Source organism: Lingula anatina, chromosome 8 (genome assembly GCF_051362555.1).
Source record: "Lingula anatina isolate TDL-2025a chromosome 8, LinAna3.0, whole genome shotgun sequence".
In the NCBI taxonomy this organism is placed as follows: Eukaryota; Metazoa; Brachiopoda; class Lingulata; order Lingulida; family Lingulidae; genus Lingula; species Lingula anatina.
This window is the reverse complement of record NC_141774.1, coordinates 7,227,541-7,297,876: the sequence shown is the minus strand read 5'-3', so window position 1 is coordinate 7,297,876 and position 70,336 is coordinate 7,227,541. Positions and strand designations below refer to the sequence as shown.

Here is a 70,336-nt window from a genome sequence, read left to right as displayed (position 1 = left end):
GCAACCACAGATTCCAGAATAATTGCGATAACCGCCGTTTTGATGGTAAACTAAAATGTATTATATTTCTATGAATTGATTATAATATATTTAGTGCAAAATTTGGATCTCATACGAAGCGTTGTTATCCCTTTAAAGGTACATACGAACCGAGCATCGGTGGAGTGTGGATTCCCAGTAACACATGTAAACCACTTCTACTAGATTCTTATATGGCTCTAATAAATTCGACATGCCAAGGTATAAACTGAATAGATCACTCGATCAGCCATAAAAGACCTTTAGACTGCTCCTTTCTTTAAATTTATGGTTGTAAATTTAACCTACTTCCGTGACCTACTTTCCTACCCCATTGACATACAGCTTAGAATGCCAGCAGAAAAATCTGTTCAAACATCATTTTCGGGTAAAATTAAACAATGCCTTTTGGTAATTCTCTTAGTTATACTACTTGAAACTATATGCTGGCATTTGGTTGGTTTTTGTGACAAAAAATTGACTTTGTATGCACCTTTAAGTTACCAATCCCACAATGTATTTAGGTACAGACAACCGTTCGATGTGAAAAGATCTTTTTAGGCTACGGTTTTCAAGTAAACAGAGGTTTCACGAGCAGGTTAATGACTCGTTACACGCACTTGGTCACTTATCTCTCTCAACTTAATTACATGCCCCCGAAGACATTATCTCTCACAAATCAATGAAGTCGAGCAAAAGTGATACATCGTGGCTCTGGAATGAGTAAATATCCAAGCAGAGGCGGACCCAGAGATAGTTTCTGACAGTCTTCCAAATTATCTTTGTTGATCCATCCTCCATTTTTGACCGTCTTCCGATAGAAAAAAATTAGATACCCGTCAATGTAAATCTGAACATCTGACCGTCTTCCGAAAGACCCAGAAGACGGCCTCAATCCGCCCCTGCCAAGCCCATGTCTCTTTCACAATGCGTTCATATGTTGTTTTGAAGTGCCCATAGAACAATCGCAGGCTGTCAGCCTTAATGAGTTTTATGTTTACAGATGCGTGTTTGTTGCCCAGTTTAGCAAATAAGAAGCGTGTGAGCGATGGGCTTTTTGTCGACCGATTCGTGTTCACCGCATTGCTGCTTAAGATAATGGAGGTGTTTAGTTTACATGTGTGGTGCGGTAAATTATATTTCAGGGCATGGCATAAATGAATACATATATCAGCTTAAGCACATATTCATCCATTCAAACAGAATGAACGGAAGGAAAGCATTTTAAGAATGATTGACACTCTGCATTTACATTGATACTATTATTTTAATTTCTTTTTCTGATAAATACATGTCTGTCTGTTTAACGTCCCGTGCCTTGGTACACTGATTCTGCTAATGGCGGTTAAATTAATTACTGGTAACTTACACTGTAGACTTCTTTCCGTTTTAAGATTACGATATTATTTTCACATATGTTATGTTATTATCATTAATGTATTATATATGTCACTATTATATTTGTTTTCATTTGTAGTGTATGTCTTTAATTATTTCTAAAATACTACAAATCATTTGTCCCATCTGTGAGACTTATGGGTACTTCATGTAAGTTTTACTATAAGATATGAGTAGCATAATGTCACAACTTTTTTTCCGTCTCATTGCAGGTATTCGTCCATTACCGTTACATTAACAGCCTCAGTCCTGTTTCTCCTCGCCATTGCTGTCGACCGCCACGTGTCAATCGTACACCCACTACGCTACCACGTGCTCATGACGCAATCGAGAGCCCGGATAATCGTCACCGCAGTGTGGCTCTCGTCTATCGGGTTTGCCTTCGTTATCCCAATGGTTTGGCATAATTCCTGGGAAGACATTCCAGGCAGAGATTGTGACTTTGCAAAAGTCATGCCATGGATTTATTTAGCGTGGCTGGTACCTCTTTTTGTCATAAACACCCTCGCCATTCTAGGGCTCTACGGTCGGATATTTTACATAGCTCACGAGCGAGCGCATCGGATTCAAAGGTACAATACACAGCCGAGGCTGGCCTTTACTACGAACTTAAAGATAGCGAAAACGGCTGCCATCGTATTAGGACTCTTTATGTTGTGTTGGTATCCGTTCTATTTGATAACTGCCATTCAGGTGTACGGCGGGTTGATATACTCCGAGACTTGGGAAGAATGGCGCAGTTACGCCACTATTTTGGCTATAGCAAACTCGGCACAGAACCCGGTGGTATACGCATTCAGAATGAAAGCGTTTAGAAACGAATTCAAGAAACTGCTTCGTATAAAACCTTCAAAGAAACCCAACGTCGACTTGGAACGTTCTGTCACTACTCAGGTTGGGGATGGGAATGGCAGGGATGCCAGAAGCGCGTTAGACAATGGTGCCAGTCACAGTGAAGCAGTGTAACACAATACAGCCACGTTGAGAAAGGATTTTCGCCTCATATGTGCATGGTATGAGTAGGTGAATCCGCCACACATATAACGTGTAACCCTGTCACAGCTGCGCCTCCAGAATCGCCGCATCTTGTCATTCTGACAAATTAGGACAGGGACGATAATAGACGAGAACATACGAGAATAGAACACTCGCAATGCAGCCACATTGTGAAGGATTTTCGCCCCATATGTGCATGGGATGAGTAGGTGAATCCGCCACACATATAAGGGGTTAATGCGATCACAGCTTCACCTCCAGAATCGCCGTATCCTGCCATTCTGAGAAATTAAGGACAGGCACGACATAAAACGAGAACAGGCGAGAATAAAACACTCAAGGCTATCTCGGTCACGGTGCTAATATTACCTGTTCAAATTTCCATTGGATACATGCATTCTTGAGCAGTGCACCTATACTAAACGTATCTACAGAATGCTAATTATGACCCAAACCGTCCGCGACATGCAATCGACTCACTGTATCATTATCATCTAATTAGTGTGCTTCATGGTGTTATTACTATGACACCAATCATATTAATTATCGTTTATATATTACATATGACATGTTGTTTCACACAACTTGTTATGACGGCCACATACGTGTATAACCAAAGCGAAGAAAAAATTAATAACGAAGCAAAATTTAGGCATAAATAACTAAAGGTAGTCATTAATAACCCCAGAAGCCTTATTTTTAGGTTTATTCAAATCTTCTTTTGTATATTTACATAATTTCATTCATACTTCACAGCTATTGTTTGATAAAAGGTAACTATTTACTGTGCATTATGTCCTTTGATTACCTTTTCTTGATAAGTTTACGTTTGTGAAGACCATTTAGACTGGAAAACGAATAGAAAGTGGCATTCACCCTGAAAGGTTTGAAAAATCGTTTTTTCTTCATCTCATCAAGAAAACGCTTAATTACAATTACCTCATGAGTGATTTCTTTATAATATCTGAGTAAGCCGTTGAATTCAGCTATTTTAAAGAATCATTAACATTTTTAAACCAACTGATCTAATAAATTATGTATGATTGATAAAGTTGATCTGTTGTAAAAAAATGGGGTGGGGGTATAATGTGAAATTACGTACTATATTTTGAAATAAGTGCAATGACTGCTTCTTTGCACAAAATTTAAAAAATTTAAAGGCCCACCGAATCTGATGAGAAAACAACAATCTATACAAACCTCTTTCAAAAGATCTTTAGTTCTATCTAACACAATAAAGATATGGTACTATAAAATATAAAACATTTGAATAGTTGTCAACACACCTAATGCAATGTATGCAGACTGCGTGGAATTTAACACAACGATGTTTGTCGTCCTACCTAAGCGCAGATTGAAATAGCTATGTGATGTGCGTATGGTGCTCGTATACTGCCCGTAAATCCGGTTGCCTTCGGCGTCTCAGCGGATTTAGACGGTGGCCGTGCAAAATCGTACTGAATCGTACAGATTTACGACCTCCGTAGCTTCTGCAATTATGTCAAGATGAGACATGATTTTTTTATCGTATGCCCGTACAACGTAGCAATATCGTTATGGCATTGTACAATCCTCTCACTGGCATTGCACGGTGAACTTGCGGTTATCGTGCAACAACGAAAGTCGATGCGATCCTGCGACACGAAGTTGTCAAAATTGATAAGCCTAGATAACATTTGCCACGGGCGACACACAACAAAAGCGAAAATATTTTTCCGTATTTTTTTTATTTTGACAACGTAAGTAGCCACGGGCTCTGGCGAATGTCTGCATAACGTGCAGGTGCCGTGCCATGTCTCCAACAAAGCCTTGAGGTCACATCGGGGGAATAGGAGTATGTACGTCGAAAATACCAAATGTTTCTGAAGAAACAAGGGCGACGACAAAGAAACAGTGTATATTCAAGAGAGAGAGCGTATTGTTGAAGCCAGACTATTCACGCCTTTAAATTAGATTTTTAATGTCATTTATGATAAAGCAGTAAAGAGAACATGATGTTCAAGTCTGGTTATTCATGACTGAGACTGCATTCCCACAGATTTTTAGATCGATCTATCCCCCTGGGAGTCTCACTAGATTGGTGTCAGCTTAACCGGCTTAAATGTCTGTCCCGCCTACTAAAAGCTGTAAGGGGGTAATTAACTATATAGTGCGCGCTCGGCTGACAGCAATTTAGCGTGAAACCACAGGGAGTTAGGTCGATCCAGATGGATCGATCTAAATCTGTGGGAATGCAGTCTTAAATGACGTTTTTATGATACGTACTAAAGTGTATAAAGAGACATATTGTTTTATCAAGTCATTATGATGCGTAGACCAAGATGTCGGTTTGTGCAATATTATCATGAAACACGTTATGATGTATTATTATAGGGTGTGTTTATCTTCTACCAAGGCTACAGAATACAGTAAGTTTGCATGTCCCCTTCGCCTTAGCAGAGATTGGTGTCATGTCAATTTTTTCTGAAGCAAGTGCTTGTGAGGCGTAAGAGTTCGAAGAAAGATATAACCAGTCATAGCAGTGGTGAGGACAGTGACCCTTGTGTCATGACTCAAACCATTAGTGACTACCGGTAGACCGTTATTACGTGACAGTCCCCCATGATAGAGAGTTCGCTTTTCCATTCATTTGTAGAGGTAAGCCTCGCCCTAGACATTTGACCCACTTAGGTCAGGCTAACCCTAACCATTATAACTATATGGGCGGCGGACTTTCTGTTACATGGACCTTCAGTGTCTTTACGTCGTCTCTCCCAGGCTCTCCTCCAAGACATTGAAAAGTACGTAATGATTTGAGGAAAGATAATATCATTTAAAAATTGTTCAACGTAGCTGTTCGTGGTTTACGATGTTTGTAAGTTCACAATTTCTTACTGGTACGCCACATTCTGTTAATATGGCACTGAAACGCATGTTATGAAATATAAAGTAGCCATGAACCGTACATTTGAGACAACTGCATACGAACCTAAACGTAGATTACACCAGCTGACTAGGAACAATAGAACATCTAAATTAATATATCACGTAGTTAGGATATTTGATTCTATTATGTATAATTTTAGGAAATGTACCCATCCATGTACACGGATACACAAATAACTAATGCAGTGATTGAGAGGTAGAATTACATGCCCTTTAACGAAGTGAAAAGTTAAGGTAAGGTATACGAGTTGTGTCTTTATGCAGCAAATTCTAGTGGACATTTTACAGGGCCGAGTCCCCATTGTTTTGTATAGGTGAGCCTCGTCTTAGAGCCCATTCCCATAGCTAGATCGATCTAGCAGGATTGACCCATCTCCGAGGGGATTCTTGCTTAATTGCATTCAGATTAAAAGACATTGTTGTCTGACACGTCTACTGAAGCCACTAAAAGACAGTTAATTACCCCTTAACAGCTGCAGTAGGCGTGCCAGACCTGTAATTAGAGAGCTTTCGCACCTGCACGTTTAGGCGACCGACTACATTTAGCTATCCGTAACCGTAAAATGACCGACGTTTATTTTTTCGTGATTTCGCATAAAGACCCGGTTAGCCTTTACGGATAGTCGAATTGTACAGTAGGCTGATGCATGTTTCACATGCTGTAAAGCCTCGGTCACAACAGGACGCACAAATTTCAAAATCGTACGTCATCTGCGATTTTGGGGGTGTTGCGGAGGCCGTGGAGGTCGTAGAGGTACCCGGTAGAGAGAAGTCTGCCTTGCGGGTCGCAAGGGCCACATGAGATGTCCTTTCAAGCAGGGACGCTAATTGCAAGGTGCAATGGCCGTGGAAATTGTACTCATTTCTTGAGTTTGTCTTGCTACCTGCGTACGTGGCAGGCGCTCACCACTATTGAAGAGAAAGCAACGCACGGCGAAAGTAGTTCCATTTTGCTTCACACTTGCCTCACACGCTTGTGATGAAGTACTACACGCGTGCAACAGTTCTGCCTTCTGTTCTTCCCTTCTTTCTTCTTCTTTCTCCCCTCTTTTCTGCTCTCTAAGGTTTTTTTTTTTTTTTGCCTGAATTAGGCAAAATTCGAAATTTTTAAAAAATTGTTGTACAGGTTGCACAATCGTCGTTAATTGTCGAGACACGAGCGTGTGGCGTGAGTACACCTTTTCTACTCCTGGCGTAGGGGTGACGCACATGCGACGCACTTCCGCGGAGCTTTCGACTCTGATCGTTAGTTGTGAGGGCGTGCGCCGTAATCAACACGCATTGCTTGCGACGTGCGTCTTGGACCACACACGTCCCACAGGCGAACTCCTTGCGAGCGAAGCAAGTTACGCTGGCGGCCTCGCTGTTCGCAGATTATTCGTAGAATCTTTTGAACATGTCCAACATCCGCCGTACGTGCATAGGGGCTGTCTGCGAGCCCCAAATTTCGCAAGAGGGACTTGCGTTGCACGTGAGATTCTGCGCAAAATTTGGACTTAAACAGGCCGTAAAAGCCCGTGCAGCCTGTTGTGACCGAGGCTTAATGGAGATCTGGCTTACTCCGTTAAAAGGTATTTGTTGAGTCCCTTCAGAGGAGCAACTTTGAGTGCCGAAGAAGGAGAATTCAACAGGAGAATGTCCTCTGTGCAAGAATGCGTCGAGTGGGAGTTCGGAAACTTATTGTGAAACTTTGCCTTTCTGGACTTTCTAAAGAATTAAAAAGTTCTGTTGTCTCCTGTAGCCAAGCACTACTTGGTAGGTGGTCTTCTGGTCAACTGCCATACCTGTGTGTATGGTAATCAAATGAGTCGGTACTTTTAACTAGATCCTCCCACCTTAGAGCACTATTTAGCATGAACTCTACACGTGTACATTGTGCGTATGGAAAATTTAAGAGTAAAATAATTCATTCCGCAAGCAATCATTTATTTAAATGAAATCTTAAATAAAAAACTAATGTTTAACAAAGATTCAGCCCATGTGTATCTTGTAGGCAGCTTAGTATGTCAATTCAGTTTTTCTTTTTAACCAAAGACATAACCATCTCCATCATTTGTTTGTCTTTCTCAATTTGATCTTCTCGCTCTTTCTTTTCTAATTCAAAGCGTTCTTTCTCGAAGGCCAACTTGTCTTTCAGGGAACTAACGTAATCTGCTGGTGAATCAGTACTGTGCTTCTTAGTTGGCGGCATGTTGTCGCAATTTTCAGCTGAAAAAATAAGCGTGTCACCAATTAATGCAGCGTCAGTTTTTGTTACTGATATAATAAATATTAATCAATATTTGCTATTAGAGACAATTTCATGTAAAGAAAGATGTGCTGTCCTTACTTTTATTTATAATTCATTTATTCAAATACACAAAACAAGACGCCATGTGACTTTCGAAACAAGGCTTCATAACATTTGCATTAAAAGTCAAGGAGACATGTCCTGTCAACTAAAGGAGAAAATCGAGCTACTGGTAGTATCTTACTAAACGGCACTTACCTTACGGATATCCTGCTTGTTATGCGTCAAGTGCAGACGGCTAGTCTACAGACCACTTATAAAGGCATGTGTACTCGTAACAACTGCTCACAAAATGATGACCTAACAGTCTTATAATACAATCCGTCACGCGTGCGGAAGGCCAGTTCTGACTGCCTTGTGGTCAGTAGAAAATGCCTTTTTTACGGGTATAACCTATATTTCAATAGTAACAAAAAACACAGACACAAATAATAATAATAATAATAATAAGATTCTTATATGGCGCCTTACATTCTATCTCAAGGCGCCTTACAATAATGGCTAATATACTAAAATCATTAAAATGACTACAATATTTTAATCATAAACTCTCATTGGAAACCATTTAAAATTTACACTACTAAAAATCAATCTTATTAAAAAAAAAAAAAAAAACAAAACATATATATATTAAAATAAAATCTAAGAGATATAGACAGAATTAAAAAAGTGGGTCTTTAAAAGAGATTTAAAATTGTCAAAGTCTTCTGTTTTCCTAATAAAATTTGGTAGACCATTCCACACTCTTGGGGCGTAGATTATAAAAGCACGATCTCCATAACTTTTTAGGCACCCCTTCTCTAAAACAGAATGTTCTAAAATAAAATCATTCTCAGTATTAAAACGTGTGGACCGCCGTGGTAAGTTAAAACAGATAAGATCAGATAAATATAATGGTCCTTGTGAATGGATCGCCTTAAAAATAATACAGAGTACTTTAAAATCAATCCTCTGCTTCACAGGCAGCCAGTGTAATTCTTTCAGAATGGGAGTGATATGGTGTGTACTATTGTACTTAATTTGACAAACCAGTCTTGCAGCTGAGTTTTGAATAACTTGTAACTTTTTAATCTGATAGTCACAAATACCAAAGAGGAGACTATTGCAGTAATCTAATCTTGATGATATAAATGCATGTACTAATTTTTCAGTGGTTTTGTTATCTAACACTTTCCTTATTTTTCCAATGTGCCATAGTGCATAAGATGCTGATTTACACACTTCAGATACACGCTTGCCCATAGTGCCATTTTCATCGAGGGTAACTCCCAGATCTTTTACAGAACTAGATGGTTTTATAAGAACATCTCCTATGCAAATGTTGGCATTTGCTACATTTTTTCTATTTGCCTTGAACCTTGATGTAAACCATATCAACTCAGTCTTACTATCATTTAAAGCCAACATGTTCACTTTCATCCATTCTCGAATCTCTGCAAGACAAGTCTCCATAGAAGTGATTGTTGCAGACTGGCTGCTCTTGCATGTAATATATACTTGTGTGTCATCTGCAAAAATAACAGTGTTCAGACCATGCTTTAGTATGATATCTTCTACAGGTAACATGTATAATGAGAATAGGATCGGACCTAACACAGACCCTTGTGGAACACCGTACTCCAAGTTAACTGGCTGAGATAAAACCGACTCTATTGAAACCCTTTGTGTTCTGTTTTTCAGGTAAGAGGTAAACCAACTAAGTGCAAGTCCATTCACTCTAAAACGATGCTGCAACCTGTGAAGAAGAATATTATGATCTATGGTATCGAAAGCCGCTGAAAGGTCTAGAAGAACTAAAATGACATCTCTTTGTTTATCCAGGGCAAGCATTATGTCGTTGTGGACTCGAAGTAGAGCTGTCTCAGTGCTGTGGCCTTCTCTATAGGCAGACTGGAATTTCCCAAAGAGTTTATTTTCAGATAGATAGCTGCTTAGTTGGGAACATGCCATTTTTTCAAGAAATTTACCTAAAAAGGGTAGATTTGATATTGGTCTATAGTTTTTCAGGACATTTTTACACAGCCCTTGCTTTTTAAGTAATGGTCTAACAATTGCAGTTTTGCAGTTTGATGGAAAGATACCTGTTGAGAAAGACAGATTTACTAATCTCAAGAGAACTGGAGATAACACACTAATACACTCTTTCACTATATATGTTGGCATGGGATCCAGAGCACAAAACTTAGAATTCATCCCCTTTATAACAGAGATAATATCCTTCTCTGAGACCGGTAGGAAATTGCTCAGTTGGGCCCCACCACCCTGACTGGCACACCTGTCTTGAAATTCACTTGGTAATGGATCTGATTCTGAGGATCCTGTGGTAGCATTTTGAGTTAAGTCCTTACGAATATCCTTGATTCGGTTTGTGAAGAAATCTGCAAAAACTTGAGGAAGTGTTGACATTTCCATGTCAGGAAGCACACTTAGCTGGCTTGACTTAGATTCTGAAATCTTGTCCACAATCCTAAAGAGTTCCCTTTGATCAGCACCTTCAATACAGGTCCGATGGTATACAGTTTTTTGCTTTTCAAGGAGGGTGTGATAGTTAGCTCTGGCAGTTTTGAATAATTCCCGGTGTATTTCCAATTTTGAGTTGCACCACTGACGTTCAAGCTTCCTGATCTTTTTCCTTTCTTCGCTGAGTTCAGATGTAAACCATTCAGCCCTCTGTTTCACCAACTTGACTCTGGTCTGCATTGGTGCAATATCTTCCATGATCTTGGATATAGACGTATTATACAGATCTACTAAGGTACTTGGATCTGTGGTCTGTTCTGCATCCTCAAAAACATGTTTAAACGCATCATTTAGGATTACTGGATCAAGTTTCGAGATATCTCTACGTTGGATGACTCTTTTTGAAGGTTCCGGGCGTACAAGGTCTGCCACGAAGTGGATTGCAGCATGGTCTGAAGGAAGGCTGTAGTCTAAAGTAAAACTTTGAAGGCAGAAGTCGGTGCGAGTCAGCACTAAGTCTAGGATATGTCCCTTTGAGTGGGTGGCTGTTCTGATGTGTTGAGTCAAACCCATTGATTCAATCAGGTCCTTAAACCTCCTAACATCGCTGCATATCTCGTTATCCATGTGGATATTAAAATCTCCAGCTATTACCAGGCGACCTGGAGAGAACAGAGCGCCTTCTAAAAGCTTGGAAAATTCGTCTACGAAGCTAGATACGGTGTACTTGTGCTTCTTTGAGTAGGGTGGACGGTATATCAGAATCAAATGCAGCATATCTTTCCGGGTGGAGACATTCACATCAAGGAATTCAAAAGATTTAAACTCTGACGCTTTGTTTTTTACAACTTTCATGTTGGACCGTGTCATAATGGCAATGCCACCACCTTTCCGGTGAATCCTAGGTGAGTGATGAATTGTATAGCCACTGAAGGAGGAGTTAAAGTCAGCATCAAAGAAATTGCAGTTTTTACTATTTATCCATGTTTCTGTTAGCATGAAAATGTCTGTATTATGCTGGTCTATAGAGTCACACAAATGGGGCACCTTGTCAACCACGGATCTGGCATTCCAAAGAGACATTTTGATGTTATTTCCCAGATGATATGAAGATACACATTTTATGGTACACAAAGTTTTTGGTCTCTTCTCTGTGAAAGTTTTCACTGCCCTGTTAAATTTGTTGATAATGACAGGTAATTGTCTCTGCTTATCACTGCCTGCCCTGCAGCCCCTGTGTGTTGGTAATACAGGGCTTATACCACTTGTTCTTATTGTCCTGAAAAGCCCCCTGGGCAATACCACATTACTGGCAGTAACTTTCCTACCAATTTCATGCAGTCTGTTCATTGAGTATCTCATCTTGAGTTGTTGTCACGGTAGTGCTGAAATATCCAGGTGGTCTTTGCTATATATTTGTATGCAACAATCTACAGACACAGCATGTTTCACATACTTTGCAAAAATAAAATGTCCAATATGATTTTAGCAGAGAAACTATCAATTTTGAAAGGCTTGATTTCATAAAATTATGCTGATTTGTCAAACCGTTTTTCATTGACGGGTAGCAATATAGCTGCGGATAATGTTCTCTCTAACCGTATGTGTACACGTCACTAGACAGCAAAATATGATGACCTAAACGTAGTCGTTCGCCTAAACGTACAGGTGCGAAAGCTCTCTATTAAGCGATAAACCCCTCGAAGATGAGTCGATCCTGCTAGAACAGTTTGGGTGGGTGAAGGGGTAGTTAACTATCGTCTGCCGATTAAGTAGATTCCACTGATTGCACTCTAGTGGAGATCTCTCGGAGAGTTGGAGCGACCAAGTTCAGGACCGTAGCCAGGGTAGGTTCGAAAAAAAAAAAACAAACTTTTTTTGCCGGGAAAAGGTCTCCACGGAATATATTGAACATTTAATGCATTGATATTGATAGGGTCTCAAAGCTGTTACTTAACTTCAGTCTGGAACACAGTGTAAGCTTATAAAGCTTATAAGCTTGTAAAGCTTTTATTAAAATATAAAAGAGACAGTATAAATTCACGTTATGCAACTCTCTGGAGCTTTGCCTCTGCAGGACAATGGGTGCATAACACGAATGATTTCAAGGACAACCGCAAGTATTGTCAACTGCCAAATTACGTAAAACTCATGTGTTGCGTTTGTGTAACAAGTTCTGCGTGACGCAGAGACACACATATACTAGATATGCGCACACGAAGAAGGGCGGCTTAATTTACACTAAAGACTCATGATTACCGTTGTCCACTTTTGGGGTCTTACTTTGTCAGTTGATGCTGAGAATTTTTCTAAGGCAAGTGGTTTGGATGTGGAGTAGTTTCCTTAAGTGGCGTTGGTAGAGTGTCCACGATTCAGGGTCATAGCACTGGTAAGAACGTCACCATTTACATTATTGATTTGAGTACCTGTCTTTATTCTATTATTATTATTGTTATTCTTTTTTGTTATCTAAGGCGCTATTGAGAATAGATGATCCGAGTACTTACTGATCTGCCAACTAAATATGACCGACCACAGTTCAGAAGCAACGCGGCTGATTCCTGATGGTCTCCCTGCCTTCAAACGCGCCTTTAAACGGATTAAATCTCTGCTCCGAGGTTTAATTGCTAGGCCCCTCCAGCGACGGCAAATGAGGAGGCGGAGAGACCATCAGGGATAAGCGGCATCCCTTCTGAACCGTGGTCGGCCATATTTAGTCGGGGGATCAGTAAGCACTCTGATCATCCATTCTGAATGGGGCCTAAGGTGTTAAGGAGGCTCACTCATATTTCAGAAATACCATTTCCGCCCTAACGAGTTGACAAAAATTGAAAGACAAAATCTACTCTAAATATATGAATAAAAATTTGAAAGTGATCCAGTTCTTTTTCGAGAGGTAGCGTCCCGAAAATTAAGGTTTTTGTAAACAAGTTGTAAGTGGGTACGTTTCGTCGTAAAAGTCTAAGCTTCACCGAGCGTTCTTCGCAACCCTTCGATCAAAACATGGAACTTAAACAACGAAGCTTTCATCAGAATTCAAAGGTGAATATTTTTTGGATGTTGTATTTAGATATCTGGCCATTAAATGCTGTCATAAAAAAATACTCGAGGTAATTTGAGAGACCCTCTTTAAAATATGATAGATGATTAGTTGGCGTGACTAGGCCGTCCAGTGAATAGACCCTCTTTATAAGTCAATTCGATGTATGGATGCACTGCTCTGAGGACTAAACGCTTATTTCAGACTAATGAGGTTAAGCTTTTTTTTGCTTTACGACGTTTGTTAAAGGGATAATAACTCTTCGTATGATATTTATATTTCACAATAAAAACACTGTGAACAACTCACAGAAATATAATATATTCTGTTTTACCTCAAAAACGGCAGTTATAGCTATTATTCTGATATCTGAGCTTGTCTTCAGATTGATGGCTGTACTCAGTTATAATCTCTTAAGAGATTTTAACAAAAAAAAAAAAAAAAAAAAAAAAAAAACAAAAAAAAAAAAAAAAAAAAAAAAACAGGGACTAGCTTTGAATGTAAAAATGGATTTATTAACCATTGGTAAGTATGGGAAAATTGTTGTTTACTCCAGGAAAATTCATTTTTTGGCCAAAACGAAGAGTTATTATCCCTTTAATTCAGTGAATTCAGGATTTATACACACTTTGTGCATGGTTAAAAAGCACTGAGATGCAGTTTTGAAATATAAGGCATAATTGAATCGTACACTTTGGCACTTTCCATGAGACCACGAAACAAAACACGTAGATTACGCACATGTGGATAACGTACACGAGGGTACAAATGATTAAATTAATGGCTCACGCACTAGTTTGAATAGCTGGCCCTATTGTGTATAAGTAGCATAATCATCCACATCCATGTTCCTGAATACATACATAAATATACATACTTACAAGGAGGAATGATAACTACTGTGGTTTTAGATCTGATATGTGCTGTGTATAAATAACCTGCAGCACACTGTATAGTGTATAAGTGCTGTCGTTTACAAGGAGGGAGAGGCAACTTCGGACATCAAAATGAATGGTTTAGAACAGGACGGAGAACGATGGTTGACGTCGGAGGAAATAGCGGACATATGGCCGAAAATCCGATTGAATGCCGTGAAGGAACTCATCCGGGTTTACCACGAGGATAAGGGTGCGGAGAAGAGAGAGCTCCTTTGGGGGGACGAGGTGAGTAGTCCTGAATGAGAGCAAAGGGTTTTGTCGAAGACGGGGTGGGGTGGGGGGTGGGGGTTTACCGAAGTATTTCGAGGGATATGTAAAGGACATGGAACTTCAAAATGGGAAGTAGCCATTGCTGAGAAAACGCATATTCATTCGTTTTTAATGCAAACCTCAGCTAGGAAAACTGACCTGTGTCCAAATGGTTTCGGGTTGAAGCTATACATAAGGTGGTTCACCCCCGTAGACAGGGCTGGGAGTTTTGGAGCTCAACAGAAGAAACACTTTCGGTCCAAAAAAGCCCACTCAATGTTTTTTAGTCTAGTGTTTTAAAGTTTGGTCAATTAAAAGGGTATAACGGTCTGCTTTTTTTTTTCAGAAGCAAAAACACATTTCAGTTTGTAATTTCCCGTTTGACGAGAGCGGCCTGTCATTACAATTACTACAATTTCCTTTTCCTGACATGGGGAAACATTATTCTGATATATATATATATACCATTTACGAAATCAATCATCTATGAAAATTGCTTCACCTTTAACACGGAAAAGTTATCAAATGAGGCCACCATATGATGACGACAAATTAAAAGACTCCGTAAAAAGCGTATAACACCTTATAATTTTTAATATTTTTTCAGACTGGGGAACTACGTAAACCGTCAGTTTTTGATAGATGTTGCACAGATTTGCAATTATAACTCATTAAAGTATTCACAATGCTGTAACGATCGATGCAAGACAAATAATGTTCATTCGCATTAAAGCGTTCCCTGCTAGTACTGGTAACCTGGTAACAATTGGTATGTGAAATAATAATAATAATAATAATAATAATAATAATATGATTATTTGAAACCAATGGCCGCAGCTGTTTTCATTTTATTCATTTTATTTAAGACTGAATATATCCTGGTGCATTTTGACCATGAAAAGAAAACTGCAAAGGTTTCGCTAGAATCCGAAGAGCTGTTGGAAAAATTAAAGACTTTAGATGCCAACAAGTAAGTGAGCAAAGTTTCATCGTAATGATTTATATACTATTAGTAACGGTTGCAGTTTTTGGAGGGGCAACCGATTTGGTTCTTCTAATTGGTCATTATGTCATAACTATGACCTAGAAAAAATCTTGGCCACTGTTATTAGGAGGAGCCAAGATATAAGTGAATAACAGCGATAATTAAGAGTCAGTATAAATAAATACCATTAAAATATTTAATCTTTATCTTTATGGCATATGTGCAGGCGTTCCTAAAAATATTGTATGAATCGTTGATTCTATCCATCTATTCATAAGTTTATCAATTGATGCATTAGTTTTTCATTTTACATATTAATTGATTAATTGATTAATTAATTATCCAGCCTCTGTCCTAGCATGTGGCAAAAGGAGTGTGCCCGTTTCATGGTTGAGTCGAAACCTGCTGTGCCCTTTTCAGGAGACGTAGAGTCCATACTTTCTGTTGAAGCTAGTATGACACAGAGGTATGAAAATACAGACAAATGAAATATTAATAAAACTTTAAAAGCAAACATCTGACATTGCATTGTATTTTGCATGTATAATGCACTTCTCTATGTTGGGAATATACTAATGTTGCATATACCCCGTCAATGTGATTTATTTTTCATTTTGATAACCCATTCCTGTATTCAGATTTTTCATATATAAGATGTAGAAATGTGCAATATATACGTACTCTGAAGCTACCGGTAATTACCATATTTACCTAGAAATTTTGAACAAAATATTTCGTATCAAATGACAAAACTTTGATGTATTATATATGCATTTATTAATGTGATATATATTTTTCATTTAGGAGGCAGTTGATTTCAACATCAATGGGCAGTCTGGACAAAGCTGTTTTAACAATGGGAGCCTATCCATGGTATAAAGTGACCTGTTTTTACGGCTTTTTATTAACTACTTGTTTATATTGAACTAAAAATGTAATTGATCTAGTTATTAAACGATATTAAAATTCCCACAATACGAGCATTCAGTAAATTGCTAGACTCTTGCACCTTGATCACTTTTCTAACTGTATTTATTTTTGTACAGTTGCATCCGGGTACTTCAAAAAAAAAATACAATCCTACTTTTTTTATAAGAAAAGTATAATCGTCCTGTAGAAGATTCATAGTATGCCTTCAATTTTGCAAGTTACACCTGTTTATCAAATTCAACATCACGTTTTGTCGTAGGAGTCAGATTTCACGATATTTAACAGAATAATTCACATGTAATAAATGTCTTTCGTTTAGCACCGGTACTCCGTTTTTTACTCGACCGGAGCACGCGCCCAACCCCACTTCCGGCGTAGCTCGCTCTCTGTTTATTCCAGATGAGGTCATTGCTGGGGCACGGTATAAGTAAGAGAAATCATTTTTTTCATATTTATTTATTTATTTACTTGTCTTCATGTTGTTTAACAGAAAGTGCACATAAGGTTGACGCAGATAATACTTTGCTTTTTCCTTTAAAATTCATAGAACTAAACGCTTGAGTCAGATTCAATCAATAACATCATCTTGAAAATTGTTTGTTTAATATTGTAAACGAAGTATAAAGTCTACTTCAAAAGTAAAGTTCAAAGTAGCCTATTTTAATAGGCTACTTTGAAATTAAAATGTATTAAACTATTGTTCTGAAGCATATGACTTTTACATGTACAACTGTACCTCCTAAAATGGACACAATATTATATCTAATTGAGTTACAATGCAGATTTAGTTTCGGAATGGCAGAATGAAAGTTGAGGTAAGGAATTATACAATGTTTATTATGCTAATTTTTTTAAAAAATATGTATTTATCGATTTATATTTTTTCAGAGCGATAACACTAAACGCACAGTCAAACATGAAAGGGAGACACACGGAACACGTACCGAGTATGTAATTTGACTAGTATAACTCTTTTATAAGTGTCGTATTAGAAAACTGAATTGTGGTAACGTTATGGTAGCGTTATAAAATGTATGCATGAGCCGGGTAATAGTGTTTGTTTTACAACCAATAGAGTTATCAGTTATTACCACCGTTCTCACTCATACATACATCTGCACACTATTGAAAATATGTATAGTATTTTAAAAAACAGATATCTGGGCGCGTTAGACATTTATTAATTTGAATTTTTAATGCTATTGAGAGCATTTTCCTCGAAATGTCAAGACTTTATCCCTCACCATCAAGGACTCAGTTAATAGTTTCTGAGTCACTCTAGCAATGGAAATAGAGACTGGTGGTTTTTATTTTTGAATGATAAAAATTGGATTGCTAAAGTAAAAAATGGGATTGTCCATTTTGGAAAGGGAAACATGTACTTATGAGGGAAAGGGGCATGCTGAAATTTCAGAATGATTTTTATTCTACAATAGGTCCCTTTCTACATGTTCTCTACATTTAGCCTATAAATTATAAGGTAATTAGAATAATGATATATGGAGTCAAGTACTTACCTCAGTTTGGGCCTCTGCGCGTGAATTATGACGAAAATAATTTATATACTTAACACATTTTCTTTCTTCTCAGTATTCAAAGACGTCCACACTTTGGATCCCTTTGAAGAAGACCTCTCACAGTTCGGCAACAAAGGCAAAAATAGGGAAGATGCATGCACGGCCAGTAAAACGTGTTTGGACGTTTGCTTTTGTGGAACTTGCTGCGCCCTGCAAGTGACACAGCAAGCTTCAGATTTAGACGAAGCCAGAATTATACATGATCAACTTACTCCTCTTTGTCCAATTCTCGTAAGCTTATAAATAATAATAATAATAATAATAATAATAATAATGGCAAGTAATATTGTAATGGGTTAATAATAAAACCAATAAGAAGAAGAAGAAGAAGAATATATCAATGGAAAATCACTGAGGCTTAATCAAGTTTCCAATAATGTTGAAGGAAAGTTGAATAAATCTGTTTCTGATTTGTCTAGAGAAAAATCAGAATAAGAAGTAAACTATGGCATGTGATTGTGAGTGATAACGTTGTCGGGTTGAGATTTATCTGTATGATATACTCGATAGATGGCGCTGAGCGCAGCTACCCCTATTCACAGAGGCTACTTGTCAGACATTGATTGTCGCTGGCCAATACTTGTCGGATACACTGACGAAAGAACGCAAGATAAAATGTGGCAGGTATAATATCACCAAAACTTTGTCCTTTTTTTTTCATTCCGTTTTTCCTTCTTGAATCTTCTGCCATAAACCATTCCATATAACATTCTGTAGCGCGATTACGCCTTGTGTTAAAAACATAAAATAAAATTGAATTCGATTTCTCGTTTAAAAAGTCTATTTGATGATTCAACCTTTAACTTTGCTTTTGGTTTGTTCATGCGGTCTGATGTTGCAGCAACTTAATGTTGCCATGTTGCTTTTGCAGAAAAGAAATCCCGGTAGTCATAGGACCACCAAGTCTCGTATAGACTCCGTGAGCTGCTATGTACAGCCTTGTAACTCCTGCTATAACGACGGCCCTACGTACATGGACAATGGGATATTCGAAACACTTCTGAATCAAGGTAGGATAAAAAAATAATAATAATAACAATAAGAATAAATGTGATTAAATTTATGTTTACCATTATTATATTCTTCAAATAAAACTAGTACGTTTTATTCAAGCCACAATCTCACCTTTCCTTTCATTTCAGTAGGTGGGGGTACAATGCATACTGCCAACATCAAACCAAAATCCGTCAGACTATCTACAATTCTGCAACATTTGTTTAACGTTATGGCACTTGTGAACACAACAGTGAGATCGATACTGCATATATATATATATATATCGTATTACCAACACCTGATTCAAACCGGCTTCAACAAGGAAAGTTGTCTTTCTTTTTTTCAATTTCCAGGGGTAGATGAGGCAATGTCCCGTTACGTCACCAACCTGTTCTCGCGAGATCCTTGGGCGTTATCTGACCGCCAAATACGACATTGTGGGGAGGAACGGTTGGACTCTATCGACCTGTATACGGTTTGTATTTATTCAATGCGATTTTGATAATAATAATATATTAGTATAAAGCCCCAGGAACAAGATCGACTGTGGTTTTTTTTTAATAAGAAACCACCTGCTTGATGCTGTATGTTACAAATAATAAATAAATAAATAAATGAGTAAATAAATAAATATAATTTAAAGATAAGTAGAAAAATAATATTAATAAAAACGATAATACACATGACGGGAATTATCTTTTCATCACCATAATGTTGTAGGGTAAGGATGTGTTAGAAGCATTACAAATAAGTGACAAAGAAAACAAGAAAAATCGTTTTGCTGTAGGTGTAATAGGTCGCAATTCTAAAAAAACTACCGAGAAAGCAACCGGTGAAATCAGCTCTGGTTAATTTCTGTCAGCTTTTTTACATACCTGAATCGTGCTCGCTCGTCCGCCATTGCTTTTGACCCCACCCTCTTCCAAATCCTGCAAAATCTCGTCTTAATTTTACGCTAAGCCGCGCGACTACATGTTTCATATATCTGGTATAATTTTCGTTTGCAGAACACTTCGTTTTGTTTGACCCACATTGTTGGTATCTGACTAAATATTCATTTAAAATCCATTACCAAATGAAAAAAATAAAAATACTGTAAGAGAAACAAATATCACTTGAAATATAAGTTGAAACAGCACTGGTATGAAGTAGTGTACGTGTTTGTTCCAAGTTATCTCTGAAGCTTAGGGTGACCAGATATTTTAATGTCACATGACATTTTGTCACCTTTTGTCCAATCCATAATTTCTAGATATATAACTTTCAGGTCGTGCAAGCAAATAATTACCCATCAGTTCGGTTGAAAGTCCCGTCGCAGTCTAACGGCTGGTGCGTGGAGTTCAGGCCATTAGATGTACGGTATTTGTAGTATATAATATACATGTGTTTGTGTGCACGAGTGAATGTGTCTTTGTAATCATGTGTATGATATCTATGTAAGTGTGCGTGCATACGTGTGTGTGTGTGTGTGTGAATGTATGTGTGCGTGTACTAAATATCCGGTCCACCTAATACTGATATCAATCAGGTAAACGCTAGGTTTGGTTAAACATAATATATTTCATAATAAGATATAAGGATATAATAATAAAATAGCCTGTAACCAAACGTATGGATACAATAAAACACCGTTTTTAATGTACAGGGGGAATATTTTGTACTGCACCAGGATTTCTAAAAATGCAGCAGTCTCAGTAACCTATGCAACTGAAAGACAAACCACACTTGACAATCGATCAGTGTTTGATAGAGAAAATAAAGGTGTAAGGAACAAAGCCTACATTTCTAACACAACATCAGAGCGCAGACCACTGCTAAGAACTTCACACTGATAAACAGTGGTAATTGAGATTACATTGCACAACGAACAAAAACACCTTCCATAAATAACTGAAAATCAACAATTGTATAATATGATGATATCTTGTTCTCCAGGTACAGCTGACGGATTTTGAAAACGCTGCATTTTCAGTTTTTGTAGTTTTGCTGACGCGGGCCATTCTGAAATACGGCCTTGATCTTGTACTGCCAATCTCAAGGGTAATTATGCTCTGTGGCATAATATATGCATTGCCGTGTGTAGCAAAATGAAATTTACTTGTACAGTGGTGAAAGTTTTACTTATAGAGAAACAATTTAACAAGGTTCCGATACCTCAAAACACATTTTATTAGCTATAAATCCGTATTTGAATAATGCATTTTTAACTTTAATGTCACTATTGACGTTCAACCTCCTCGATCTCCGTTCCGTTCCGTTTAAAGTTGTATAGTGCCGATAGTTTTAAGTGTGCACATGATCGTGTACACTATCATATTGTAGGTTGACAAAAACATGGAAACGGCTTCAAAGAGAGACGCAGTGAGATCAAGCAAATTTTACTTCAGAGACGATATATTTGACAATAAAGGTAAAAATTCTGTTAGAAAAAAAAAAAGAAAAGAAAAAGAAATAAATTATGCAGGTATTATGCGTGTTGTTTCTAAAAGTCACGGTTCTGACTCAATTGATGTAAAATTGAAAAATGTAGTTTCTCTTTTTCTAAATTTATTTCAGTTTTGCTAAATGTAAGTGCCCAAAATGGCCCTCGTCAGATCATTGGTATTGAAACTAACTGTGGAAAGTTTTCTTTGATGACAGCCGATGAAATAGTTAATGGAAAGGTACAACTTTTATTTTGCGTATAAATATGTATTTCCATAACTATATATAATCATATCGCTTTCTCTCTCCCTCTCATACATACAAACACACATCGACTCTTATTTTTAAATCAATTAAAATAAATATTCCTACAAGCAATTCTCATCAGAAGTATATAAAATATATAATTACTCTAGTTAAAGAAAACATTTTGAGAGCAAATTTCTTATATTTAAAAAAAGACGTTCGTCTGTCAAGAAATCATTTCACTTTTCTATTTCAGCACAATGGTTTTCCTGGATTAATTCCACTGGTTAACAGATACTTGGATGATCACGACACAATTGACGCCGAGACCAGATTGACTGCTGATAAGTACCTGGACTTCATAAGAAAAAGAGCATCCGGTAGTTATTAAAACCAATAAACATTGTAATATATACTTGAGTGTTTACATTTGATAAGCAATGGATTTTAATTATTAATATTTCTTTATAACATATCACATCTACAGTATAACATCCCAGTGGTATTATGGTGGCATAAATTTTATATAAATGTAACTGTAACTAATTTTACGTGCTCATATACAAAGACCATGTGCCACTCTAAATTGTCAATATCGGTATTCACGACATAATTATACCAGAAACCATGAATTATTTCAGGTAAAACGCCAACTACCGCTAGATGGATGCGAGAATTTGTGATGTCACATCCGGCTTATAAGAAAAATTCCATAGTCAGTGAGCGCATCAATTATGACTTGATGTGTCGATGCAATGAAATGGCTAACGCGAAGTCAGAAATTTTGTTTTCGGAACAACATATTTTAACAAATGGGCAGTAAGCCATTTGACATATTTCAGGCCTACCCAACTACCAGACTCGGCACCGAATGATCCTGAATTCACCGGTAGTTCAGACCACACTACCCGTCTTGAAGGGGTGTGTTAAATCGCATTACACAGTATCATACCCTGAACAAATTTTGAGTGGTGATGCAATGCTTTTCAACCCCGCTGAGAATCGTCACTATCACATCGCTTACTAGGCAAGAGCGGTGTCGCGTCTGATACTGTGTAATGCAATCTGACACACACCTTGAAAACGGGTAGAGTGGTCTGATCTACCGGTGAATTCAGGATCATATGGTGCCGAGTCTGGTAGTTGGTTAGGCCTGTATTTGAGTGAAATAGAATTGAAGGCGGTTTTTAGAAATGCTATGTAAGGATTGACTCACTACACTTACTCCTGTCTCTTGAATTATAAAGTGTGTATACGACACCGGATAGATTACTTGAATCCAACACTAGCCTCGTTTCTTCAAGCACATGGTTTGTATACTACACCAGTCTTGCCTTTTCAATCATGTTTTAGTATTTGGAACTGGTGCTGCCCCCTCATTCTTATGATATGTGTGCCACGTCACTAAATACCTTCCCTATGCAGTCTTGATAAAATGTCATGCCATATTTCTTAGATTTTCAGTACAGATATTTTTCATGTGAAATACACTGCTGTTTTTATTTATCGATTGTACAATAAAATAGACATATAGCTGCACTCAGTCAAGAAAGACTAAAACTGATTGATTTGGTTTACATATGTACATGTATTGCCATAAACAACCGTGAAACTGAAAGAAAAGAAAATAATAAGAAAAGTAACAAAAGCGTAGTGTAAAATGTAGAAATACTGAAAACAAATTAAAATACAAGAAAAAAGTTACTTAAAAATATTACTGACAATTAAACAAAATATATACGAAAGTGTAAGAAAAGGATATAGACAGCAACGTACGTTGCAAAGACCCTAAGCCGAAGACATTTATGTTAGCACTGAAATAGTTTACCTTGTCCTTCGACCAAGTGAGCTAATATCGATCCCCCTTATCCCGTTCAGTCTTTGACATTAAAGTGAAAAAGAAGTTAGGGATAGGAATCCATAAACATATATTGTGAAATGAGAACTGCATTAGTGGGCTGGATTTGGTCTTAAAGTGCAATTTAAGATAACTAGTGATCTTACACTATCTTAATCATGACAGCAGTAGTCTTAAAAAAGACTGAATCTGCTTTAAAGTTCAAAAATGATCTAACATCTACTTAACCCAGCAGGCAAACGACATTGATTCTACGTTGATTCAACGTTGATGCACCAAATGTCGTTTGTCTGCTGGGTAAGTGGTCAAGCAGTTTCCTCCCCTCACAGTACACCTCTTCTCACAATAGGAGAATGTACACGGGGAGGCAACTTTATTGGCTGTTAGACCAGGAATGGTCTTACTCATGGTTTAAGATCATGTAAAAAAATCTTTGAACTTAAATTCCACTTTAAGACCAAATCAAGCCCACTAGTGCTGTTCAGTGCAAGGTGTGGTATATGCACGTGACGGTGCGGTTAGATAAGTGCGGTGGTCTGTTACGTTATAATTAGAAGAGAGAAAGAGAGAGAGGAGACAGAGAGAGATGATGTGGGGATTGATAAGTTGGGAAGTGACTGGCTATTAAAAAATGGCAAACAAATATGAAATACCATTATCTTTCTTTCTCCCACCAATGTTTCATGAAGGCTCTCTGTATAATTTTCGAGTCTAACATATGTCTCAAACCACCCAAAGCTGACAGAAAATTGAAAGTTGATGGCGATTCAAGAATGGTTGTAACAACCAAGTCTCCTTTCGTGTCAGTAGGTCTTCTGGTCTCTCCCATTTTACCGCCACCGTCACCACCTTCACCGTCTGGTGCAATCCATTCCAAGGCCAAAGTGTTATGTGACATTCCTGCCTGGTGAACATATTCGTGAAAGAACATCTAAACTAAACATTAATCTAAACAATGTGTCTACAATGTTTTTTAATGAGAAGGACACAGTAAGTACAAGTTACAGGTGCACGTCGTCCACTAAATTATATGCGACATGCGTTAATAGGGAGGTTCCGCTATCCCGGCCCGAGAACCAGCGCGCCGATAATTTGAAGAAATTGCGTATAACGTCATCATTTTTTTGCGCTTGTTTTCGCATTCTCGATGACGGATTCGGAGAACCAGGCGCTGGATGTCGGATCGCTGATCGGGAACGAGAATCGTTCTCGGCGGGCTAGTTCTCGGGCCGGGATAACGAAACCTACCTATTATATCGAGGCTAGCCGAGATATAATTTGCTCTTGTGTGTCGCATACAGTGAACGACCAGTAGTTGTAACAAACTTATACCACGGCTGGCGCTTCGAACAATAGGATAAACTCACTGAGGCGTATAAGTGCAATTATCCTATTGTTCGCAGCGCCAGGCGTGGTATGATGTCATTTAAATGTGGCGTAAAGTAAAGCTGACCTTCAGCCCGTATTATTGTTCACGCGTTTATTAATGCATTTACTCTTTTGTTAGACCACGGTGGAAGTGAAGAACAAAAGACTCAGACGTGGTGTAACTCGCGTAACCACACTTCTCGCATGAATGCGTTATAACCCGCTAATGGACCCGTGGTCTAAATAAGCACTCGTGTATGCCACTTAACCCTCGCTGACTCGGGGTCTATCTATTACATGCACTATTCCAAACTGTCCTCTTCACTTAATAGATATACGTCACGCAGGGTCTTTTACGGTCGCTTACCGGTGTTTAGACGGTGAGGTCCTTGTGCAGTAAAGTCAATGAAGTTTTGACACGGATTGCTGCGCCATCTTTTGATGAAAGTGCACGGAATATTCGGTATGCAAAATCCTGATTCCAATACCGTGCAAAACTCTTCACGGCATTGCAATCCATCAATTTTTTTCATTTTTAACGCCACGAGAGGAAATTGCCAGTCTCAGTCCATTGCAAGACTAGCGCCTAGACTTGACACTTAGAACAGGCTTAAGAATCGTAATTCTGTAAACGGTTTTGGATATGGCATACATTTGAGGTCAAAGAAATTAGATGGGATTCTCATAAAAAATAAGATTTGGGGCATAGGCTCTTTCATTGTGTGTTTTAAAATTGCATCACACTGCATAAAATAGGGTGAACAGTGAACAGGCAACTTCAGACATCAAAATGAATGGCTTAGAACAGAACGGAGATCGATGGTTGACATCCGATGAAATAGCGGGCATATGGCCGCAAATCCGATTGAACGCTGCAAGGGAATTTATAGGGTTATATCACAAGGAGAAGGATGCAAGAAAAAGGGGTCTCCTATGGGGAGACGAGGTGAGTTATCCTCAATGGTCGCATTTACAACACATGATCTGAGGACTAACTGATCAGCGGACTAAATTGTGAACGACGCCATTTGACCCCTGTTGAAAATGTTCACTCATCTAACCCACATCAAGGGGAATTAAATGGATTAAATTTTGACTTCGAAGTTAAATTGCTTGGTCCTTGTAGTGTGGTATCTGGGGAGATCCTTAGTTGATTTGGCGGCATCGCTTTCAAGTGCAGTCGGCCAAATTTGATCCACGGACCCATTAGTCTGGGGATGATCTGTTCTGAATACTGCCAATGAATTGCACGTAAGGGGGTGGGCCTTTAAATAATTTCGAGCAACGCGATTTATGCTAATTTATGTATTGTTAGTAAGGAATAATATATACTGATGTATCATTATTATTATATTTAGCAGTTGTAGTAAACGTAGTGGAAATAGTAAATAATAGTAGTATTAGTATTATCAGTGGTAGTAATAGCATTTCATCCATTCATTCCCTTTTTTATTATTTATTATTTATTATTTTAGATTGAGTATATCCTGGTTTACCTTGACCACGAGAACAAATCTGTGAAAGTTTCGCTAGAATCCGAAGAGCTATTGGAGAAATTAAAGAGATTAGATTTCAACAAGTAAATAAGCGTTGATGTTGTTTGACCTTGTCTATCTTGATTAAGTCATTCCCAGAACTTTACATTGGATGCTTTTTAAAACACTATTTCATACTCCCTATCATATTCTTAAGGTTACAACTATGGAAGAGGAAACAGCTTGCGTCATTCTGATTCGCCATTATAGCCATAATCATGGCATAGATAAAACCCTAGGCCAATGATGTCAGCAAGAACTTAAAAATAAGTACAATGCACGCCAGCTAAATGCAAACCATTGCGCAACATATGTCGCAGATGTTAATATTGTATACTTTATTTTCTTATTCAGTGTTTGTCCTGCCATGTGGCAAAGGGAGTACGCCCGTTACATGGTTGAATCGGTGCCTTTCGTGCCCTTTTCAGGAGGTATAGAGTCCATACGGTCTGTAGAATTAAGTATGGCTAATAGGTATGTAATCAAGAAAAGAATTAGATAATAAATAAATATATAGTTTTTTTTTTACATCCATGTACGCTCAGCATTAGTGTTTACCTCTTAGGAAAATTAGTTGCTGGACAGAAAGTCCAGCCATCTCGAAAAGTAGCTGGATTGAATGTCTGCCAGGTGGGAACACTTCTCAGCCCGTTCTGAAAGTTGTCAGCCCCGGGCAGACGGTCCAGCCTTAATTTCTAACACTGCTCAGCATGTATTGTGCACCTTTTTTGTTACTTTCTGTACTAGAAGTTTCCTATATTCCGCCCCCCCCCCTCTCCACACACGCCAACCCACGTGGGTTTGAAAGGGACTTAAAATATAAAGGTTAACCCCCGCCACAGGCTCTGATGCCTACTTCAATGTTTACATATTAGCACAGCACGTGTGTCTGAGGTCAAAAAAGAATTACGTGAAATTTTCAGAGGGCAAACAAGCACATTTTAAATAAAGTAATAAATTTCGTGCTCTAAATTAGGTCAAAGAATATTCAATAATCAAAGGAAATTGGGATCATTATTTTAGACCTAAACTTAATTTACCCACTGCTGGCATTTTAAATGGAATGTTCATTACATGTACTGTGGTGCACTTACCAAATGCAATATATACTACATTTAGGAGGCAGTTGATTTCGATTGCAATGGGATGTCCAGACAAAGCTGTTCTAACAATGGGAGCCTATCCAAGGTGACTTGTTTTTGGCGTGGTTTTATATAACATTTTTTGTTTTCTTGAAGTAATTATCTGATCGACTAACAACAGATTAAAGGTCGATTCCTCCTGTAAAATGCTTCATCTTTCGCCACCATATCTGCAAATTCATTATGATTGTCAAATAAATTATTGTTTATAAAAAAATTATATTCTATATTTTGTGCACAATATGATATTTGAGCAGTTCAGACCGTACTGCTAACTCGCTTAAACTGTAAACTTCACTCTTTTAGAACCGGAACCCCTTGTTTCACCCGCCCAGCGCATGCACCAATCCCCACTTCCGGTGTTGCTCGTCCTCTGTTTTCTTCCGATGAAATATTTTCTGGGGAACGGTACCGGTAGGAGAACACGTACATTGGCTATTTTAATAAGATTTATCGTTGTTTTATAAGGTTTACCAAATGATGAAATAGGATAATTTTGATAGAACCTAGGTGCCATAAAGAATGAGTTTTATCGACCTAGGTTGCACGCTAAATCCGTGGGGACTCTCGCAGAATGCAATCCGAGTAACTGACTGACACGCCTCTTTCACTTTCCAACGTACTCGTATAATCGTGAATTTTTTCCACAATCTTCTCAACGCCAAGATTAAGCATGTTACAATGATTGCATTCAACGACAGTTCCCATGGAGTTAGTGAACATTACTAGAAGTTGCATGTAGGTCAACATACCTCAATATGCACGGCCCCTTACAATATTTGAAACAGGTCAATGGAGGATTTTTGGCATTGACTTTATATAGAAAATTGAATCAAATATTTCATACCAAGTATTTTAAAGTCTTTATCAGCTTAAATGAAATCTAAAGTAGCCTATATATGTTAAGTATTTGTCCTAATTTATAACTAGTTTACTGAACTTTTTGGACCAAGGCAGATTAGAAAATGTATATTATAAAAATAAAGTTTCACAAATAATCTTTTTTCAGTGCAGCGGCACAAAACTGCACTTCAAACAAGAGAGGGAGATACACAGAACACATACCAAGTATGTAGATTTATACACGTGCCATGTTAGAAGACAGTGACCAATGTATATTTGCCTCGGACTTAAGTAACCACGCGTGTATGTCCAGCTTGCTCAAATGCTTACCGAGGTCGATATATCTCGACTTAAATGCTTTTTTCCTAGTCATTGTTGTACATCAGAAGAGGATACTGATAAATGAGATGTACGTTCCAAGGCGTGCAGAAAAATCTTGGGGTTGGATCTCCTCTCGTTTGATTAAAACCTTTCTCTGGGAGTGTGTCCACCAGAACCGTAAATGTTGTGGAAACATTAATCATTCTGCTAATGTATTTTTTTCAATTTCTTCCAACCAAATGTACATTTTTTTACTTTACATAAAGAAAACAATTATTGCTTTTATCCAACCCGTAAATCTGTTTAATTGTAAAGCATACTAGAAATAATTCTAAAAAATACTCTTTAAATACTAGTAGTTAAAACTGCCCTCAATCTTTTATCTAACCCCCAAATCTCTTTGTAATTTTAAAGCATACTAGAAATAATTTTACGAATTACTCTTTTAAGACTAAAAAACAACCCTTAATTACTTAGCCAAGACTACGACATCAATTACTTAGCCAAGACTACGGCCTTGGGCACGTGTTATGATGAGCATTGCATCCATCATTTCGTTTATTTATTTATTTATTTTTATTATTATTATTTTTTTTTGCAGTATTTAAAGACGTCCACACAATGAATCCCATTGAAGAAGACCTCTCACAGTTCGGCTACAAAGACAAAGCTCAGGAAGAGGCACAGCCAGGAACCATCCGTCTTGACAAGTGTGTTTGTGGCGGAACCTGCTGTGCTCTGCAAGTGACCCTGCAGGCAGCAGATTTAGACGAAGCCAGAACTTTACACGATCAACTCAGTCCTCTTTGTCCCATTCTTGTAAGCTTAATAATAATAATAATAATAATTATAATAATAATAATAATCATAATAATGCCTTTGATATTTAATTTAATTAATTTTTTTGCGACATGGAATTTTGGCTTAAATAGTGTTTATTTATTTAATTTAGCAAGTTTTCCCATCGATTTTTCAAAAGCAAGATAGAGGTTCACCCATTCCCTTATCAAATTGTGTATCGATAGACCCTGGCATGCTGAAGTGGATATAACTTTCAGCATAATTGTTGTTTGGAGAAAGTGTTGAAGTAACATTTGGAAAAACATAGTTTTATCAGATAACGATACACACCAACATCATTTGATTGAGTTATATGATTTGTTCGATAGATGGCGTTGAGCGCGGCTACCCCCATTCACAGAGGTTACTTGTCAGAAATTGATTGTCGCTGGCCTTTATTTGTTCAATACACTGATGAGAAAACACCAGAAAATATGTGGAAGGTATAATATTGCCAAATATCTCGTTGTCTTTTTTTATTCCGTTTTGATTCTTAAAATCTGACATTCACAACTGTATGTAATACATCATTCGTCACCTTGATCGTGTTCTATTGAAATTATTCACTTTTCACATTTTGTGCAAGAGAAATTCAATTAATTTGACATAAAGTTGATATGATATTTTACGTTGACATAAAAAGCAATGTTTCAATTCTAATTATTACGAAGGCTCACGGTGTAACAACCATATGTTGCCGGGTCATATTTTCAGAACAAAAGATCCGGTGCTCACAGAATGACCAAGACCCGTAACGACTCCGTGAGTTGCTATACACAGCCTTATAACTCCTGCTATAACGACGGCCCGATGTATATGGACGACGAGATCTTTGGTGCGCTTATCGAGGAAGGTTAGATAATAATAATAATAATAATAATGATAATAATAATAATAATATGCATGAAGAATGATATCTCTGGAACACGTGAAAAACGTTGAATTAATAGTGATCATATTAATGGCAATTAACCCTATGTTGGTAATTGTGCCATTATATATATATATATATATATATATATATATATATATATATATATATATATATATATATATATATATATATATGATGTGGAAATGAATTCTTATTTTATATATATGATGTGGAAATGAATTCTTATTTTTATTACTGTAATTATTGACATATTTACACCACATATGTATTTCAATCGAGAATATATAACACAATTGCAAGGAATTTATATAAATTATTATATTAATGTAATGTTTTACATTGATTCAGTTCAAAAGAAAAAATATCGACAGCACTACAACAAATCCCCACAGACAATAACCCTTTACTCGATATATTGGATTGACGTAAACACATACGTGAGAACAATGAGCCATCCTACGTTGAAATGAAAGTCCAAAGATAAAAAAAATGGTTTGTTCAATATATAGTCAATTGTATTATACATACATTTGATCTCGACTGGATTTATAACCCGGCCACTTCTTTACTTAAATCTTCAGGTGTGGATGAGGCAATGTCTCATTACGTCACTAACTTGTTCTCGCGAGATCCTTGGGGATTATCTGATCGCCACGTTCAACAATATGGAGAGGGACGATCGAACTTTATCGCTCTTTATAATGTATGTGTGCAATTATAGTTTGTTAGGAGTAAAAATTAATGTTTTCAGTATAATACCCCAAGAACGAGATCGACAATAGTTTCATCATAATTATATGAATATTTATGAATATAATTTCCAGGAAAATTACTGGGAAATGTGTTTTCGCACAGGCCAAAAAAAAAAAAAAAAAAGATAATAATTATAAATAAATAAATAAATGAATAAATAAATAAATTAATTAATTAATTAAATAAATAAAATAAATAATAATTATCAACTAAATGAAGAATCTAGATAGTCTTTAAATAATGAATTGCCATAGAAGTCGTAACATATGTGTCTGTTTGCCGTAAAAAGACATTTCAAACCTACCATGTACAATCCCGTTTTCATTACACGTTACTACAGCAACTTTTCAATATCTAACATATGTTATTAATTCCAAAATTTATTTTCAGGTTGTGCAAGGAAACAATTTCCCGTCTGTTCGATTGAAAATCCCGTCGCAGTCTGCCGGTTGGTGCGTGGAGTTCAGGCCACTAGATGTATGCTACATGTAACAGGTTGTTTGTGTGCGTGTATGTGTGTGTGTGTGTGCGCGCGTGTGCATGCGTGTGTAAATAGGAAAGCGCTATAATTTTTCTTGTGTTATTGAGATGACGACTCTTGAATTTCGACGCAGCGGCAAAGTTACAAGTTTTTACTAGGGAAAATATCGGGAATTTTAATCTTTTTTAATGTCTGATTAACGTGTGTGTGTGTGTGTGTGTGTGTGTGTGTGTGTGTGTGTGTGGAAACATTACGGCAACGCAGATGTATATAATATAATATAATATAATATAATATAATATAATATAATATAATATAATATAATATAATATTGTTTTGTTCTACAGGTGCAGTTGACGGATTTCGAAAATGCTGCATTTTCAGTATTTCTAGTTCTGCTGACGCGGACCATTCTTATCTATGGCCTTGACCTTGTAGTTCCAATTTCAAAGGTAAAACACTTATGAGCGTTATTCAATTATAGGTATACTGTGCTCGCTAGGCTTTTTTAAGCCAAAAATCTTATGCACCTGGGCCCGGTTTTATAAAGGACGTTTAGCACTAACCACCGGTTAAATCTGGCGTTTAACTTAAATGATGTTTAACCGGGTTTCATAAACGTCGTTTAGCACTAACCAATGGTTAAATCTCCTAAACGGTTGGTTAAATTTATACGCTCAAGGGAGGTAGTTTAAATTCCTTAACCGCCGGATAAAAATGGCGAACCTGCTGCGGTTTGCCAGAAATCCTCACAGATATATACCTTTTAGACTGAGAAGAGACAGAAATTTCAGTAGAGATTTATTTGATTTTGATGGAGCAACTGAGCAAGAACTCATTGAAAGATTTAGATTCAGTAGAAATTCGATACTGTACTTAGAAAACTTACTTCACAACCAAATAGCTCCAGAGACAGAAAGGAATCATTCTTTGAGTGTTAGAGAGCAACTTCTAATAGCACTGCGATTTTTCGCCTCCGGTTCTTTTTTGCAAGTTGTGGGGGACACCGTTGGGCCCAGCAAATCGACTGTAAGTCGAGTGGTCAGAAAGGTGGCCTTGGCTCTGTGTGAACATCAAGCTGACTTCATCAAATTTCCTGCTACACCCCAGGCTAGGGCAGGTGTGAGGGACGGTTTTTTTAGGATAGCTGGTTTTCCGGGATGTATTGGTTGCATTGACTGCACTCATGTGAGGATTCAAGCGCCTAGTGAAAACGAACCAGCGTTCGTGAACAGAAAAAACTTTCACAGCATTAACGTACAGGCCGTATGTGACCACAAAGGTGTGTATTTTGTTAAGAAATTTTAATTCAAACTAATGGTCCTTACCGGCAAAAAAGTGAAAAATAACTGTAGATGAGACACTGTCATTCCGGCGAGTGAGCGGCCATCTTTGTAATATGACCTTTCACCTTGCACCGAGTAGCACCGAGTGCATTCCTTCAGAATGTAAATAAGGCATGACTAATCGATGTGTGCGATGATGATTTTGTTCTTCATGCCCATTTGTTATATGAAGCTACCCCCTGATTATTAAATTGAAAAAGGGCGTGGTTAAGTTTTGGTTTCTTTATAAAACATGAAATAATTATAATATAAAATGTTTAAATATAAATATTTATTAAATCGCAGGGAAATTCACAAATATTGTGGCACAGTGGCCAGGGAGTGTCCACGACTCTCATGTATTTAACACCTCCTCTCTCGGAAGAGAGCTAGCAAGGCATAATACAGCAGAGTTGGGTACACTTCTTGGTGACAGCGGGTATGCCTGCAAACCATACCTGCTAACACCATACCTGAATCCCACCACCAGGGCCCAAGAGAGGTTTAACAGATCCCATAAGGTAACACGAACATTGATTGAGAGAGTATTTGGAATATGGAAAAGAAGGTAAGTAGCTGGCAATATCCACCAAAAATTGTTATAAAATTATGTTTGTGAACATATATGTACTGGGGGCACATGCTGGGGGGGGGGGGGGGGCACTGTTTCTTTGCTTCATTTAAAAATGTACCAGCATATGCATTTAATACTTTAATATTCTATTATTTTATTAAGTAACTATTTTCTTAATAAATTCCAAATTTTGCTGTCTACATACATTATTTGCTTCTATTGGGTGTTCTATTTATTTCCAGATTTCACTGCCTTCATGCTGAATTACGAATGTCACCAGGGAGGGTTTGCAATATCATTGGTGCGTGTGCAGTCTTGCACAACATAGCCATTATTAGGAATGAGCCCCTGCCAGATGGAAATGACCCTGGTCCAGGCCCAGATATGGGAATTCAGTACAATGGCCCTGAAGATGGTAGGGCCGTAAGGGACCATGTGGCAAGGGCATTTTTCTCTTAATAATAATAAGAAGAACTATGAATAAAGCCAAGAAGGAAAAACTTTAATATAAAACTTTAATATATTTTAATGTAATATATACTGTTTAATTTTAAATTTAAGTTTCAAGTACAAAGAATTGTAATATTATTTGAACTAATAAATTGATCTATTTACATGTATAATATGCATACTACTGTAACATTTACTACTAGTACATGTATACTGTCAATATTGTACATATGTTGAATAATAAACCAATAATATTTTATACTGTAATTGACAATGAGTAAAGATATATTAACATTTAACATTTTAGAAACATGTATACAACTATAATCCATGTAAATCTGCAAAAAACAATAAAATGCCTGCTTAGCTATTGACAAAGAGTATTGATATACATAAACGTTTCACAATTTAAACATTTTATACAACTACTGGATAATCTGGAGGAGAACCTTCCAGAATGATCTGCAAAGAGGCAACATCAGGTGGGAGGAGAAAGAGGAGGCCGCTGCCGACCAGACAAGTTTGAAAAAGTTTGCCACCCAATGCCCTACGTTGGACAGGAGGAACTAATAATGAATAATAAAAATTAATCTGAAAGAAAGTGCTTTTAGAGATCCCACTGTTAGAGAAGCAACTTTTGTTAGCAATAAATTAACTAGCTCTATATTATGCTAAAAGTTGCTTTTCTAATAATTGAATCTCTAAAAGGAGTTTCTTCTCAGTTAGCTTGGCATTAATTGCCTCCTGCTTCAAAACTTGCTTCTGTAGACTCTCCAACTCTGATTCTGTTTTTTCTACAATGAAGAAAAGAGATATATCATATGCTGTAATGTTACTTATGCAAAAGTTTTATTAAAAAAATTGTTATTTTTACTTAACATAACAAATGAAGACAGGTACTTTCGGTACAAGAACAGACAGTTTATTATATATATTGTGTATAACTGAAGTCTGTATTGGCTCTTCAATATGTCTTACCTGTTCTTGACATGCTACATGAATGCTTCTTTCTTTTCTTTGGAATTTGGGGTTCATCTTGACTTGTGCTTGTAGTGGGGACGGGAGGCGGGGATGGGAATGGTGGAGGATCTGTAAATAGTTGTAAAATTATATAATATTTACCTGTAATAAAAGAATACATACATTGTATAACACTACTACTAGTATATTTTACTTTTTTTCCTTTTTTTAATAACTATCCATTATCTGGTACAAACATCAAAGAAACCAGTTTCCTTTTGAATATTTTTATGATATTATTATTATTATTATTATGATTATTTATTTATTATTATTTTATTTATTTATTTATTCATTTTTTAAAATAAGTACATAGATTTATAAACATACTTTGGTAATCTAAATCATCTAACAGTGATTCAAAATCCACTGTAACTATATCATCTGTACTTCCTTGCAAATTGGGGATTTCTGCCACTTCAAAGAACAAAGAAAATTCACATCAATTAAAACAATTTGCATTTTCAGTTATTTTAATTATTTTATTGAAATAAAATATTTGTTTTGATTTTAGAGAATTGATACAATATGATATCATTTGTGAGAGTAAAAATGACATGGACATGGCATTAGCAAATTTCCCTTATTTTAGTGTATGTGGGAGAGTGGGTATCTAAGTTTCTTTATATAAACAGAAGAGACACAAGTCCATTGTAATTTTGCTCGAGTACTCTTGCCTGGCACGCAATGATCTCGTGACCCAGTTCTGAGCTGTTACTCACTTTTGAACCGGACAAAACAAGTGCGCTCAAACGCGGTTCGGTTTCACCGTTTGATTCATGGAGGAGCTTACGCTGTATTTTTTAACTCATTTGCCAGGATTGGATAGGATATTGGGATTATAATCACTTATCAACATGTTTAGTTTGAGGACAACAATGCCCATTAGATCTATTCAGTGGAAGAAATTTTTTTTAAAGTTTTGCTGGAACGTGCACGATGCTGGCGCGGGACCATTCAGGAAATGATGGAATTACTGTATCGGAGGTTTTATCTTACAGTACACGGAACAAGAAGTATGCACTTATCAGTATGCTTGGACATATGGTTACGGTCTCTGTTAGATCTTTTCACAGTCGAGAAAATAGTGTTTTTTGTAGTTTTTCTGAAACATGTTCGACGGCGTGGAATGGGACATACGACAGTAGTGCATCGGAGGTTTTATCTTAGAGTAAAAGAGGCAAAGAACAATGAACTGGATGGAAATACATGTCCAAGTGTTCAATGCAGGTTTTTATCATAATAAAAGGTAACAATCACATTAATTGCTTTTTCTTGAGTTCCACCAATAGAAAATGTCTCGACGAGCGTAAGGTCAAGGTCATTTGATATGCACGTCTCCGAAGCAGACGACATAATGTATTATCGTCAGCATAGCATTTATAAAATTACTTATCTTTTTATTAAATTAATAATTGTAGAAAAAATTAGGCATTAAATACCTGTTGTCTCAAAACCGTCCGATACCCCGTTGAAAGCGGGGTCATCCTTGTGCAAATTAATTATCTTCTCCATTGTGGCATCCAGGGGTGGAGCAGGAGCTCCACCCCCAGTCTTGCCACTGTGGCTGCGCAGCCCACAGTGGGCTTTCTTGGCGGCTGTTACCAACTGCCTCCACTTTTCCTTGCATTCCTCGTGTGTCCTGTTCGCTGTGCCAACAGCAGTGATTTGTCTACTAATCCTGAGCCACACATCAAGCTTGGACTTGTTGTCCAAGCTTGATGTGTGCTTGTTCCTTATTGTGCAATGATCTGCTTCAACCAATTCTACCAGTAGTGTTTGCTCACTAATGGTCCAGTTTTGCTTTCTACTTCTCTTCTTGTCAGACACTGACATGTTTCAAAACAGTAGATTTAAGCAGACAACAGATGAGCAATAAATTATCATATATATTTTATTTTGTTTATAGAAACCTATTGCATTCTGGGGAATTTTATTTCCAAATATGGTCTGGATAAGTTGTTCATAGCAACCAAACACTATTTAAGAAAATTAAACGTTGGTTAACTAACCGGCTGTTTAAACACTGTTTATAAAACACAATTTTAACCGCCGTTTACTTAACCAGTGTTTAGAGAAATTATCCACTGGTTAGGCTTATCCACCGGTTAGTGGTAAACGTCCTTTATAAAACCGGGCCCTGGTATTTTAAGCACTTTCCATTTGTTAACAGAGTACAGCATACCCAAATGCGTGTAGAAGATTACGAGCTAAAAAGCAGTTTATGTATTTTAAAATATGATACCGTTACGAATGAAATCACTCTCCATTTCTGTCACTACCGAACGGTTAAGGTAGGACTGCAGGTTTGAGAATTTATCCTTAATTAAAGATATTGTTTTTTTTAAATCCTGTTGCATCCATTTAATGAATCTTCAAAACACCAATTATGCTTGACACACAGCTCCAGGTTCATCGTATGGCGTAATGTTAGAATTGTGGAGACAAAAACGTCATTTTCGGATACCCGATTTTCCCAGCAACCATGGCTGCTATAAACATGTTTTTAATGGTATTATAACACTTGCACAAAGTACTAACAATTGGTTTGGGGATTTTTCCTTAATGACTTATTGATTTTATCTATAAAAACGCAATCTGATTACACCCCCACCTAACTCAGATATTCGTTTAAAGCGATGGATCAGTATTGTAGAAAGCACTGATATGATAGTGTACACTCTAACGCCGCAGGTTGACGAAAACATGGAGACAGCTTCGAAAAGAGACGCAGTGAGATCAAGCAAGTTTTACTTCAGAGACGATATATTTGGCACTAAAGATGAAGCATCCTATTGGAAAACAGAATCAAATAGTATGTATTAAATGTGTTGATTAAAAGATGCCGTAGTTCCGCTATTTTTTTTTCTAATAGTTGACAGCAGTCAGACTTTATTTTAACACTTTTGTACTGTTGCATATTGCAAAATAATGATTAGTAGCATATTGAACCTTTCGCTATCTCTCTCTATATTTAAATGCGCTTATTATTTCAGGGTTATTTCATGCCCATGATGGGATTCATAAGAGAAACGGTATGACGACAACTAGCCACAAAACATTTTCTTTGATGACAGTCAACGAAATTCTAAATGGGAAGGTAAAGCTACCGTTTTATGCATTATAAATACATTGTTTCTTTCTCTATTTTTCTCTCTCACATACATACGCGCACACAATCACATAAGACTGTATTTTCATACCAGTTCGAAACAGGTTATCAACTTGACAACTTAGTGCATATAAGCAGTGTGAAAACAGTCGAAAAATATTTCAAATGTGCCTATAGAATGCCTTTACTAGAAAGATGACTGTTGGGTCAGGTGAGAAGACGGGGCATTTCTTTAAAATGGCCACGCGGAGACCACAAATAGTAGTCCCGGGACCACGTTGAGTTAAATTATGATAATATTCAGTTGTAATTCTCCCCCACCTACACGGGTTTCAAGTGTGCAGAGAAGCTGGGCGGGATGATCTTCATGCTGGTAAAGGTATATTATGGTATTTAAAATAAAGCCTTAAACTCTTTATCATAATGACAAAGAAATATTCGTCAGTAAACAAAAAAAAAAAAAAAAAAAAAAATGGATTTCAAATTAATGCCTTTATCTCAATTTATATGTGTCTATATGTAATTTTTCTATTTTCAGCACAATGGTTTCCCTGGATTAATCCCATTGGTTAACAGATACTTGGACGATCACGGGGGAATTGATGTAGAAACCAGATTGACTGCGGATCGGTACCTTGACTTCATAGGAAAAAGAGCGTCTGGTAAGAACGAAATTTGGATTTAATTCCAACATTCCACGTCAAACATTGAACGTGTGACTTTTAAATAGCAAAACACTATAATTTCCCTTTGTTCCTCTCGTTATTGAGATTGATGCTTGTATATTTGGACGATAAAAAATACACGAGCTAAAAATGGGTAAATCTCGGGAATTTTAATCTTGATTAATGTCAGATAAGCTTTCAAAGTAAAATAACGTGGATTTTCGGGATTTTTTTTCTGTACATTACTTTGACCTTGCTATGAAATTTTATAAAAAAGATAGAATCATATTTTAATGATACGTTGTTACGCGCACAACATTACGTCAAAATGGCTTTTTCCCGTCTATGCACATCACATACGTGTAGCTCACATCGATAAAATGTTAATGTTTACTAATATCCAACCTAAGTACCTGTTTTATTTGTCATTGCAATGTAACCATTTGCTACACAATTATTTCAACAGACATCTTATTTCAGGTGAAATACCAACAATTGCTAGATGGATGCGAGAGTTTGTGATGTCACACCCAGACTACAAAAAGGATTCCGTAGTCAGTGAACACATCAATTATGACTTAATATCTCGATGCAATGAGATCTCAGGCACGAAATCAAAATAATTATTTTAGGATCACCGTTTTGTTTTGTTTTTTCCCTGATGGATTTATATTTAAAAGAAGAAACGGCACTAAATCAAAGGCTATATGCACAACTGTTCTAATTACATAAAAGTATAGCCCTAATAATTGGTATAACATATTGGTCCTCTCTCGCCTCAATTAACATGATCTGTTCTGGTATATTACGCCACTCTTGTCTCCCCAATCACAGTATTACTATATCACAACCAGTCCTGTCTCCTCAATCACATAATTATTATATCACTCCTCTCCTGTCTCCTCAATCACGTAATTCCTCGTTCATATGGTTTCTGTATCCCACTAGACTCTTCATGTGAAAATCAAATATTTTTTTAAAAGTTTTTTGTAATACTAGTACCTTATGCTTTTACTTATTGCAAGTAACAAGTGAAGTTAAACAAATTTGTTTTTTTTTATAAATAAAAATCTAGCGAGTTATGAAATGGAATCTTAATTTCTTTAAGAGTCAACAAAGGTGAGAGTTGCTTTCCTCATAGGAAAAGATGGAAAATGTCAAATGCACATGAATTAAGTTTTATTTGATTAGTCAATTTCACAAACACATTGTAGGTTTCTGGCATTCGTGAAACGCATGCAAATTGAGTTTTGAGAACAATCCAAGTACGATTATAATTCAAATAGAGATTGCCTTATAAAGAAATGTAGAATGGCGGAATGACAAGTAAAAATGGAAAATCCTGGTGATCACGTAGAAGACAATGTAGCGAAAACAAGTAAATACGCACACAGAAATAGAGTATACTTACGCTTGAATTTGTAGAAATTTTGTGAATAAACGTTTGAAAACTCCAACTAGTCGTCGTCACCGTCACTATAAGAGACCGTTCACATGAAAAATCTATTTTCTAAAAATCTAAAAATCTATTGGCGGTATCTTGTGATCACGGTATGTGCCCTGAATACCCCATGGCGTAATTACTGGCAGCGCGAGCCAGTTACTTCCAAAGCTGTAATTAATTCTCGGCTGTGCTCGTAGGAGATTCTGACACCTTGACGCATGCGCAGTAGTATCTCTAAGCTGTGGAGTTCATCAGTTTAGTTGTGACGACTCAAGCATACAGACGCGTAATACGGCTAGTGGTAGTGCTTGTTGTTGCACAAAATCGACAAACACAGTTTTCAAAGCAACTGCATTTACTTTCCAACTTCCTACTTAATCGGTAGTACACAGTTGCAAAATCTTAAACTGTAGTGACGGAATGTCATGAGTTCAATTCACACGCGACGCATGTCAATTGACCACAACGACGACCTCAAATTGAACAGTGAGCACTATTCGTTTGAGAATTGTATGTTTACTGTAGATAATTCAGGCGTACATTACCTAAATACCATTTCTCAATCCTATTCAATATTCATCACTTATTTTCTTCATATCTTTTATAGAGGGACTTCCGACCACCAGTCCCCCACTTTGAAAGCGTTAGTTATTCAGTCCTGCTTGATATAAATCCGATATTCTACCTTTTTTATTTGACCACAGCACAGATTGCGATATGCTTTTATACAGGTAATGAATTGTACCACGAAGAGAAAAAATGGATCATACCTCTTCTAAGTAGCAAAAAAATCACTTTCAACCGGGCCGATGGTATAGATATGAGTAATGGCCACCGGTAAGACCACATGGAGATTTAGAGCGGAGAAACACCTAATATTGCACTTACTATTAGCCCTGGAAGTAGCCAGAGTAGGTTACCGTCAAGTGCACAGGCAGGTAGCAAGGGTGGTGGAGGATACGCATTCATACAGTGTATGCACTGTTATCGACTACCATCCGTCAACAGGAAGGCGCGCTAACGATTCTTTGTTCAGGACGCGGGTGACACATCATGGATGGTTTGACACAGAATGGAGAAAGGTGGTTGACGGCAGAGGAAATCAGTGACATTTGGCCACGCATTCGCCTCCACGCCGTCCAAGAGTTTGTCGAAAAATACCAGGCGTATAAAAATGAAGCAAAGAAGGGTCTTCTATGGGGTGATGAGGTAGGATATTTCTTAGTGGCCTTAAATTGTGATGCATTTTACATTTTTGGTAAAGATTGATGTCAACCTATCAAAAACAAAGTTACTGGGGTCATATTTCTAAACAACCTCATCATACCTGTAAATGTTATGATCAATCAACATACATTCTGTTGTACGTAATTCATAAAAACAGAGAGTGTGATAATTTTTACACCTAGTTGGCTGTCGAAAACAAGACACCTTGATTGGAAAGTTGTGTTCAAAGGCACAAACTAGTACAACACTATAAGCTAGGTGAATGTGACAACCTCTCGTTGATTCCATTCATGTGTGACATAAACGCGTCTTTGGCAACTTGCATATATATGTAATCCATCTGTTGAGGGAGGGGGTACTGCACTCTTAGCCTCTGAGACCCGTCTCCTGCTTCTATCCCTTTATTCCCTTTGAAAATAATATGACAAACGGAATGAGATAAAGATGAAAAAATGCATCACTTATTGTATACATTAGGGTAAAACTAACATTCAGTTTTATCCATTTTGCTGAAAAGATAAATTTACCCTCGTTCTCTCCCCCTGAGCAATAATCAGGACCCGCCATTGCTTTTAACACTTGGCGGCAATCTGCAAGTGACATACACTCAGGCGTCTCACTCACTCACTCATCTGCATTTTATATATATATATATTATATTCAATTTGCTGTGTTATATTTATAACATCTACAATTCATGAATGACAAAAAAAAATAATTGTTATTATACGCGTGCATATTTGCTGAGTCTACGTCAGAGAGAGAGAGAGAGAGAGAGAGAGAGAGAGAGAGCAAGCACCGTTTATATATAAGTTTGAAGTGAACAAATAGAAGTAAACAAAAAGATGTGGCGTTCTGTGACCAGACTTTCGCACTTTAAAAAACACTTATCAATGTGGACATTGCCATGAGGGAAGAAAAGTTATTTTTTAAAGTTTAGATATGTTGCTCTTTTTGCTCTCCGTGAGTTTTGGTAAAAAAACGAAGACAGTCAATACACGCGTACGGGCAGGAAAAATCGTTGAACATTTTGCCTTTCATGCACTCTGAAATTATTTTTTACATTCATCTATGCTTTTGTCAATTAATTTGTTAAAATGATTTTAAATGTGTTCAGATACATTGCACACATTATAGGAATTAGATATTTCCCTTATTTTCACTCTTTGGTTGAACACTTAATGAATGCACAATTGATTTTTACTCAGTGTTATCTACAAATAAGATTTTAAAAAATCGGCAGCAAGCAACAGAGATTTCTCTACACTCTCGACCTTAAAACTGATTTCTTAGAAAAAATCTTACATGTAATATAGAACTAACGACTTTAGGCTAAAGTAAGAAATGTAATTAGAGATATTTAACAAAAGTTTATGTAAAGAAATAAAAAAAGATAAAGGTACCCAATAAAATGTATAAAATATACGATATTTTGAATAAAATGCTCTGCCAAAGTGTTGTCGTATTAAAAGCAATAAAAGCTGTATAAGTTTAAAAAATATATTAAAGTTTTTGGATTTAAAGGGATACGGCAACAGGTAAAAGTTACATGAAAAAGTATGGTTTGTTTTTAATGCCCGACGGGGTTAGGTGAAGAAATATCTGGACAGAAACTACGATGAAAGAATTGATAAGGCACAACCATAAAACAGGCGAAATGGACAGACCAAAACCACAAGTCACTATAATAAATGAACAGATAAGCATTGAAACAGGCGCGAACACGTTGGGGATTTCGACTACTTCCGCAATAACGGGTTGTTTACTCAAGTGCCTATCTGAGAGTTTAATTGCACATTCCAGGAACATCAAATAGAGACCATCTTCTAAGGTCACAGCCGGGTAACTACTTTAGGCCAGGCCATATATATCCTTCCTTCCTTTCTTTCTTTCTTTCTTTCTTTCTTTCTTTCTGGAGGCAAACCGATGTCATTATGACCTGCAATGCCCGGTGCCAAAATGTTAGCGCCTCTTTCAACACATGTTACATCGCCGGAGCCGAACATTACCATGGGCTTAATAGTCCATAAATTGCTTAGTCGTACTCCTGTTACGTTTAATCTTTTTAACAGTCTGAGAAGAAGGAAAGAAGAACAAAAACAAAAATATACTCAGTAGAAATAAACTAAAATATTTGACCGAATATTGATAGCTCAAGTGTTTCTTTCAAAAGTCTTAGTGGGAAACAGATAATATTACCAGATGTTTCCTTCAAATGATGTGTTCTTACCATAGTGTATGTCTAGGAGTATTTAATGAGGTTTTAATTCAATACATGTATCCACTACATCGTATACATCAAGTCATGGAATAATATTCCATGACAATGAAAAATAAATAAATATAGTACAGATGCCTATTATCACTGTTTAATAATGGGTGCGCTTTATTCTCTCCATATATAGTAAAACATGAACATTTCAAACCCAATGATGGAAATGCATTTTCAAATGTATTTGTTTTCTTTTAACAAAACTGTCCCTCTTACCAAAATTATCTTTAATTGGTAAGTGGAGAGAGAAAGGCGCTTTTTTCTTACAATCAAACAACGATCATCAAATAAAATGATGGTTCCATGCTATAAGCTACAATGTAGAATAGTACAGTCAATGTGAAATATACCTTGTAGGTCACCGGGTTCGATGTTGTTATGAAAATAATTGCAGCCGGTAGGGAAAGTAAGACCAGTGTACGCAATATGTAAAAATATTGTTAGTGAAAATACATGGGTTTCCATGTATAAATCCATGTACGCTTAAAAGGATTAATTAGTGGCTTTCTGAAAGAAAGAGATGAAAAAAAAAAAAAAAAAACTGGCCATAAACTGTGTCAACTAAGATGGTAAAATATCCCCCTTGATTGTATTTCAGATAAATATTCTGAAGACGGGAAACTATATATGAAGTACTTTTTATTTCTCAGGAGATTCAACATTTTTATTATTGAATGATTACCCGTATTACATTTAATATTTAATTGGTAAGTGGAGAGAGAATGACGCTTCTTTCTAACAATCAAACAACAATCATTCAAATAAAATGATGGTTCCATGCTATAAGCTACAGTGTAGAATAGTACAGTCAATGTGAAATATACCTTGTAGGTCACCGGGTTCGATGTTGTTATGAAAATAATTTTAGCCGGTAGGGAAAGTAAGACCAGTGTACACAATATGTAAAAATATTGTTAGTGAGAATACATGGGTTTCCATGTACATTTAAAGGGATTAATTAGTGGCTTTCTGAACATCGTGTATACCAAGTCATGGAATAATTATCCATGGCAATGGAAAAAAATAATTATAGTGGATTTTCCTATTATCACTATTTAATATTAGGTGCACTTTATTCTCCCGGTATATAGTAAAACATGAACATTTTTCAAATTCAATGTTGGGAATGCATTTTTCGAAATGTATTTGTTCTCTTTTTAACAAAACAGTCCCTCTTATCAAAATTATATTTAATTGGTAAGTGGAGAGAGAAAGGCGCTTTTTTTCTAACAATCAAACAACAATCATTCAAATAAAATGATAGTTCCATGCTATAAGCTACAGTGTAGAATAGTACACTCAATGTGAAATATTCCTTGTAGGTCACCGGGTTCGATGTTGTTATGAAAATAATTGTAGCCGGTAGGGAAAGTAAGACCAGTGTACACAATATGTAAAAATATTGTTAGTGAAAATACATGGGTTTCCATGTATAAATCCATGTACATTTAAAGGGATTAATTAGTGGCTTTCTGAAAGAAAGAGATGAAAAAAAAAAAAAAAAAAAAAAAAAAAAACTGGCCATAAATTGTGTAAAAATATCCCCCTTGATTGTATTTCAGATAAACATTCTGAAGACGGGAAACTACATGTATATATGAAGTACTTTTTATTTCTCAGGAGATGCAACATTTTTATTATTGAATGATTACCCGTATTACATTTAATATTTAATTGGTAAGTGGAGAGAGAATGACGATTCTTTCTAACAATCAAACAACAATCATTCAAATAAAATGATGGTTCCGTGCTATAAGCTACAGTGTAGAATAGTACAGTCAATGTGAAATATTCCTTGTAGGTTACCGGGTTCGATGTTGTTATGAAAATTAAAGTAGCCGGTAGGGAAAGTAAGACCAGTGTACACAATATGTAAAAATATTGTTAGTGAAAATACATGGGTTTCCACGTATAAATCCATGTACATTTAAAGGGATTAATTAGTGGTTTTCTGAAAGAAAGAGATGAAAAAAAAAAGAAAGAAACTGGCCATAAATTGTGCAACTCGTGAACAAACATTATGTGCCCAGGCAAAAGGAGGGAACCTTGCGAGCATCACAGTTGAGTGTACGAACCCCTCATCGGTTGTCGTTTATTTATTACTTTTCATACATATGATTATTAAATTTTTGTTAAGCTATGAATAGACGTGGATTTTGATGTCAAAAGGTAAAGTTTTTCAAAGACCCCCCTCTTTGTACGTGCTGACCGCGAACATGTAGAACAATTTATTTTGAGCATACAAGATAACATATCATAAATACCTGTAGCCTCTGCTGACCTAGCCAGTGTAGGGTCTGCAACATTAATACCGTTAATATACTATCTCCACTTGTAATTTCCGAGAAGAACTAAATGCACCTGGGGTAAGCAAGGTAAAGCTGATATTTGTGCAGGAGTACAGTGCAAAGCACGAGAGTATGTCACACGTGTCGGGCACCTTGCTAGTGTGTGGTGCGTGTGACGTGTACAACGGTGAATGGCGAGAACTAACCAGCTTTAGCCCAAATATGGGTCTTAAAGAGATAACAAGCGTTCAACAGCAGAAGTTATTCTTATTATATTGCGCCTATTTAATCACAATGATAAACATTATTATCATTTCATGTCAACAGCAGAAGTTATTCTTATTATATTGCGCCTATTTAATCACAATGAGAAATATTATTATCGTTTCATGTCGATGCATGCTGTCATTGGATCGGTTGCTAAGAATTAATCTTGACCAAGAGATGATTCACGGTTTATATTTGAAACAGCTCCCAGACCGGGTGTTATAAGCAGGCAGGGTACACAACTATTATAAAAAGACGGGGTATAGTACTATTGGGATTATGGTCTCCGTTTATCGTTCAACACTATAACTGTGACAAAAGGAAAATGATTAAAAAGCAATCATGCACATCAGATTACCAGTCCTGTTATCGTCTGTATAAAAAAAACTGATGTATTAACACCCTGTCTGAACAATTTTGATTCATTTGTTGGTCTGAATATTCCAGCTCCATACTGTTATGAAATCCATTGAAATATTCTTAGGAGAAAAAAGGTGATTCTAAAACCGTGCCGTATTTGACAAAGTGCTCAATATTATATTTGTAATAAAATATTACAAATATAATATTATATTACATTTGTAATAGTGCAAAATACTTTCCTATAAATAAATGAATCATTTTGTAACTTTAGGGTTATATACAGCACAAAAAGAAAGCGGCAATTATCTGTCCAGATGTCATTTATTTTACGAGAAATATGAAACGATGTTCTTTGGAATTTCTTTAAGTTATGCTATTTGAAACCATAAGGTGGGATTTGGTAGTATTTTGTCGCAATGATTTTACAGCCAATTCCCTTCAAATATCTCTTTGTGAAAATATTAATCGGCGGTGTCTTTTCAGGCCAAATTTATTTCCTGTCTTTTTAGACAAAAGCTATGGGCCTTGTTATCCAAAGGAATAATTCAGAAACGCGTTAAGCCACTTCCAAGTCTATAGATACTCAGCGAGTTTTTACTAATTTTTTTTCTTTTCAGACCGAATATATCCTATTGCATTTTGACCACGAGAAGAAAACTGTAAAAGTTGCCATTAAAGCTGTTGAGTTGGTGGCCACGTTGAAGAAATCGGGGGGAAAAAGGCAAGCACGCTATCATGGTCTTTTTTTATAATTTATCCTCACTCAAACTCTTTCTTTTTTTTTTGTGGAATCAACCCTCTCATAGGCCCCAGGGTGAAATCTTGCAATGTTATTTTCTAAGACGCACGAACGCTTTACAGAGGCCTATTCCATACGGTTGCCAAATGATGCTCTTGGGGTAACATTGAGCTCTTCGGCAAATTCTGTGTGGCTTTCATTTATTGTAAATTTAAATAATTTTCTGTCAATAGACTGAGAACCCTTGACGGTTCCGTCTTACATCTCAAGATTCAGCCAATTAATGCATGTAGAGGACCCCCTCCCCTTTTTAAACACATGTATCATTTACATTGTCAAAATAAGAACAGTATACGTAAGTTCTTTGTATCAATGTGATAGACGGAACATAACAGTATTTCACGAACAATTAATAAGTATAAAATTTATATCTAATTCTCATATCTTTCGTATGGTTAGTCTAACCGACAGTATGTGTTGCTCCTCTCTCCCAGAGATTTCAATCGGTCTATTCAGATGGCTCTATCCTCAGTCTTAACTTTTTACGTAATCTGCTGCATCGTCAGAATGTTAGATTTACAGTTATAAACGCTGCATTAGAATTAAAATGTAAATAATGTGAAATTCGACTGCAAGTTTATTTACAAGTGCATTTACAAGTGAAGCGAAACTATACCAAAAAGACTCTTGAAACATTTGGTCACAGGGCTTTTGAGCTTGCTGAACCAATATTATGGTCCAATTTTATTAACAGACCAAATGTGTATTTTGATGACTTTTATCACTGTTAAAAATTAAAACCTCTCTATTTAAATAATATTTTGGCTAAATTTTATCATCTAGTTCTTAATGCTTTAATGTTAGTTTTTAATTTAGTTTAGTAGTTTTAGTTTAATATGTAAATGTTAACAGCCCTGAGACGCACGAGCAGGGGGGGTTCAAGAAATGTATTATTATTATTATTATTTGTTTTTTCAGTCAATGGCAAGACGCTTGGCAGCGGGAATACTCAAGCTATATGGTAGAGTCAGTGCCTTTCAAGCCATATGCAGGAGACGTAGAGTCCATCAAATCAGTAGAAAGAAGCATGGCCCAACGGTACGTAGATAAATATGGGTCTAGGCCCCGGTTTCACTTTCCATCTACCTGTCTGTCAGTCAGTCAGTCTAAGTAAATTTGTTACTGTATTTTACTGTATTTTTTCCTTGTCCTTTTTCATATTTCTCTAGGAGGCAATTGATTCAACAGGCATTCAACTCGGAAAGCAGCTCTGTTATTTCTATTGGAACATTTCCGAGGTACTGTTATTTCATACTGTTCTCGTTCATTTGTAAATGCCAGAATAACCAACAATAAATATATTTTAACTCGTTACTGCGTGGACTTTATTATAGTCTATACTCATTCAATAGAATATGATTTTACATGTATTATAAATGAACTCAACATCATGTTCTTTTTCTCACAGAACCGGATGTCGAGGTTTCACCTGGCCTTTGCATGCGCCAACTCCCACTTCCGGTATAACACAATCTCTGTTTTTCCCAGATGCGGCAATTACAGGGGGAAGATATAAGTAAGATCGACATAGAAAACGAAACACTTTATCGGCTGTTTCGTTTTTTTATAATTCATGGAAAGATAAATTCGCAATTGTTCATAAGCAATTTTCTGCAAGTTTTCGTTAACCATTGGAAAAAATCGTTTGAATTCAAATCTAATAACTGACATTGCACTGTATACTCGTGTGCATTAATGTATCAGATAAAGCTATGTTTACATTTAAACATATCATGTAACATATCAACTAAAATTTGTGTTGACTATATGGTTAAGGTTTATCAAGACAATTAAACGCTTTTATATTTTGCATGTGTACCAGAATACTCGAAAATAATATGCTACATACTGTACATGGACTAAGTTTTTTATCTGATATACTCAGCGTGTCATAAACTAGACTACAACAGTAAGTATATATGCTTTATATTTACAGTGCAATGGCATTTAACAACAGGCTAAACAGAAGAGGGCGTCACACGGACCATATACCGAGTGCGTAAACACACTAATTTCTGTGTCTATTTTATGTTTATTGGTTATATGTATATCGTTGACTCCTACAGTTGCATTTGAGCATAGATCACCTAATTATATTTACTATCTTACCATGCATACCTGTCCTGGGATCTCAAAAGTTGAATTCAATTCTTCCAGAGTCTCTTAGTTTTAGCCTCCAACGCTCTTCTCCAGGCGTCTTTTCCAATACTGATTACAATGTAATGTCAATGTAAATATTATAAATATAGATACTATATAATATACATAAGTTAACAGTTACATTGTGTTTCTCTGCAGTATTTAAAGACGTTCACACTTTGGATCCATTTGAAGAAGACCTCTCAAAGTTCGGCGACAAAGGCAAAGCGCAGGAAGAGGCACAGAAGGATACAATCTATATAGACAATGGGATCAGTTTCTTTGGCGCTAGTTGTTCATTGCAACTGACCCTGCAAGCACGTGACTTAGATGAAGCCAGGGCTGTACATGATCAGCTGACAGCTCTTTGCCCAGTGCTTGTAAGATTGTGAAAATTATTTTTCACTTTCGATATATTTGTTTTGATTAATTGTCGATGATCATCAACTTTATGAAAAAACTGTATACCTGAACTGGATGTACGGTATATTCATAACGTAGATGACTACGTGTCCCAATAGGCCAATGGAAACTGACCCCTTGGGATGGTTCACTTTGACAAGATATGGGCCATAGTTTAACATAACAAAATGATGTCATCAAAATTTGCATAGCAAAAATGCTTGATTAAGAATACTGCATATATACTTGTTTGCCCAGAGGATGCCATCTCAAGCATTGTTGATTGAAATGTTATGAATTGTTCCATAGATGGCGCTTAGTGCAGCAACGCCCATTCACAGAGGCTACTTGTCAGACGTTGATTGCCGCTGGCCAATTTTTGTTCAATACACCGATGAGAAAACGCAAGAGCATTTGTGGCAGGTAATTATAGCGAGTATAATTATTACACATTTCTTTAAAAGGTGTTTGCGTTATTGTGCGTCTTTATGAAAACTGAGCACCCCAAGATTCTTAGGATTCTGCTTGAAATGTTATATTGGACAACCATATTTAAATTCCTCTAATTTAAACTGTTAAAAGTAATTTTGCACTGCACGTGGCTTCCTTGGCGTCAAATACATATCTTTGTGTTGTTCTACAGTATTGCTGCCTTCTTCTTGCATATTTGGAAAGTTGATATTTACAGAATAGAAGAACTGGCACCAACAGGACGACAAAATCTCGTATCGACTCCGTGAGTTGCTATGCACAACCTTGTAACTCCTGCTATAACGACGGCCCGATGTTCATGGATGACGAGATCTTTGGGACACTTCTGAAACACGGTGATGTATATAATTAAATCTATTTAGGCGTGCAATACATGGCTTGAATCCACTTAGTAGAATATCTGTATTTTATAATGAAGAAACGAGAATGCATTTCCATTACCATTACGAATCCATTGTCTTTGTTACGGATCATACACTCGTAATAATTACAATGAGGCTCGCTATTTATTTATTCATTTATTTATTTGCTGAACGGTTTGTTTTAATTCGACTGCAAAATTTATGGACATAAATATACACTGGTGTTTTATTTAACTCAATACTTAATGGCTTTGTTCAATTTGTTTAAATGCATGCTTTTATTTTCATGTGCACTCTTTCTAATTTCACCAGGGGTGGATGACGCCATGTCTCGTTACGTCACGAACCTGTTCTCGCGAGATCCTTTGGGATTATCTGACCGCCACGTGCAGCAATGTGGAGACAAACGATTCGACTCTCTAAGTCTTTATACGGTTATACCAACAATAACTATTTTAGTAGTTTTACACAAAAAAAAATGAATAAATAAATAAATAAATAAATAAATAAATAAAAATAACATAAAATAAAATAAAATAAAAAAAATAGTAATATATACAGCATATGCAAATACACAAAGTCTAATACAAAATGACGCATCTTCTTCAATCAATTTTGATTTTTGGATAAAAAACATTTTTTCGCACGTACATTGTCATTGGTGACATCATCAACTGCTAGAAGCTGATGTCTTTTTAACTATCCTTTAACATAACTGCATTATTTTCTCAATACACTATTACAAAGTTTTACTTTCAGATCGTACAAGCAAATAATTACCCGTCTGTTCGGTTAAAGATTCCATCGACGTCAGCCGGCTGGTGTTTGGAGTTCAGACCATTGGACGTACGACAAAAAGACTCTCTCTCTCTTTCTCTCTTTGTTTCTCTCTCTCTCTCTCTCTCTTTCTCTCTCTCTCTCTCTCTCTCTGTGTGTGTGTGTGTGTGTGTGAGAGAGAAAGAGAAAGAGAGAGAGAGAGAGAGTCTGTGTGAGCTTGCATATATATGCCTGCGTGCGTGTGTGTATGAAACTGATTTGTGCAATTCAATTCATACTCACTGCGTGCAATTAAAAATGCAGAATATAAGATATCAGAATCATGTTTGAAATCATTGATAGAAACTTCAGTTGATTTTTAATAGCTTACTCTAAAGAGAGCAACAGCTGAATTCGAGTTTTGTTGTTGACACTGTTTGCATTTGATTACTTTGAATATTGAAATTGCATGTATGCCCGTCTGGAGAAAGGCTGAAAATGTACCTATACTGTAATAAACTGAAAAAACTACATCTAAGGCATTGTTACAAATTCACAAAAGGAACACAGCCGTAGTAATATCCACCGTATTTGTCTTCTTATTTATAATTTATTTTATTCACTTATCTACTAATATGAATGACAATTTTGTATTCTACAGGTACAACTGACAGATTTTGAAAACGCAGCATTTGCTGTATTTGTGGTTTTTTTGACTCGTGCCCTTCTGAAGTATAATATCAACCTTGCTATACCCATCTCAAAGGTAATAATAATAATAATAATAATAATAATGATAATAATAATAATAATAAAATTGAAAAAACATCTTCTACGTGGACTCCATAAGTTTCATATACAATGTGATAGACTTATTTATAATCATTACTTATTTTTCCCAAAATAATGAAATTATCTTTATGATAATAATTGATTGAGAAAGGTAAAATAACCTGTTAAGATGATATATTATATACAGATATGAATAAACACTTTATCTCTTTAGGTCGATGAAAACATGGGAAGAGCTTCAAAAAGAGACGCAGTGAGATCGAGCAAGTTTTACTTTAGAGACGATATATTTACGAATAAAGGTGACTGTTATCTCACCTCTGTTAACTTGATCAAATAATTATCACATATGTGGTATACATGTTTATTCTCTGACTGAATTTTTGCAGAAGATAATCTCTCTCTCTCTCTCTCTCTCTCTCTCTCTCTTTCTCTTTACTTTTATTGGTTCAGCTTAGTATCCTTATTTCAGAGCCATTGAAAATCCCAAACGGAATACACCAAACCAACGGCTATGAATTGAATCATAACATGTTTTCTCTGATGACAGCTGATGAAATTTTCAATGGAAAGGTAAAATAATTACCACTCAATAAAACACCTTCACACCAACTAAAAAGCATACATTGCTTCCCGTTTAATGCATACGCAAGGAAGCAGAATAATAAAAGATTTTCCATGAAGAAACACCAGTATAGAAACACTTCATATGGAGGTATTGACATACCAGCCTCTTTTTATGGATTTTTTTTAGGGGGGGGGGGGGGCAGAAACCATAATTCCATAATATTTTCTGTCAGTGATTGACATATTTGTATATTATCCATATATTGAATTTAAGTGCTTATTTATTTACATTTTTAAGTCCAAAGTTTTCCCGGGATTAATCCCATTGGTTAACAGATACTTAGACGATCACGACAAGATTCATATTGAAACTAGAGCGACTGCAGCGCGATACCTGGCCTTCATTGGGAAAAGAGCGTCAGGTAATTATTTACATTTTTAAGTCCAAAGTTTTCCCGGGATTAATCCCATTGGTTAACAGATACTTAGACGATCACGACAAGATTCATATTGAAACTAGAGCGACTGCAGCGCGATACCTGGCCTTCATTGGGAAAAGAGCGTCAGGTAAGAATAAATCTTTTCTCAAGAGTAATATGATGATATTATTATCATAATAGAAAACATAATGAACAGAAATATGTATGTATATGTATTATGTCTTTGCAAAGTGGTAAACTGTTTGTTATGAGGGTTTCACTCGTGTCGTCAACGCTATTCCGGAATGTTTGGAGGGCTTGTGTATACGTTGATATATTTATATTTTATTTTTAACACGACAGTGGCTCCATTGTTCAGATTTCTTGTTTTTTAGTTATAATGTTAATATAGCATACACAGTCCTGCGGCAAATGACGAACGTGGTCGTAAATAGCATATTATTATTATTATTATTATTATTATTATTATTATTATTCCAGGAGAAACGCCCACCACCGCCAGATGGATTCGAGACTTTGTGACGTCACATCCGGACTACAAGAAGGACTCCGTAGTCACTGAACGCATCAATTACGACCTGATGTGTAAATGTCAAGAGATCTCTAACACGAATATGGAGCACATGTTTTGAAATCAGAAGCATTTTTTTTATTTTTTGCTCTTATCAAACATCTGATTGGCCATATATATTTTTTTTTTATTCAGATAAGATCTCCAATGTAAACGAATAACGCCTTTGAGGGCAATATTTTAGCACCGGTGCATGTGGATTAAATACATGTATGTCTAGGGTGGATAGTAATAACATGTGGTACCGTAACTCTGCACATGATCCACGTATAGTTGACCGTCCTTCTACAGTCCCGTGTCAAACCAGCAGCTCTCCTGCTCGGTAAAGATCCCCAAGTGAAGGCAACATATTGACAAACATGTAACTGTATATTTTTTCGAACATATCGCTTATATAACAGCGTTTATTTATTGTATGGATGAACAATAGCGTATAGAGAAGCATGTGTCGCCGAGCACTACCTCATTGTTTTATTATATAAATTACATACTAAAAACACAAGGCTTGGAAACCGAACCGTCAATATAGTGTGCGGATGCCAGTTTTCCCATTCAGAGACCGTGCTCCAAGTACCCAGAATGCATTTTCTCTATACCAACTCGCTGTGATGAACGGAACCACAATTGCAATTCGCTTCAGGCCTCCTCTGAGGCATTCTTTGTTGTGTCTTCGCGGTGTACACTGTGACTTTATGTCCTTGGATCCAATATTCTCCTGTTTTTATATTAATTAATTTGCGTTTTGCCGACCTGTATATCTGTGAATACATTATGGTACTATTCTAACGTCGTTGTTATACCCACCTATACTTAGACCCCATTTCCATAGATTTTAGATCGATCTATCCCTGTGGGGAGTCTCACTTGATTTCTGTCAGATTAGCCGGCTTAAGCGTCTGTCCCGCCTATACTGAAAGCTGTAAGGCGGTGAGTAACTATGGTGCGCGCTCGGCTGACTGCAATGTAGCGTGGACCCCCAGGGAGTTAGGTCGATCTAAATCATAATCTCTGTGTCGATCTAAATCCCTGGGAATACACCCTTACTGTTTGTCATGGAGACTACATTGTGTATTTTAACGCATGCAGAGCGACATACCTTGAAAATGCAAAAATTGTTATTCCCTGGGCAGTCCAACCCTTTTCCCCAGTCTCACCGATTTTAAGGGACTAGTGAGCGAGGAGAAATTAGATAATTTTTGTATACGCAAAATTCAGAATAATGATCAGCAAAGTGATATTGCCATAGCGACGCCATTCTAAACTAAAGAGAAGGGGGGGGGGTAAAAAACTATAAAAGGGGTAAAACTTGGGGTGCTTTAAGCAATAGCGTCTACAAGACTTTTGAAAATAAACATATTTAAATAGAACTGTCAATTTTTTCCTTTAAGTGCTGTTTCTGTGGTGCCATGCCGGGTACATGTAATATACTGGTGCAGTCTTATTGTAGCCTGACCGCTGTCTCCAACTGAAGCAAATTAAAGTGTCTATTTGCTTATAATTATATACATGTATTTGCTGTCATATTAACCAGAGCAAGTGATTTTGCTTTAGGGATTTTACTAATTAGTATTTGTCGTGTCGAGCACAAGGGCAAGCTTCTGTTAGGTAATTCTCTTCGTAATGGCCAGACCTTCAAGTTGTCAGTCTCCCAAAATGCACTCGATGTGAAATGGGTCAAGAGACCGAAATTGTCATGCGACAGTGGTGAGGGACAGTAACACATAGCTTAATTACTCCTGTAACCGCCCATTAATGTTTTAACTACCCAAGATATTTGTGACATTTCCACGTCATCGCTAAATGCGGTGTGGTCATCACTATAAAGTTAAGTACTAGTATATCTATATATCTAATGAACTGGCACGTTTTGTTTACGAGCTGTGATCATACAGTCCGTATTTCCAGTTGATGAAACAGTGTACATATTCACTGTCAGCGACAATGGGAAAAAGAGATTCCTTGGCTACAACTGTTGACATATTTTAACCTGTATACCCTATGTACCCTGCACGTGTACTCATATAAAAGGTGATGCTTTAATACTGCCCAGGGTCCAGTATGTTGTCATTCACGAGTTCCTAAATACAGTAATCACAGCATGGCCGATTGACCACCTCTATAATAACAATAATAATAATATTTATTCAACCTTTCCATATCCCTTATACAATTCCCATGAAACGGATATCGTTTTGCCTTCTCGGGTTAAAGAAAAATTAAATTAATAAATTAGGTTAAATAATACCGGCAGGTATAAGGAAAAATGTTAAGAGCTATTGTTAATATCATTACGTATTACTATTAAAATAGATAATCGCTTTTAAAAAAACGTTTGCTTCCTCTAAAAGTTTAAAGTTTACATTTGCTTGGGAGAAATTTAAAAAAAAAGTTCGTTAGGAAGGTGAGTGTTATCATTAATAACCCTTTTGGGTTTTTGAAGCACCCTTTTCATACAAACACTTCTAAGAGAGAAGAGATCTAACCCCATGATTATTCTGCACGTCTCAATAAGCCCATCTAATTTGTTAATCACCTCCTCAGGGAATCGCCTATTCCATACTGTTATAACAGAGGCTAAAATAATTTCGATATGAAAATAAGATAAAACCAATCGGTTTCCAGTAAAATTGTTCAGTTTTCTTAGAAAAAGTAAACCTGTTGCCTCCCTTACTACAGCTGTTTGTTTCTGTGCTTACGCCATGATGTCAAGTTGATATAAAGATCGACCACAAGGAGTATATATGGTCCACTTGAGTAACTACAGTGTTTCTGATGTAAACAGGCTTCTTATCATTCTTATTCTTTCCAAATTCCTCTACGTTTTTCCCAACATTTAGCATAAGGTTATTACCGTTACATCACTCTACCACTGATTCAATATTACGTCCGTACATGGTCTCGTTATCGCTTATAAGGTCTACTAAAGTAGCATCATCAGCAAACTGAATAAAAGATGCGTTTACGTAGTTTCTCACACAATCACGACATGTGAACAGGCTATACAAGCATGGTCATAATGATATCCAATAGCGCTTTACCTCCCGTACATAATGCTGAATAGAACACAGCCATATGTTAGCTAATTAAATAAATATAAATACAGTTACATACAAAGGTCCTTTATTATATATTAGAGAAGGACCCGCCCCATGTTGACTCCTGCATCATGAGCGAAGTTCTCGATACTGCCCAGGGACTTGTTTGTTATCATTCACGCGTTCCTAATTGCACCAACCAAAGCACGGCCGGTTGACCACCCGTTTATAACGCTGGATAAAGCCTCGTCATATGTTACCTTAAATAAATATAATTACAGCGACATACGGTGCGAGGGCCCTTTATGCGCGCATACCTTAAATCGGCATTAGGGGATTTAGATGCATGGAAAATTCCCAGGGGTGAAATCTACACGGGACACTTTATAAGTTACATGTTAGTGAGTGTAAAGCTGGGTTTTGTGTTATGACACAGATGCGGCTAGATTTAAGAAACGTTCTCTTTATCATAACAGTGCCTTTTAAAAAATGTTTTTTTTTCTTCAATTTTTTCTCTAAATAGCCCATATTAGGTGCGGAGACATGCGTAGCCCGCAGGCGCAATCCGTACATTTTCTCTCTACAATCTATTTTTCACAAAAAAAGTGGTGATTATTGGTGAAAGAAAAACATCTGACAGCGTCAACTATCCGCCTGTTGTTTCATGACTGTGTAGGTGAGAGACACGACGGGTGCGGTAACCTCAAGAGAACAATGGCCTCAGAAATGTCATCGTCACCCTCGAACGTCCCTGCCCCAGGAAGAATCGTTCCCGTTGAACCGAATGAGGTTGGTAAAGGGGGTCCAGACTTTCTACTTGATCGTTTTTCAAATCATTGATACATTTTGAACATTTTACTGAGAAAAGCAGAAACAGTATATTGCTGCGAAAGAGCCAATATACAATAGGCACAGATCTTTCGCATCTGAGAGTGAACGGGTGTCGTTCATCGAATAGATTCATATCGCTGGCTAAAGTGTGACCCCGCCCTTTTCTCACCCCTTAATCACAAGCAAATCGCATCACAAACACGGCAGAGAAATCGTGACTCGTTCACAATAGCATATTAGTATGAGACCACTTACGTACACATGGCAGCGCAAATAAATGTTGTCTCGGACAGAGGCATTGGGTAGTCTGTGTCGAGAACTGACCAAGTGAAGACGGTATCAAAAACCATGCTTCGCCTGCTAGTCTTCTCGCTGACTTTGTGCGTCGTCCACGGGCAGCGGGATCTCCCACCCTTAACTGAAGCTGCTTTTAATCGAGTGAGAGGAATTCTGACCACCTTGATCAGGGACACTACAATCCAGGACACCAATGGCCAAACCATCCAGCCTCTGATAGCGTCCACTATCCGCCTGTCGTTTCACGACTGTGTTGGGGAGAGATGCGACGGGTGCATAAACCTTGCTAACCCCGAGAACAACGGCCTCAGAAATGTCATCGAGTCCCTCGAGGGTGTCTACGCCTCCGAAAACCTGGCCGGTGTCATCTCTCGTGCTGATTTCTGGGCGTTGGCCGGTATCGTCGGAGGCGAAGTGGGCTCTCTGAATCACCCAAACTGTCCGCGTTGCCCTGTGTCGCGGCCGAGGTTTCTCTGGGGAAGGACGGACTGCCCAACATCACCGACAACGACCGAGGTCCATACCTTCCCTAGCGGTCATGCCGGACTCCAGGCCACCCTGGGTTTCTTTGAGACGGACTTCAACATGACACCACGTGACATCGTCGCCCTACTCGGTGCTCACACGGTTGGCGCCGCCGCCCCCCTGAACTCAGGCTTCAGAGGGAGGTGGGTGCCTAACCGAGACGTGTTTGACAATGAGTACTACATCGCCCTGAGAGACCAGGCTTGGGCCCAGTTGAATGTAGATCCACCCGGTGCCGACGGCACTGGGCACTGGCAGTGGAATCCTCAACTGCCGGCCCCAGCCCCGCCACAACCGGCTCCCCAGCAACCACCTCCCCCTGGAGGCCGACTAAATGGAGGGCCCGGGCGAGGACGGGGTGGGCGCCCACGTGGTCTCGAACTCAATGACGGGTCAGGCAGCCAGACTGCTCTTCTCCGTGAAATCCTCGACAGACTTGTGGGTCGTCAGAAGCGCCAAGCACCGCCTCCTCCGTTCTTTATGTTGAACGCGGACATGTGCCTGTACCGCAATATCCAGCCCGACGCCGTGGGCCGCGTTACAGCCTGCTCCGCGAACGTTGATGACTGTGGGCTGGCCGGGACGGCCGAGATTGTGCTGGACTATGCACAAAACAACGGGCGATGGATCCGTGATTACGACCGAGCCTTTGAGAAGTTAATCCACAGAGGATACACTGAAGGGGCCTTGGGAGAAGTACGACCATAAGATCTCGCGAGAAACGGCGAGATATTTTGAATGTGACGTCAGACAGTTTGACCAGGTGATCCTACCGTCATGCATTGAAAGTAACTTTAACTTCGTGTTTATTTACCAAATTTTCTCAACAAGAGTGTAAAACTGTGATAATTATGATGCATAATATTCAAGATACTGTAGCGGTCCGTTTACTTTTAGAAATGACAGATACGGAAAAACCAAATATTGTGTAAAGAGACTGGTATTTCTGTTATCATATTTGAGAGTACCGCGAAATACGTGTATGCTGCATTTATCTGAATGACAACAAAACTGTTATTTCCACCAGAATTTATTAACAGCTTATTTAAGTAAAAGTTATTGCCACTGAAATATAAGTTACTTTTTCATATACATGGTACGTTTCCTTATTTATTTATTTATTTATTTATTTATTTATTTATTTATTTATTTATGCGTAATTATAAATAATAATTTATCTTTTACCTCTCTCTCTCTCTCTCTCTCTCTCTCTCTCTCTCTCTCTCAGACAAAACATCGTTATATATTGCACTCTCTCTCTCTTAGACAAAACCGTTATATATTGCAATTTGTTATTCATGTAAAAGATGTCATGCTGTTAGGGTACTACTGATCTATGTATTTCATCCAGACTTTTCATAAATATATCCAAGTGACCTTTTAATATTGAACAGACCCGCAGGGGGTCTACAAAACAGTCCAAACTAATATGGGGGGAATTTATCATCAACACCCACACCCTCAAAACATCAGAAATCCAACAGAATAAAATAAATAAATAAATAGATAAAAAATAAATAAATGAATGAATAAATAATTTTCCACAAGGCCCTAAACAAAGCTACATTTAAGCAGGTACAAAATAAATCTTAACTGCAAATCTTAACTGGGTGTCAGGCAAACCGCATGCACCATGTGACAACTGATATACTGACATTATTCTGGAAGTTTGAGAACAACAGTTTAGGAAAGCTAATTGGTTTCAGTTATCAGCGGGAACATAACACCATTGTAATCTAGGTACCCTCTTGGTCAAAAAGGTTGTCCTATCTCTATTTCCACATATCTTTGTTTACAAATAACCACGTACTTCAAAGCTGTAAACAATTTTAGATTTTATTTTTTAAAATGCCGTCTAAGAACACCGCATTGCATACAATTTACACAAATTTAAATCATGGTATCTCTCAAAGCGGATGTTATACATCGATTTCCTCAGCGGTGAAAATTTTGTCTTGGTGTTACCACTCGCACAAAGAGAAAAAAAAAATCCTGTCGCACGGATGCCAGGCGCTTCAATACACGGCAGTCGTAACCAAACACGGACACACGCCTTAGGTGCTATAGGACCCAGGTACTTTTGGTCACCGTGGGATAACCGAGTTATAAATACTCGTCCACTGCAATTAATTAAAAACGCTTTAAAATTTAAGTCCCCAAGGAAAACAGGCATATTGTATAATGACATTAAAAGTACCAGGTATAACACGAGTCGTCTACTGTACCTGCATGTGCATGCAGCACGCGAAGAAGTACCCAATTATTTTTCGAGGTTGGGCCACGATTTCCAGACAATTTCCGAATTTTAGATGAGTAGTCCCGAGCACTACGTCACAGAGCATAAACAATATTGTTATGTGTTATACAATATCGAGGCTGCGCCTAGAAAAAAATTACCCCCTTCTATGTCACGACTCGTGCTCTAAATAGCACTAATTTCAGTGGCAAAGAAAGAGTTCCTTATTCTTTTGTTACTGTGTCCTTTCATAGCAGGACAGGACACTCAACATCGGTGTTGCTATTGCGCTGAATTCGTCTTGGTTAAAAGACCTTAGTCGCAAATTACAGGTAAATAAGGTTGTAGCTTAGAGTCATTTTATGGCGTGTTGTCCATAGTTTCTGTACTCAGTCGTGTCGCACGGGGTTATGCATTCACTGGAATGTAAAATATTATTAGCAAAGAAGACTTTTGATTTAAAAGGAGAACCACCTTTTGTCGGTCTCGATCGTCCGTATACGCACTCAGACCCCAATAGCAATATAACTCTTATTTGTTCTGTAAAGCCACAGTTTTTGTGCTAAGGGCATCATCAAATATCCTCCGACAACAGAACTTTATGTTGATATAAAATACTCTTTACTCAAAACAGCACTTGTTAAAAGTGCCTTAAAGGACGGCCAGGCCATGAAAAGTTCGTCTCACGCCCACACGACGATGTATATTGTACACAAAGTATAGGTACCACAAGCAAGGTGAACTAGAAACTGGCCAAGAAGATCGTGACTTGATCACAATGGACGTTCCATATACCGGTTCTTAAATACACAAAACATTGCGCATAAATAGCCGTCTCAAATTAACGGATACTTTACCGTATGGGCATGTTATGGAGTTACGTGTGTGGATTACGGCTTCAGTTGAGCCTGGGTCGGTCGTATCTTAGCCGTGGCAGCAATGGCGACACCGAAGATGGGATGTGCAGTGCGTCACGTGACCCCCCTTTAGGTTCAGTGATAGCTTCCCTCAGGAAAGAAATTGAGAAAAAGTGAAAAGGTTCAAATCATTGCGATTTTGCCTCCCTGTACCCAAAATCATTACAGTAGAGTTGTCCAGGTCTACTGTTTAAGCACTTTTAGCAAAAGGTTAATTTATCATTCCCCCACCCCCACCACAATTAACAAAATGTAAGATCCTAGAGTGGGCAGGGGTCTATTTCACTAGTTTGTAGTAGCTTTGGGGTTAGAAATCCCGTTCTACAAAGGCCTAAAGCTTACCGGTGTGCACTTCACAAAAGGAAGTCTTAACCGTTGTTTAACTGCACACCTTGAGCAAACTGTTATTACACTGGTATTAAGACCGATATACACAAACCGCGTATGCATGGTGACGGTAGTTAACGTGGGTACGTCAAATACTTTTACAATACCTGTACTGTGGGGCAGTCATTCTTAAAGGCTCTGAGCCCACTACTGTAAAATCGGCTTGACGAAATCAGCCGTCTAAATCTAGCAGGCTTTAAGTTTAGCTAACGAGTGAAATGAACCCATGTAGGCCTACTATAAAGCACATTGTATCATGTGGGCATAGTTATGTAGGTGTCACATAAAAGGGGGCGACACTAGCAGGTTTTAATTTTTCTTCTGTGTTTGTGTATAGAAAGCGGCAAAAACCTAACTTAGCATGACAAGGGCGCATAATGAATAAATTAAGCTGTGAAATCGATGGAGTTTTTAAAATGCCGTGATGGAAATAATTATTATGGTTGTAGTTACCAGCATGAAGTGCGACAGAACTGGCAATTCTTTATGTTGAAATATATGACTATTTTCGAGACAAATTTATTTTTTATTCATCTATAATTTGGCTCAAGCGATTTGATACAAGGTTAAATGATGCTTGCGTATACAATGCACGTAATATTATACTCACAATGATAATATTCAATACAACTAATGCAAGGCACGGCTACAGTATATAAAGACATATTTCCGTTTGTCTGACTTTTAGATTTGGTGCAAATTACACTATCTAAGATTTGCAATGAATTTTACTACCGGGTATTACAATCGATCACCGATACAGTAAAACAGTCCCATTTCCCTGCTATTGTAGATTGGGTACAAATTATACAATTAATTATATAGCAGTTATATATTATCTAATAGCAGTAAGCATTTTCAACTAATATTTAAGTTTTTTTTTCAAATCATTATATGGAATCACTCATACTTCTCATTTTATGCGATTAAAGAATAAATTTGATAAAATATTTTAATTCTATTGTAGGCTATAATTCTCTTGAAGGCAAATCAATTACATCTAAACATTCTCTATACATCGAACAAACACAAATAAACAAACACATAAGTAAAATAAAGAAAAAATAAAGAAAAAATTCAGCAACTATGCCTTTATATAAAAAAGTAAACCCTATTTTAAACCAATGAACCAATAAACCAAGAACAATCTGATCTATATATTTACCATAAATTCTAACATCATTTAAAAAATTGGATACTTTGGGCTCCAAAAACGCTTTTAAAACATGTTTTTGTGAATGGCTCTGGAATATAGTTTACCATAATAATTTCGTGTAAGTTTTAAAACTGCTAGATAATTAAATGTTTATTATTACATTAGGTTCTAAAGCGTGCGGTGAATGCCTTTAATTCCAAGCAAAGATAAAGAACAAAAGCACGTAGAACACGTTAGACCAATCACTTTGGGAACTGGATCCTCTATTGGTGGGGGTTTTGCTGGTTTGGGACGTATCCAGTGTACCGCTGTTACAGTAATCACTAGCACAGCACTTCCTGCAGACCCTACTGGTCCCAGTTCCTGTGCAGGTATTGCCCTGGAACTCTCGGCTGGTACAAAATGATCGGACTCTGCACCCACGACTGTAGCTGTAGGCAATAGTGGAATAACCTAAACCGACAGCGTAACTGCGATACGCCGAGGCCGTGGTCTGCAAAAATATGTTTATCCATATGATAACAACAAAACATTATTATTAGAATAACATAAAATAATCATTACAATCAATGATGTCCAATGTATTAACAGAGCTTCCTCTAGGTCTCATCCAAATAGTATTAAACTTGAAGCTGGTGAAATAAGAAAATTTAAATTGGTGCATTCACTGGCCATTGTTAAATTTAGACTGCCATGCTATTCGACTATTAGACATAATGCTTGTCCCTGCGACTAAATATTTGACAAATATTGTGAGAAGAAGAAGAAAAAGAAAGAAGAAGAAATATAATTTTAAAACGGCGATAACAATGTTTGCATAAAATATTACTTTGACGTCAAGAAGAGAACAAACCTGAAGAGGTGTATAGCCTTTAGTAGACTAAATCTGTGCAGAAAGTATTTTATCTTAATTTGTAGTTAATGCATTATGAGGATACTGCTGCTGAACCCGACTGCTACAGGTTAAAATTATAAACTTGTTCATTTCAGACACACGTCGTTATGGTTGGCGCAAAAATGTTTTATGTTCAAATCTGCGCTAGTGTGCGTTATCGCAAGTGTTTGCTTCAGCCCCCGTCACACTTATTCGGAATCAGCAGGAATCAAGCAAAACCAGTCGGAATGACTAAGTTAAAAAATTCGTACTACAATCTGGAAGAAATTTCAATTGACCTTGTAAGAATGCGGTTGGAATACTCAGAATGCGCTTGAATCCGCCTGGAATGATTCGTGGTCATTTCGGCTGTATTCTCTCTTACATGCAGCTCGAATGTAGTTGGAAAGCTAGGAATATCAATAATGCTGTCAGAATGTAGTCAGGATATTTAGAATACACTTCGAAGACCGTACGAGTGTAGTTCGATTGCTGGCTGAAATAGGATCGAGATGCATTCGAGTTGCATTCTGGCTCATTCTAGCAGGGTTTGAAGTGTCTTGCCATTTCAATTCTCCTTCGAATGTGATCAGAATGTTTCGAATGCTATCGGAATGCCGTGAAGATATTTAGAATACAGTCATAGTGCAGTTAGAATACTATTCAAATGCCTTTCGATAATTTTCCACATGAAATGTACTTTGAAAGATTTTAACATGAGCAAAACATTCTGGCCGCCCACAAGAATGGAAAAATATATCTGGATTGCACTTGAAATTTTTAGAATGCTCTTTGAATATCCAGAAACGCACAAAGCATTGCTTTCCGACGACATTCTTGCTCATTCCGCCTCTAGTGTGACGGGGGTATTGCTTTTGTGTGTACATGAGTGTTAAATCGCGTGTGTGAGAGTGAGTGACCGTGTGCTTGCGCTGCACTCGTGTGTGTGCGCTTGCAAATGGGAGAAAGAGACTCACGTGGCACACGTATCCATAAGAACATGTGATGTAGGTGTTGAAAAACGGGCTTTGTGATTTGCCACACGAGGAGGTACCTGAGCAAGTGTAACATCTAGGTCCTCTCTGAAACTAAATATAATTTGGTTACGTGTTCACTAAAAGTTAATTTATTCAGTAGACTGAGATATAAAATCTATATCTTACCAGTCAATCACATTTCTACCCTCTGGTGATATGTGAATGTAAACAGACGGCATCCTGTCTTTGTTGGCAAAATTTCAGTTCGTTTAAAAGTAACTGCCAATATAATAAATTTATTCAAACTAGTACTAGAATAATATTCGAATATTCTAATTGCATATTAAACCTTAATATATACATACATATATATGCAAGTTAACAGACAGCAAATTAAATATATTCTGAGGGAAAATGAACGAAAAAAATGAAAGCAATAAATACGACTTACTGCAACGGTGGTTTTTGTGGCCCCTGTGTGCGGTGTGGTGGTGGTTGTACTTGTTGGAGTAACACCCGCTGGTGAGAAGATAGACGACAAATATCAATTATTAAATTTCCATATTCAACTGTTCAAACCGTTTTGAAATATGCCATAATGAGATTAAACGCATCTCTCTCAAGAATTTCCTGAAAGGAGATATTGGTCCACAGACATGCTGTTGTATAGACAGACGAATTCCAAAAACAGATGAGAGGCAGATGGAAACAGCCTGGTCGACCAACAAAAAGACATACGTGTATACTCACGTAAGTATCCCTGGCAATAGACGCCAGCGTCATCATACCCATCTCGACGACACATATAACTCGTGGTTACCGCAATTCCATCGTGAGTGCAGTCTGTAAGGTTGCTCTCTGTTCCCAGACAACCAACATTTTGCAGCCAAAACCCCCCACTCCCTTTGGGGTTCCAACCTGAAATGTCAAAACAAGAAATGTTGAGACTAAAAAGCTATAATTTTCAAAAGAAACCAATAATGTGTTCCTTCTTGTGAGGTACAATGTCTTCTTTATTCACATCTCACTTTTAACTCAATCAATTGGGGTTATCTCCATACGCTCATACTCATCTACCTTGACGTCTCAGCCTGGTAAAGTTCTCGTTTGTCATAAAATAACGTACATGTAGGCAAAGTACTTGAAAACCAACATAAAAATATCTCAAATGCATGTTTTATTTGTTTATTGGTCCTGCAAATGCACCTACCTTTATGAATTTAAACAGATAAAAGCCCACAAATGGATCAACCTGATGTCGAAATGACCTTCTTATATATCCGTAGGTGAAATTTAACTGGATTTTTGTTTTTTTGTTAAGTGGGTTATTAAAACAAAACAGACTTGGTAGAAAACATCGAATTAAAGAGAAAAGGGTTATCTCCTGCCTTACTTGTCGCGGCTCTAACATATCCGTTATACCCCAACTGTCGGCAGACAACTGCAGCGTCGTTGCTTCCCCATCCATTGTCACAGATACGCCTCCATACTCCAGCAAACTTGATCTCCACACGACCGCTGTTGTAGCCGTTACCGTCCATCAGACGAAGCTGGCCATCGTCAGCTAGAAATGTAAAAGTGTCAGACTTGATTGCAATTTATATCTTACACAAAAGCTTAATTATCAAAACCTTTTTTGAATTGAAACACATGTAGACATCGAAATACAATTAATTAATTGTATTTCGATGTCTACATCGAACATCGGTCTACATGTGTTTCAATTAATTAATTGTATTTCGATGTCTACATGTGTTTCAATTCAAAAAAGGTTTTGATAATTAAGCTTTTGTGTAAGATATGAATTGCAATCAAGTAGCCTCAAAGGTATTACACATTCTTAAGGAACATACGTATAGATTTGGAGAAATTGCTCTAAAACCTGGGTTACATACCCTAAGTGTCAGGGCACAGTGAAAGCTACATTGTTAAAAATCTTGTGATGGGATAGCTTTTACTAGCCCTGAGGAACAGCGACAGCATACAATTTCCGTCAATTAAAAATAACTGCTCTGCTGTGAATCTGCAGTTGAATGTGATTAAACAAAAATAAAACAGATTTCTAAAAGAAAAAAAATATATATATATATCCAATGATTTTTTGTATTTTTTGCTTTTTAAAGAACATTTGCGCCTGAAGATATCTACAAACACAATACACGTAATAGCATAAAAGTGGTCAATAAGACTCATCATAGAAAAGCTCTTGCTAAGTTGCGATGTTCAAAATCAATCACTCACGATTGAAAAGGAAAGACACCTTGAATTAAACCCAAATATGCAAGCGTGTATTAGTTGTGATGTGGATGAGGTTGAAACAGAAAACCACTTCCTTCTAGAGTGCTCGTTTTTATAATGGTTTGAGAGAAGAGTGGTTACCAAACATACAGAGTAGAAAAAATGTCAGACAAATTTTTTATAGAAATCATGTCTACAGTTGATGCAACACTTATCCGCAGAGTAGCTGCTCCTCTAGTTCATGCGGACAATAAGAGAAACTTGGTTTGAGAGATTAAAACATGAAAACAAGAGTGCATTTCAAAATAGTTAAAGCTACTTACCTAGACATATGTATTTCTGTGTATGATGTCCTATTGTTTGTCTCATTACATATTAATTGTTGGCTTATGTTTCTGTTTTACCATTGCACCATGTTATTATTTTGTATTACTAGCAGTCATGAGAGGTTTGTTACACTTGTATAATAATTTTGTTTTTTGTCATGGTACATTTGTTGATACATGTGATTATCTTAATATAAATTATAAAATTGTAATATGAGCCGGTGGCCTTAATTACTAGAATAAATAATAATCAATAGAAAATGGCACTTAAACAAAAATGGAAACATCTTTTTGGACCACGCTGTATATATGCCAATTTAACTCTGATGTACAGTACTAATCCGCGTCCTAGAACATTGATATTCGCAACATTTATTTTGACATATATGACATGCAAGCGCAAGATTTATTGTGTAAACATATCAATATGCTCTCTGTACGCTGCTTATACGTTCTTTTTGATATGCTGGATAAGACCGATTTCTTACGTTGAAAATTGTGGGAATAATTGGTTTGACATACGTTACTTAGGCGGACCTCTGGACTCAGTAGTGTGACAGAACTCCTAGCAAAATCCTGAATTTCGTGCAAGGCTTACAGTGCACTCAGAACAGCGGAATAACAGACCTGCGGGTCAAATATGTCGACCCACTAAAAAGCTTGCCGCTTGTTTCCCGATTAGACACTGGATAGATTCCCGGCCATATTTCAACTGCAGCTTTGCAAACCAGCTGTTCTGAATAAGCTCTTATACTCACGCGCTTCACAGGCAACTCCAGCGTCTGCGTCCGAATTTTCCCGGCAGTATGTTGAAATGGGGTAGCCTATCCATCCATGAGTGCAGGCATCAATTCTGCTTTCTGTACCGGCACAGTTTAACTGGTCTGAAAATTTTCAATTGTATTTGATATCTTAACAATCACGCTGTACTTGTATCCTAGGGCTACTTCCTTAAAAAAAAGCACAATAAGAATCATAAGAATCATAAGAACATTAAAAATATTAATAATGATAAATAATAATAATAATAATAAAATTGAATTAAAAAGTTTTATTTGTCAATTAATTGCAAATAAGCATCTCATCAAAATGTTACATTGTTTTAGATTATACAATCGACCTAAAAATTGATGAAAATTGCGATTTTAAATAAATACCAATATGAATGGCTAATGCACTAGCAACGTGTTCGATTTTTTTTAACTCTTTGCAATGAAAGAAATAAAATGGGAATTACTTTGAGATTTATAAATGTGGGGTCAAATTTAATTTTCAAAACACATGCGAATGGAATTTTTCATAGTTTCTCACAAAATTTGCATGACTGGTTAAATGAAATTTAACCTCGCATTCATGAATGTCGCTGAAATCATCATATAATTCCTTTCCTTGAAAAAAAAAAAAAAATTAAGGAATGGTGGGTGCATTGTCCAACAATGTGGTTCACCCTATCACCGTAGCTCATGTGGATATTTTATAATTGTTCAAAATAAAGTTCTTCCGACTTTTTTTTTGGTTTTCGAATGTATTCAATTTCACAAAACACACGACAAATTTATAACATGCCATTTTTTACAATATCATAATACCATGTATATTCAACGTTTCTCACTAAACAACATGGCCAGAGATTGTATTCCAGACACGTCTGCAACTCTGATACAAAAATAATCATATATATATATATATATATATATATATATATATATATATATATATATATATATATATATACATATATATATAAGTAATAAACCTTGGAGAATAACGCCCCTGACCACAATAAAGTATTGAGCGTTTGTTTTAATAAAAAAATCTCCAGAATAAAAACAGTGAAGCGAACTCATAATCAGCAGGAGAGACAGACAGACAGACAGACAGACAGAAAGACATACTACCCACTACCAGGGTGAGTGATAGATTTTTTTTACAGATATTCACAGATATGTATCTAGCTAGATAGATGGTCATTTAGGGCTGAACTCACCCTGGTGAGGAATCCCATGTGGAAACAAATCTCTGTGCGCGCGCCAAAGGCTTTGCACTTGCTCTGCATGAGCTGAGCTTCACAACGATGTGATAACCGCTTGTTAAGCAAGCAGTCTAAGGCTTTTTTTATCTGTCACAGAAGAGCAAGTGATTGAAGTCAGAGTAATTAACTGTCTTGATTGCTGTCACGCAGACTTAGACTGGACCTGCTAAGTGGCAGTGCCTGAGCAGTTATGCAAACAATTATCAGCCATGTAATCAGCCTTGAGATTCCTCAACAGGGTGAGTTCAGCCCTAAATTACCATCTATTTAGCTAGAGACATATCTGTGAATATCTGTAAAAAATATATCACTCGCCCTGGTAGAGGGTACAGACATACCAACAGACATAAACACAGAGAGACAGGTGAAGAGACGCTCAAACAGACAAGAAACCAAAAAGGGTACACGGTCAGTAATACACAGAGTCACATAGGCAGGTTGGCCGATTGAAATGCACACACATACATACGGACGAACAGTACCTAGAACCACCCTCGAAGTCCCTCTTGGTGTCCATCCTGTGAAGTACTGCAGTGTCCCGCTAAAGCCAAGCTGTCTACAAGCCACTTTGGCGTCATTCAGAGACCAACCGTATTTACACACTCTCCCCCAGCCTCCTGCGTAGAATATCTCAACTCGACCGAAATATTGGGAGGGACCGATCAGTCTG

The 70,336-nt window shown here is 37.1% G+C and overlaps 6 protein-coding genes and 1 long non-coding RNA gene across 10 annotated transcripts in view; 5 read left to right on the top strand and 2 right to left on the bottom strand.

Moving 5' to 3' along the window:
- Window positions 1-3,463, top strand: part of LOC106157536 (adenosine receptor A2b-like) — an 8,987-nt gene extending 5,524 nt beyond the window's left edge. For both annotated transcript variants that reach the window (XM_086994081.1, XM_013533216.2), the window contains one exon: window positions 1,629-3,463. In XM_086994081.1, the coding sequence (XP_086850207.1) occupies window positions 1,629-2,382 (754 nt within the window). In that variant the 3' untranslated portion in view covers window positions 2,383-3,463. The remainder of the gene's footprint in view (window positions 1-1,628) is intronic.
- Window positions 3,464-11,592: 8,129 nt separating this feature from the next.
- Window positions 11,593-22,371, top strand: LOC106153381 (glutamate--cysteine ligase catalytic subunit). Of its 3 annotated transcripts, none has more exons than XM_013527290.2 (17): window positions 11,593-11,934; window positions 14,108-14,290; window positions 15,181-15,284; window positions 15,646-15,765; window positions 16,104-16,172; window positions 16,549-16,656; window positions 17,118-17,176; window positions 17,820-18,037; window positions 18,317-18,430; window positions 18,678-18,816; window positions 19,156-19,277; window positions 20,070-20,156; window positions 20,738-20,842; window positions 21,125-21,212; window positions 21,359-21,465; window positions 21,729-21,852; window positions 22,114-22,371. In XM_013527290.2, the coding sequence occupies exons 2-17, from the start codon at window positions 14,135-14,137 to the stop codon at window positions 22,293-22,295; spliced, it is 1,902 nt and encodes a 633-aa protein (XP_013382744.2). In that variant the 5' UTR covers window positions 11,593-11,934; window positions 14,108-14,134; the 3' UTR covers window positions 22,296-22,371. The 3 variants fall into 3 exon arrangements, 2 of the variants coding, with proteins under 2 accessions (XP_013382744.2, XP_013382742.2); XM_013527288.2 differs by lacking the exon at window positions 11,593-11,934 and adding an exon at window positions 12,043-12,476; XR_015330912.1 differs by lacking the exons at window positions 11,593-11,934; window positions 21,125-21,212; window positions 22,114-22,371 and having other exon boundaries at window positions 13,537-14,290; window positions 21,729-21,802.
- A 2,194-nt stretch (window positions 22,372-24,565) lies between these two features.
- LOC106153380 (glutamate--cysteine ligase catalytic subunit-like) lies at window positions 24,566-30,237 on the top strand. The gene is made up of 9 exons (XM_086994144.1): window positions 24,566-25,644; window positions 26,174-26,277; window positions 26,588-26,707; window positions 27,353-27,421; window positions 27,682-27,789; window positions 28,385-28,443; window positions 29,141-29,358; window positions 29,709-29,822; window positions 30,094-30,237. The coding sequence occupies exons 1-9, from the start codon at window positions 25,489-25,491 to the stop codon at window positions 30,235-30,237; spliced, it is 1,092 nt and encodes a 363-aa protein (XP_086850270.1). The 5' UTR covers window positions 24,566-25,488.
- Window positions 30,238-31,394: 1,157 nt separating this feature from the next.
- LOC147760276 (glutamate--cysteine ligase catalytic subunit-like) lies at window positions 31,395-40,018 on the top strand. The gene is made up of 6 exons (XM_086994627.1): window positions 31,395-31,504; window positions 31,856-31,960; window positions 37,572-37,692; window positions 37,874-37,977; window positions 38,528-38,651; window positions 39,135-40,018. The coding sequence occupies exons 3-6, from the start codon at window positions 37,584-37,586 to the stop codon at window positions 39,275-39,277; spliced, it is 480 nt and encodes a 159-aa protein (XP_086850753.1). The 5' UTR covers window positions 31,395-31,504; window positions 31,856-31,960; window positions 37,572-37,583; the 3' UTR covers window positions 39,278-40,018.
- LOC147760278 (uncharacterized) lies at window positions 34,519-36,049 on the bottom strand. Its single transcript, XR_015330939.1, has 3 exons — window positions 35,208-36,049; window positions 34,836-34,946; window positions 34,519-34,651 (listed from the first exon to the last, which is right to left on the bottom strand). It is a non-coding gene; the product is annotated as an uncharacterized LOC147760278 (long non-coding RNA).
- LOC147760277 (uncharacterized) lies at window positions 36,312-36,722 on the bottom strand. Its single transcript, XM_086994039.1, has one exon. The coding sequence runs from the start codon at window positions 36,711-36,713 to the stop codon at window positions 36,312-36,314; it is 402 nt and encodes a 133-aa protein (XP_086850165.1). The 5' UTR covers window positions 36,714-36,722.
- A 676-nt stretch (window positions 40,019-40,694) lies between the features above and the next one.
- LOC106179141 (glutamate--cysteine ligase catalytic subunit) lies at window positions 40,695-53,896 on the top strand. The gene is made up of 16 exons (XM_013562675.2): window positions 40,695-41,307; window positions 47,133-47,236; window positions 48,233-48,352; window positions 48,484-48,552; window positions 48,723-48,830; window positions 49,251-49,309; window positions 49,613-49,833; window positions 50,165-50,278; window positions 50,544-50,682; window positions 51,022-51,143; window positions 51,469-51,555; window positions 52,127-52,231; window positions 52,472-52,559; window positions 52,730-52,830; window positions 53,123-53,246; window positions 53,745-53,896. Exons 1-16 carry the CDS (start codon window positions 41,152-41,154, stop codon window positions 53,894-53,896), a joined length of 1,869 nt encoding a protein of 622 aa, XP_013418129.2. The 5' UTR covers window positions 40,695-41,151.
- The last annotated feature ends 16,440 nt before the right edge of the window (window positions 53,897-70,336 follow it).

What these genes read in the sequence shown, in the direction of transcription:
- LOC147760277 (XM_086994039.1), bottom strand. Translation starts at nt 36,713, where the DNA reads ATGTCAGTGTCTGACAAGAAGAGAAGTAGAAAGCAAAACTGGACCATT.
- LOC147760276 (XM_086994627.1), top strand. Translation starts at nt 37,584, where the DNA reads ATGGAGACAGCTTCGAAAAGAGACGCAGTGAGATCAAGCAAGTTTTAC. An exon ending in TTGGAAAACAGAATCAAATA is followed by an intron (nt 37,693 to 37,873) that starts GTATGTATTAAA and finishes TTATTATTTCAG; the next exon opens with GGTTATTTCATGCCCATGAT. An exon ending in CATAGGAAAAAGAGCGTCTG is followed by an intron (nt 38,652 to 39,134) that starts GTAAGAACGAAA and finishes ATCTTATTTCAG; the next exon opens with GTGAAATACCAACAATTGCT.
- LOC106179141 (XM_013562675.2), top strand. Translation starts at nt 41,152, where the DNA reads ATGGATGGTTTGACACAGAATGGAGAAAGGTGGTTGACGGCAGAGGAA. An exon ending in ATTACAGGGGGAAGATATAA is followed by an intron (nt 48,831 to 49,250) that starts GTAAGATCGACA and finishes TTATATTTACAG; the next exon opens with TGCAATGGCATTTAACAACA. An exon ending in TCACACGGACCATATACCGA is followed by an intron (nt 49,310 to 49,612) that starts GTGCGTAAACAC and finishes GTTTCTCTGCAG; the next exon opens with TATTTAAAGACGTTCACACT.
- LOC106153380 (XM_086994144.1), top strand. Translation starts at nt 25,489, where the DNA reads ATGAATGGCTTAGAACAGAACGGAGATCGATGGTTGACATCCGATGAA. An exon ending in ACAATGGGAGCCTATCCAAG is followed by an intron (nt 27,422 to 27,681) that starts GTGACTTGTTTT and finishes TCACTCTTTTAG; the next exon opens with AACCGGAACCCCTTGTTTCA. An exon ending in CACCAGAAAATATGTGGAAG is followed by an intron (nt 29,823 to 30,093) that starts GTATAATATTGC and finishes TCATATTTTCAG; the next exon opens with AACAAAAGATCCGGTGCTCA.
- LOC106153381 (XM_013527290.2), top strand. Translation starts at nt 14,135, where the DNA reads ATGAATGGTTTAGAACAGGACGGAGAACGATGGTTGACGTCGGAGGAA. An exon ending in ACACACGGAACACGTACCGA is followed by an intron (nt 17,177 to 17,819) that starts GTATGTAATTTG and finishes CTTTCTTCTCAG; the next exon opens with TATTCAAAGACGTCCACACT. An exon ending in ATGAAATAGTTAATGGAAAG is followed by an intron (nt 21,466 to 21,728) that starts GTACAACTTTTA and finishes TTTCTATTTCAG; the next exon opens with CACAATGGTTTTCCTGGATT.